The 69,352-nt window shown below is 52.4% G+C and overlaps 3 protein-coding genes across 6 annotated transcripts in view; 2 read left to right on the top strand and 1 right to left on the bottom strand.

Moving 5' to 3' along the window:
• The first annotated feature begins 3,585 nt into the window (after positions 1 to 3,585).
• C5H16orf96 (chromosome 5 C16orf96 homolog) lies at positions 3,586 to 40,398 on the top strand. The gene is made up of 17 exons (XM_021698011.1): positions 3,586 to 4,005; positions 14,797 to 14,901; positions 16,079 to 16,159; positions 16,322 to 16,408; positions 16,516 to 16,842; positions 17,209 to 17,857; positions 19,840 to 19,925; positions 20,235 to 20,345; positions 24,483 to 24,557; positions 25,285 to 25,449; positions 29,534 to 29,652; positions 30,310 to 30,372; positions 32,831 to 32,923; positions 33,877 to 34,057; positions 34,185 to 34,287; positions 39,408 to 39,488; positions 40,181 to 40,398. The coding sequence occupies exons 1-17, from the start codon at positions 3,586 to 3,588 to the stop codon at positions 40,396 to 40,398; spliced, it is 2,964 nt and encodes a 987-aa protein (XP_021553686.1).
• Positions 40,399 to 46,740: 6,342 nt separating this feature from the next.
• On the bottom strand, positions 46,741 to 51,723 carry UBALD1 (UBA like domain containing 1). 2 transcript variants are annotated; one of them, XM_044915602.1, is made up of 3 exons: positions 51,530 to 51,723; positions 48,172 to 48,234; positions 46,741 to 47,758 (listed from the first exon to the last, which is right to left on the bottom strand). In XM_044915602.1, the coding sequence occupies exons 1-3, from the start codon at positions 51,647 to 51,649 to the stop codon at positions 47,480 to 47,482; spliced, it is 462 nt and encodes a 153-aa protein (XP_044771537.1). In that variant the 5' UTR covers positions 51,650 to 51,723; the 3' UTR covers positions 46,741 to 47,479. The 2 variants fall into 2 exon arrangements, with proteins under 2 accessions (XP_044771537.1, XP_021553884.1); XM_021698209.1 differs by having other exon boundaries at positions 46,741 to 47,833.
• Positions 51,724 to 58,077: 6,354 nt separating this feature from the next.
• MGRN1 (mahogunin ring finger 1) overlaps positions 58,078 to 69,352 on the top strand; it is a 54,932-nt gene continuing 43,657 nt past the window's right edge. For all 3 annotated transcript variants that reach the window (XM_021698182.1, XM_044915603.1, XM_021698183.2), the window contains exon 1: positions 58,078 to 58,346. In XM_021698182.1, coding sequence (XP_021553857.1) covers positions 58,259 to 58,346 — 88 coding nt within the window. In that variant the 5' untranslated portion in view covers positions 58,078 to 58,258. The remainder of the gene's footprint in view (positions 58,347 to 69,352) is intronic.

Consider the following 69,352-nt stretch of genomic DNA (forward strand, 5'->3'; position numbering starts at 1 on the left):
GTCTCCAGTATCCAGAGCTTTGCCGTGGCCAACTGTTGCTGGTCAGGAGCTGGTTCAGAGAACATCACCAAAGCTGGGCTCGGGTTACACCCTCCCTCCTGCCGTCCTGCAGAGTGAGATGGTCCGGCCTCTCACCGGTCACCGGACCGTTGCTGCACAGAATGCATCAGCCGCCTGCCACACAGGTCATTATCAGAAACAAACCTGGCTCCTGGCTCTGGTTCCAGATCCTGAAGACTGCGGCCTCGATTGCCAAACCCAGGCTGTGAAAACCTGCCCCAGAGTCCAGCTGGCTTTCCGTAGAGAGCCCGGTGGCTTTTTCTTTTTAAAGCCTAGTCACAAACTGTTCTACTTGACCCATCGCATTCCACTTGACCCACCCATGTAGCATTTACATAGGTGCAGCAAGAATGTCTGTCTGAGCATCAACTCACCCTGGGTTGACAACAAGAAACTCAGGGCTTCATGATCCGCTCGTGAAGGTACACTCCACCTGGTTCGCTGGGATGGCGGTTGTGTCGTTTATGACATCTGCTAGGGTCAGAGACAAGTTTGGGAGGGGAAAGGTCATCCGTCCAAGTTACCCCTGGTGGAGTGTGCTTGAAGAGAGAGTGGCCGTCCCTCTGGGTGCTCCCCCGGGTAGCCTGCTTGCATCTTTTCCAAGGTTTCTGGGTGTTCTTTTCAGGGAAACGTGACTCACTGGAGGGGTGGTCATTTTTTTTTTTTAAAGATTTTATTTATTTATTTGAGAGAGAGAATGAGAGACAGAGAGCATGAGAGGGAGGAAGGTCAGAGGGAGAAGCAGACTCCCTGCCGAGCAGGGAGCCCGATGCGGGACTCGATCCCGGGACTCCAGGATCATGACCTGAGCCGAAGGCAGTCGCTTAACCAACTGAGCCACCCAGGCGCCCCTGGAGGGGTGGTCATTTTAAACATCTGAAAATCTCAAACAACCATCCTGATTGCCCAGGATAAATGAGTGTATGGCAGGGGGCTATAAGCCTGATGTCTGATAGCTACATAGCAAGGAGAATCCAACACCCACCACCAGCTGTAATGACAAAGATGGGCAATCACAAGTGTTGATGATGATGGAGAGAAATCGGAACCCCCACAGCTGGGGGTGGGAAGGTAAAATACTGTAGTCACTGTGGAACAGTCTGGCAGTTCCTCAAAGTGTTAACACAGACTCACCGTCTGACCCAGCGGCTCGGCCCCTAAGCCATCGACACCAAGTAACTGAAGACTTGTACAGTATCATTCGTAACAGCATTATCCACAATAGTGAAGAGGTAGAATTGCCCCAAATATCCATCCGAGGATGGACAGTTTAAAAACTGGTCCATCCATACGGTGGAATATGATTCAACCGTGAAAAGGAATGACACCTGCTACAATGTACTACAAAGTATTGATACCTGCCACAATGTGGATGAACCTTGAAACCATGAGGCTAGGTGAAAGAAACCAGTTACAAAAGGCCACACATGATATGATTTCATTTATACAAATGTCCAGAATGGCAAATCTGCAGACAGAATGTAGGTTAATGAATGCCAGGCACTGGAGGGTGGGGAGTGCGTGCTAATGGGCACGGCGTTTCTGGTTAGGGTGATGGGCAGACGTTGATTGCAGTGAGGGCTGCAAAACTCTGTGACATACTACAAGTTACTGGATTGTATACTTTAAATGGGTGGATTGTATGGTATGGGAATTATATCTCAATAAAGCTGTTACCAAAAACAACAACAAAAAAAGGAGTATCCAAGTGGGACCCAGACTGAACTGGGGAGGAGTGGGTCTTTGTGTGTTTTCTTGTTGTTGTTGTCATTTTATTTATTATTATCATTATTATTATTATCGCCTCTTGAGGTGGACAAATTCCTTTAATGTAATTAAGCAATTCTTTCAAAGCAGGCTGGTGTGTCTGGAGATTACTGGCCACGGTAGCGTGGAGAGTCCGACATGAGTGCCCACTGTTCCTGAAGAACTAGCTTTTGTGGATAGACTAGTAATGGCCTCAGCAGAAGCATTTGCTGATGTGAGGTCAAGAACATGTAATTAGGGCGCCTGGGTGGCTCAATTGTTGGGCATCTGCCTTCGGCTCAGGTCATGATCCCAGGATCCTGGGATCGAGCCTAGCATCGGGCTTCCTGCTGAGCGGGAAGCCTGCTTCTCCTTCTCCCACTCCCCCTGCTTGTGTTCCCTCTCTCACTGTCTCTCTCTGTCAAGTAAATAAATAAAATCTTAAAAAAAAAAAAGAACACGTAATTAGCAAACAACATCCCTGAAAATACACTTCCATTGAATTCATAACGAGCCTCCTGGGCTCTTTCTCTGATGGCCACGATCATTGGTAGGAGTGGGATATCAGGTCAGTTCTGGGGGAAAGGAATTATTTTGAGTCATAGTGGCCTGGCCCTTCACATGTATTATTTCTATGTACACACACGCACACGCACACGCACGCACTGCCCTCCCGGCGGCAACCTCACATGGAAGGTCTTATTTCCAATTTAGCCAGCAGGGAAGCTGAGACTCAGAGAGATTAAGTCATTTGCACAAGGTCACACAGCTGTTGATAAAGAGTCATGCACCCATCTCCATAAACCCAGAGTGGACAGGTGCTCCACTTTCTATGGGGAAGCTGGGGGAGATTGCCCCTTAGCCAACGACACCCCCGAGCAGGACTCCTGCCACGCGCTGTATATAAGCAGTGTGTATCATGCCCAGAACGGTGGGGTGGGCCAGGAGTCGGGGCTCTAGGGGTTAAGCCAAGGACCTTCCCTGCAGACTTCCATCGGAGACCAGGACGAGCAGGCTGCCGTTTTCTTGTCCAAGAATTGACACAAGTGGGGCCTGACCACATAGGGCCCCATGTGGTTTCCAGGTCCTGTGGCAGCTGGCTCACAGATATGTCCTTGGGGCACTGACGTGTTAGCGAGCCCTGGCCCTAGGGGGAAGCAGAGCAGGGTTTGGCACGGGCGTCCTCATTGGTGCCCCTGGGTGGGCAGGGCCATGCAGGGTTCAGACCTGTGGGAAGCCAGCTGCCTCTTACCCTTTTTACCACCAGCCCCACCCCCGCCAGAAACCCGAACACCTGCAGGGCATTTGAAGCACGAAGCTGGTCTCTTTTCTCTGCATCCTCTTTTCTCAAAACCCAGACTTTCCTAACTCCAAGAACTCTCTCCTGTCCTGATTCTAGAGGCTTCCAAGAAGCGAGCTGCTTCCCCATCACCTTCGCTGCATGCTTCTTGGAAGGGGTCATCGGTCTTCCATAACTGAAGGGCTTGAACTGAAAGGCTGACCGTCCATCTGTTCAAACACCCAGCACCTTCTAATTGAGCACCCACCCTGCCCCACTCCGGGCTCTCAGAAGCACGCCCACTCGCCCACGTTCTCTGGTGTCCTAGCAACCAGAAGCTCTCATCTGAACTCCGGCCCGGACAGAGGCCATTTTCTCCCATGACCTGCTGCCTCCCTGGACCTCTGCGGATCTGTCCACACAGCTTGTGGGTTCCCTGAAAGCCACCACTTGTCCCCGAGGACGCCCAGAAGCCCAGCCACACCGAGCCTACCTGCGGGATGAGCTTCTCACTCACGTTCTCCGAGCTGGTCAACATCGCCATCCCGCAGTGCGGGGTGGTGAACTTCAAGGCCCTGCACCTCCTGCTTCAGGGCATCCTGGAGCACATCCACATGGCTGAGCTCAAGAAGGTCCTCTCAGGAGACGAGGACTTTCTCCAGACCTCACCAGTTGTGTTCATGCCCCGGGAAGCAGACGCCCAGCCCGTCCTCAGCCCCATGAAGAGGCTCAGCAATGTCTTTGACCACGTGGTGAGCCGCATCGACAAGATGGAGAGCCAGCTGGCCGTGCTGCAGGACCTGCCCTCCACTTCCCAGCTGCTGGAGGGCAGCCAGGGCAGGGGCCAGCCTGCCCAGGACCTGTGGCACCTGATAAAGCTCCGGAAGATGGTGGAGGGCAACGAAGAAGCCACGGCAAAGGTAAACCACCTGGCCTCCCGAAGCTTCCTGCCCTCCTTGCTCTCCTCCCAGGCATCTTACCCTCTATTCCCTTATGTCCCTTGTGATGGGCTCTCCCCAAACACAGGGGCAGGAATGGGGCTTTGGAGTAAGGCAGAGCCAAAGCTCCAAGCTTGTATCCTTTGTCAAGTGTTGAGGAAAGAAGCCAGACACAAAAGGCCACATATGGTATGATTCCATTTGTATGAAACAGGCAAATCCATAGAGACAGAAAGCAGACTGGTGGTTGCCAGGGGCTGGGGGAGGAGGAGAGGGGTAGGGAAGGATAGCCTAGTGGTTATGAGGTCTCCTTTTGCAGTGATGAAAAGAGTTTGGAAACACAGACCAAAGTCTGCCATTCCCTGGTTCCCTCATCTCCTCACTGTCCCCTTCACCCTCGAAGCTCTGTTTGGCTCCCTCCCCAGGGAAACCGCTAGAAGGAGCGCTCACCATGCTCCAAGTGAGCCAGAGGCTTATGTCTGTTAGCTCCTTTGATCTTCATAGCACCTCTGTGAGACAGGTGTGATTACGATCCCCAGCTTACAGGTGAGGAATTGAAGCACTGAAAGGTTAACCCACTCAGGGTCCCACACTGTCAGAAAATGGGGAGGTGGTGCAAACCTGGGCCAAGAGAGTCGGTAAAAGGCATAGGAATGTAGAGTGCTGAGCGTGCTGTCACTTACCCACTGGAATGGTCGGGCGATGATCATGGTTTCCCCCTCCCAGGATTGCCTAGAGATAATACTAAACAAGATAATGCGTGGGAAGTACTCAGCACAGAGCTCCAGGTATTCTGGGCATCCAATCAGTGGCCACTGTTAGTATTATCCAGAGACTTGAACTGAGCAGGGAAACTGGGATGACTGGGACCTCAGCAAAGTCAGGCACCAGAGCCCTGAGGGACAGGGAGAGGGTGCGGTCTGGCCAAGGTGGGCTGAGAGGTGAGGCAACATGGACCAATATTAAATCAGGTGCTCAGTGAAGAAGCCAGACACACAGGACTACATACCACATGCTTCTGTTTCTATGAAACACCGAGAACAGGCAAATCCGTAGCGAAAGAAAGTAGATTGGCATTTGCCAGGGGCTAGGAGGTGGGGGCAGTGGGAGTGACTGCTGATGGGTACAGGGTTTCTCTTCAGAGTGTTGAAAATGTTCGGAAACTAGATAGTGGTGGCAGTTGCCAACCTTGTGAATGTACCGAATGCCACTGAATTCTTCATGTTACCACACACACAGCAGATATTGGCAGATTGGATTAAAAGAAAAAAAGGCATGATCTCACTATACCCTCGACAAGAGACATTCTAGATTCAAAGACCAATCGGTTGAAAGTAAAAGGATAGAAAAAAAGATATGCCATGCACGCCGCAATCAGCAGAGAGCTAGAGTGGCCATGCAGCTCATGTCAGACAAGACAGACTTGAAGACGGGAATTGTTGCTAGAGATAAAGAAGGCTGCATGGGTGGCCCAGTTCAGGTTATGGAGGCCTTGGAGGCTAGAAACGTGGACACAGTGTCCGAGCAGCCTTCCCCCCTCCCCGCCCCCGCCTGCCTTGATGGGTGGAGACTTCTGGAATGCACAGTACCCAGAGTGACCCAGCCAGCTCGTGAAGGACGCTGGCAGACAGGCTCGGACATGGGTGTGCAGCCCTCAGAGGACTGTTTGCACACCTAGGATTAGAGAATGTGCCCCCCCAACTCCAGGCCTGGCTGCGGTTGTGGGGAGTTACCACAATGACCGCCTCCCAGCCCCTCCTCTTCGAGGGGGTTGCCATGGTAGCTGGCTCTGGGATGGTGCAAGCTGCTTAGCTAAGTGTCTGCACCAATCAGCGGGTCAGGCTGGCAGACCAAATGTCATGTCGATGTCCAGGTCACCTCACCTGCCGCTGACCCCCTTCCTCTAGGGCTGGCGTCCTTTACAAACACCTGTCAAGGTGTGAGGGCCCAAAGTGGGGAAAGACTAGCCTGCCAGCCCTAGCACCCACCCCAGACGGGGTGAATGGTGCCCAGAAAACGAGGGCTGACAACAAGGGGGCTCTTGAAAGGTTTGCGGGGCTCCACAGGCATGGTTAGCACACTGCCAGATCTGGAGCTCGGGCACTGCCACAAGTCCTTACTAGACGCTGAGATTGCAGCGTCCCTCACCCTCACCGATAATTCTCTGCGGTGACGACTATGTTGTGCACTGGGGGATGTTGGGCAGCATCCCTGGCCTCCACCGTCTAGGTGCCAGGAGCGACCCCTGGTGGTGACAACCAAAACTGTCTGCAGACTTGGCCAAATGCTTGTTGGGGGCCAACTCGCCCCTGTTGAGAACTGCTGAGCAAGGAAAACTGGGCTCCCCTTGCTCGCAGTATGTACTTGTCCCCGAAGACCCCTCAGGAGGCTCCGACCCAAGGCTTCCCGAGCCTGCTGGAGCACCAGCCCCACCTGCGGAGCTCTCCCAGAATTGCAGGCTCGCAGGCCCTGCCCAGAACCAGAGTTTGATTGATTGATTTTATTTATTTGAGAGAGAGCGAGCAAAAGAGCATAAGCAGGGGGAGTGGCAGAGGGAGAGGGAGAAGTAGGCTCCCCGCTGAGCAGGGAGCCCGAGGAGGGGCTCAATCCCAGGACTCTGAGATCATGAACTGAGCCCAAGGCAGACACTTAACCAACTGAGCCACCCAGCGCCCCCACTCCTGACAAAATTAACAACTCCCAAATAGCCATCCAATAGATTGTATTGGACTTACCCCAATTTTTTCTAAAACAAGGATGCTATTTTTTTACAGCTTTGTTGGAATATATTCATACATATATTTGTGTGTATACCAGAATATTCATCCATTTAAAGAGTATGGTTCAGGGACGCCTGGCTGACTTAGTCTGTAGAGTGGGTGACTCTTGATCTCAGGGTCATGAGTTCAAGCTCCACATTGAGCATGGAGCCTATTTAAAAAAATTTAAAAAGTGCACAGTTCAAAAAAAAAAGTGTACAGCTCAGGGATTTTAGTATATTCACGGAGTTCTGCAACTATTAAAATCAATTTTAGGACATTTTCAACAGCCCCCCAAAAAACCCTTAACCATTAGCTATCATTCTTCTTCCTGCTCCTTCTTGAGCCCCACTTTTGCACTTACCATGATGTCTTCAAGGTTTATCCATGCTGTCCCATGTATCAGTACTTGACTCTTATCATTGCCAAATGCTATTCCACAGAATGGATAGATTACTTTTGTTTATCAGTTGGTGAACATTTGGCTGTTTCCCCCACTAACACTAGGCTGTTAGGAGTCGTGGCCCCTATGAACAGTGGGGTACACATTTTCCTGTGGACGTATGTTTTCATTTTTCTTGGGCATATACCTCATGGTGGAATTGCTGGGTCACATGATCACTCTGTGTTTCAGGTTTGAGGAACTGCCAGGCTGTTTCCCAAAGTAGCTGCACCATTTTGCTTTCCCACTAGCGGTGGGTGAGGGCTCCAATTTCTCTGCCTCCTCACCAACGCTTCTTAGTTTCTACCTCTTTGATTCTAGCCACCCTCGTGGGTATGAAGTGTACCTTATTGTGGTTTTGATTTGCATTTCCCTGGTGATTAACTGTGTTGAGCATCTTTTCGTGTGCCTACCAGCCATTTGTGTCTTTTCTTTGGAGAAATATCTGTTCAGATTATTTTCCTAGTTGTAATTGGGTTGTCATTCTATTGTTGAGTTGTAAGAGTTCTTTATATATGGGCGCCTGGGTGGCTCAGTCGGTTGAATGGCTGGCTCTTGGTTTTGGCTCAGGTCATGATCTCAGGTCCTGGGATTGAGTCCCGAGTGGGGCTCCATGCTCAGCGGGGAGTCTGCTTGAGGATTCTCTCTCTCCCTCTGCCCTCCCCCTGCTCAAACACGCACGTGTGCACACTTTCTCTCTCTCTAAAATAAATAAATGTTAAAAAAAAGTTACTTATGTATTCCGGATATATGATGCCATGTGTGTGATTTGTAAATTTTTTAAGATTTTATTTATTTATTTGTCAGAGAGGGAAAGAGAGAGAGCACAGCAGGGAGAGCGGCAGGCAGAGGGAGAAGCAGGCTGGAGCCCGATGCGGGGCTCAATCCCAGGATCCTGGGATCATGAACTGAGCCGAAGGCAGACGCTTAACGACTGAGCCACCCAGGCGTCCCTTGTAAATGTTTTCTGTCATTCTGAATTGTCTTTTCACTCTATCGACAGTGTCCTTTGATATGCAAAGTTTTAAATTTTGCTGAAGTACAGCGTATGCCTCTCTTTATTTTGTCACCTTTTTTGGTGCGGTGTCGCTTATGCTTTTGGTGGCATATCTAAGAAACCACTGCCTGACCAAGGTCACGAAGATTTACTCCTATGTTTTCTTCTACAACACAGGAGTAAATGGTTTATGGTTTATCTCTTACATCTAGGTCTAGGAGCCACTTTCACTTAGTTTTTGTATATGGTGTGAGGTAGGAGTCCAGCTGCATTCATGTGGATTTCCAGCTGTTCAGTACCATTTGTTGAAGACAATTCTTTCCCTATTGATTTGTTTTGGCACTCTTACTGAAAACCAACTGACTGTAGACGTGAGTGTTTCTTTCTTTCTTTCTTTCTTAAGATTTTATTTATTTATTTGACAGAGAGAGACAGTGAGAGAGGGAACACAAGCAGGGGGAGTGGGAGAGGGAGAAGCAGGCTTCCCGCGGAGCAGGGAGCCCGATGTGGGGCTCGATCCCAGGACCCTGGGATCATGACCTGAGCCGAAGGCAGTCGCTTAACAACTGAGCTACCCAGGAGCCCCGACGTGAGTGTTTCTTTCTGGACTCCCAATTCCCTTCCATTGATCTATGTATCTTTCCTTATGGCACTACCGCACTGTCTCAATTACCTAGCTTTGCAGAAAGTTTTGAAATCAGGAAGTTTGAGTCTTCTAGCTTTGTTCTTCTTTTTCAAGATTGTTTGGCTATTCTGAGTCCCTTGCATTAACATATGGATTTTAGGATCAAGCTGTCAATTTCTATGAAAAAGAGCACACTGGCATCTTCATAGGGATTAAGCTTAATCTGTAGATCAATTTGGGAAATCAGTCTTCCATCCCAAGAAATACATAGCACAGGGTGCTATTTATTTATTTATTGATTGATCAATCAGCTTTATTGGAATATAGTTCACATACCGTACAATTCATGCATTGAAGGAGTGGACAATTCAGTGTTTCTAATCTATTCACAGAATTGTATAACCATCACCACAGTCAATTTTAGAATATTTTCACCACCCCCAAAAGAAACCCCATACCCTTTATCACCACTCTATTTCCTCAGCCCCCCCCTCCAACTCACCCCCAGCCCTAAGCAACCACTAACCTGCTTTCTGTCTCTATAGATTTGTTTATTCTAGATGCTTCATATAAATGGAGTCCTGCAATATGTTGTCTTTTGTGTTAGGATGTTTTGAGAGAGCTCGAGCACGAGCAGGATGGGGGAGGGCAGAGGGAGAAGGAGAGGGAGAAGCAGACTCCCCACTGAGCAGGGACACCAACGCTGGGCTCCATCCTAGGACCCCAGGATCATGACCTGAGCCGAAGGCAGATGCTCAACCAACTGAGCCACCCAGGCATCCCTGTTTGGATTATTTTACTTAGCGTCATATTTCTGAGGTTCATCTTTCTGCAATCAGTACTTCATTCCTTTTTATGGCTGAATAATACTCCATATTATGAATATATCATGTTTTGCTTATCCATCTGCCAGTTGATTGACATTTGGATCATTCCCACTTTTGGCTATTATGAATAATGCTGCTATAAATATTCATATACAAGTTTGTGGACCCATGTTTTCATTTCTCCTAGATATATACCTAGGAGTAGACTTGCTGGGTCATTTGGTAACTCTATGTTCAGTCTTCTGAGGAACTGCCACACTGTTTCCTAAAATGGCCACACCATTTTGCATACCCACCAGCCATGTGTGGAAGGTTCCAATTTCTCCACATCCTCACTAACACATTATTTTCTGGCTTTTGATTCTTTTTTTTTTTTTTAAGATTTTATTTATTTATCTGAGAGAGAGAATGAGAGACAAACAGCATGAGAGGGGGAGGATCAGAGGGAGAAGCAGACTCCCCACTGAGCAGGGAGCCCGATGTGGGACTCGATCCCAGGACTCCAGGATCATGACCTGAGCCGAAGGCAGTCGCTTAACCAACTGAGCCACCCAGGCGCCCTCTGGCTTTTGATTCTAACCATCCTCATGGGTATGAAGTGGTATCTCATTGTGGTTTTGATTTGTGTTTCCCTGATGACATAATGTTGAGCATCTTCTCATGTGCTCATTGGCCATTTGAATATTATCTTTGGAGAAATGCCTATTCAGATTTTTGCCCATTTTAATTGGGTTGTCCTATTTGTTGCTGGATTCAGTTTGCTGATATTTTGAGGATTTTTACATATATATTCTAGTTTTCTTGTGATGTCTTTGTCTGATTTTGGTATCAGGGTAATACTGGTCTCATAGAATAAGTTTGGAATTCTTCTATTTTTTGGAAAAGGCTGTGAAGAATTAGTATTAATTCTCCTTTAAATTTTTGATAGAAGGGGCACCTGGCTGGCTCAGTTGGTAGAATAGGTGACTCTTGATCTTGGGGTTGTAAGTTCGAGTCCCACATTGGATGTGGAGATTACTTAAAAATAAAATTTTAGGGGCGCTTGCGTGGCTCAGTCGTTAAGCATCTGCCTTCGGCTCAGGTCATGATCCCAGGGTCCTGAGATCAAGCCCTGCATCAGGCTCGCTGCTCCACGGGAAGCCTGGTTCCCCCTCTCCCACTCCCCCTGCTTGTGTTCCCTCTCTCACTGTCTCTGTCAATTAAATAAATAAAATCTTTAAAAAAATAAAATAAAACTGTAGGGATGCCTGGGTGGCTCAGTTGGTTAAGTGTCTGCCTTCGGCTCAGGTCATGATCCCAGAGTCCTGGGATCGAGTCCTGCATCAGACTCCTTGCTCAGCAGGGAGCCTGCTTCTCCCTCTGCTTATTCTCTCTCTCGCTCTCTCTCTCTCTCATGTGCTCTCTCTCTCTCTGGCAAATAAATAAAATCTTTCTAAAAATAAAATTAAAATTAAAATAAATAAATGTCTGATAGAAGTCATTGGTGAAGCCATCTGTGCCTGGGCCTCTCTTTGTGGTATTTTATTATTATTATTATTATTACTATTTCAATGTCTTCACTTGTCTTAGGTCTATTCAGATTTTCTATTTCTTCTTGAATCAGTTTTGGTAGTTTATGTCTTTCTAGGAATTTGTCCATTTCATCCAGCTTAACTAATTTGTTGGCCTACTGTTGTTCATAGCATTCCTTCATAAGTCCTTTTATTTCTGTAGGGTCAATAGTAATGTTCCCTCCTGTATTTCTGATTCTTCTCTATTTCTTGGTCAGTCTCACTAAAGATCTGCTAACTTGGTTGATGTTTTCAAAGAACCAGCTTGTAGCTTCATTGATTTCCTGTCTTATTTTTCTGTTCTCTATTTCATTAGTTTCCATTTTACTCTTTATTGCTCTAGTTTTTCTGCTTGCTTCAGGTTTAGTTTGCTCTGCTTTTTCCCAGTATCTTAAGGTTAGCTTTAGCTGCATCCTATAAGTTCTGGTGTGTTATGTTTTCATTTTAATTCATCTCAAAGTAGTTTGTTGTTTTTTTTTTTTAAATTTCCTTGGTGATCTCTTCTTTGACCCATTGGTTATTCAGGAGAATGTTGTTTAATTTCAATTTCTTTGTCAGTTTCCAATAGTTTCCTCTGTTATTGATTTTTTCTTTATTTTTTTAAGATTTTATTTATTTATTTGACGGAGAGAGAGATAGCAAGAGCAGGAACACAAGCAGGGGTAGTGGGAGAGGGCGAAGCAGGCTTCCTGCCGAGCAGGGAGCCTGACGTGGGACTCGATCCCAGGACCCTGGGACCATGACCTGAGCCAAAGGCAGACGCCTAACGACTGAGCCACCCAGGAGCCCTGATTTTTTCTTTAAATCCATTGTGGTCAGAGTACACATTTTGCGTGATTTCAGTCCTTTTAAAACATATTGGGACTTGTTTTAATGACTAGCATACCGTCTGTCCTATAGAATGTTCTGTGTGTGCTTGATAAGAATGTATATTCTGACATTGTTGAATGGAGTGTTCTGTAGGTGTCTGTTATGTCTAGTTGGTTTATAATGTTGTGCAAATCTAGGGGTGCCTGGGTGGCTCAGCTGGTTAAGTATCTGACTTTGGCTCTGGTCATGATCTTGGGGTCCTGGGACTGGGCCCTAGATTGGGCTCCCTGATCAGCAGGGAGTCTGCTTCTGCTTCTCCCTCTGCCCCTCCCCCTGCTCATGCTCTCTCTTTCTCTCAAATAAATAAAATCTAAAAAAAAAAAAAAAATGTTGTGCAAATCTATTTTCTTGCTGATATTCTATCTAGTTGTTTTATTCATTATTTTTTTTTTTTTAAAGATTTTATTTATTTATTTGACAGAGAGACAGCGAGAGCAGGAACACAAGCAGGGGGAGTGGGAGAGGGAGAAGCAGGCTTCCCTCCAAGCAGGGAGCCCGATGCGGGACTCGATCCCAGGACCCTGGGACCATGACCTGAGCCGAAGGCAGACGCTTAACGACTGAGCCACCCAGGCGCCCTGTTTTATTCATTATTGAAAATGGGGTATTGAAGTCTCCAACTATTCTTTTGAATTGCCTATTTCTTCTTTCAGTTATGTCCATTTTTGCTTCATATATTTTGGGGCTACGTTGTTAGGTGCATATATGTTTATAATTATTATATCTTCCTGAGGGATTGACCATCTTATCATTATAAATGTTCCCCTGTGTCTCTAGCAACAATTTTTGTCTTAGAGTCTATTTTATCCAATATTAGTAGTATAGCCATTCCAGTTCACTTTTTTTTTTAATTTTATTTATTTGAGAGAGAGAGTGTGACTGAGAGAGGGAGCATAAGCAGGGGCAGTGGGAGAGAGAGAGAAGCAGACTCCTCGCTGAGCAGGGAGCCCCACATGGGGCCTGCCCCAGGACCCCAAGATCATGACCTGAGTCAGAGGCAGACGCTTAACCCACTGAGCCACCCAGGCACCCCTCCAGTTCCCTTCTGATTACTGCTTGTATGGTATATCTTTTACTATCTTTTTTTTTTCACCTATTTGTATCTTAGACTATACATTGTGTCTCTTGTAGACAGCATGAGGTTGGATCATGTTTTCTTATCCATTTTGCCAATGTCTGCCTTTTAACTGAAAGTTTAATCCATTTACATGTAATGTAATTACTGATAAGAAGGACTTTTGCCATTTTGCCGTTTGTTGTTTTTGTTAGTTGAATGCCTAACTATGCACTGGACCCTTCATATACATCATCATATTTTTTTTTCATCATCACATTTTTAAAAGATTTTATTTATTTATTTGAGAGAGAGAGCACAAGCAGGGGGGAGCAGCAGGCACAGGGAGAAGCAGGCTTCCTGCTGAGCAAGGAGCCCAACGTGGGATTCGATCCCAACACTCTGGGATCATGACCCAAGTCGAAAGCAGGTGCTTAACTAACTGAGCCACCCAGGCGTCCCTCATCATTACATTTTTTATACTCATTTTATGATTACAGAATCTAAAACCTAGGAAGATGCAATTACAATCCCAGTCAGTGGTGGAGCTGAGCTATGAGCCATCAGCTCATTAGCTCTTGTCTGGAGGTTTCCTCACTGGTCCTCTGGCCTCCACCCTCCCCCTCCCAGGGCCAATTTACACATGCAGCCAGAGGGACCCTTTAAAAATGTAACTCTGGGGCGCCTGGGTGGCTCAGTTGGTTAAGCGACTGCCTTCGGCTCAGGTCATGATCCTGGAGTCCCGGGATCGAGTCCCGCATCAGGCTCCCTGCTTGGCGGGGAGTCTGCTTCTCCCTCTGACCCTCCTCCCTCTCATGCTCTCTGTCTCTCATTCTCTCTGTCTCAAATAAATAAATAAAATCTTTAAAAATAGGGGCGCCTGGGTGGCTCAGTTGGTTAAGCGACTGCCTTCGGCTCAGGTCATGATCCTGGAGTCCCAGGATCGAGTCCCGCATCGGGCTCCCTGCTCAGCGGGGAGTCTGCTTCTCCCTCTGACCCTCCTCCCTCTCATGCTCTCTGTCTCTCATTCTCTCTCAAATAAATAAATAAAAATCTTTAAAATCTTTAAAAATAAATAAATTAAATTAAATTAAATTAAATAAATAAATAAATAAAAATGTAACTCTGGGGGTGCCTGGGTGGCTCAGTCAGTTAAACGTCTGCCTTTGGCTCGGGTCACGATCCCAGAGTCCCAGGATCAAGCCCCATGTCAGGTTTTCTGCTCCGCAGGGAGTCTGCTTCTCCCTCTCCCTCTGATCCTTGCTCCTCTCATGCTCTCTCTCTCTCTAATAAATAAATAAAATCTTTAAAAAATATATAAGTAAATAAATAAAAATGTAACTCTGATCATAACTGCCTTGCTGATGTTCCAGTTACTCCCACTGAAAGTCCTGACATGTTTCATAATGAGACTCCTGGTTAATGAATGCATTCAAATGCAGAGTTGTCTCCTTCCCACCCAGGCCACCTGAGATCTCAGCATTGACTTTGGTGTCATTTGCTGGCCTCTGAGCATGTTCCAGCCCAGGCCTTGGTAGAGCTAAGAGGACTTCTTGGATCATGGCCAACAACAGAGAATTTCTGCATTTTATATACCTTTTCCCCCAACCACACCAAACTTTACATTTTCCCCTCTTCTTCCCCTTTAGTCCATGAAGACTCTGCAGGATTTGCTTACTGACATTTATGCACTCAGGAACACCACTGAAACTCTCAGAAAGGATGTGGACAGACTGAAGGACATAGTTGACAAGGTAGACCCTCTCCAGCATCTTCTAGGCTGGCCATGCTGCTTGGACCTCAGGTGGTTGGGGTGACAGGGTACATCTAAGGAGCCTATTCTTAGTCAAAGAACACAGCTATGAGAGCAGGAGAAGGGGTTAGACATTGCCCAGCCACTTGGCCCATCCCACTAAACTCTCCATGGCTCCCACACTTCTGGGTTATGACATCATTTGTAAGTAACAGAAACCTACTTCATCATGGCTTAGGCAAAAGAAAAGAATTTAATGTCTCATTTACTAAAAAGTCCACAGTTGCCTTCAGGTACAAGCAGATCTAGGTGCTCACACTCCATCAACATCTCTCTGTCAGTGATGTTTTTCTGTGGGTTGGCTTCATTCTCAGGCAGGTACTCCCTAAGACTCCAGGCTTGCATACCAACAACTTAGCAGAAAGAGAACACCTTTTCCTATTCTGTAAAGCTCTGTCCACACTGAAATGTGGAACAAACCTAGCACAGGCATACAGGCTCTCGCCCTTGAGAGTCACAGGGACATCAACCCAGGTACATACTCACTCCTTACCATGATGTGTAAGGACACAATCCCTGAAGCCTGAGGTCACAGCTGGTGAGTCAGAGCTGGGCTCAGAGGCCAGGCCTCCACACCGGCAGGCTGGTATTGTGGCTGAGGTTTTACAGCTTGTCCCCGGATAGCATGGTTTGGTGTATTATCCCCAATTCACAGGTCAGTGTACACATTTGATTGTCATGGCAACTGTGAGAACTTGGTCTGGGTAGCTCCCGTCTGAGAAGAAAGGGCATCACAAAACACTACAAAGGAAAAAAAAAAAAAAAAAACCAAAACACTAAAAAGATTCCTTCAACAAATCTGTTGGAGAAAACAGTGCCTCCTCAGCCTACCTCTTGGAGATTCTTAATGTACTTTTTTTTACCACTAAAGGCTCTGGAAAGTCCTGCACTGTAGAAGCCCATTGAATACTTTTTAAGCCCAGCATTTTCCAAACTTATTTTCCCAGGAAACCCTCTTCCACCCCTTTCCCACTCACTGGGAAACACTTGCTTTGGAATCTGTTCTTCCTTCTCCAACTCAGTCACTTAGAGCTGAGTCCTTGTCTTTGAGCTGTGGGGCAAGCAGGGCCAGGACCAGAACCTGCACCCCTGGCCCATGGACTCGGCTTATTTGACAGATGCAGCCAGAAAGAATGGATACTTTGTTCGAAGATCTGAAAGGACAGAGCAGGATGATGAGTGCACTGCAGCGGGAAGTGGTAAGAGCCTCCGCTTCCCTTCCCACTCCCCTGACCTCCAGGCGGGGGTGCTGCGGGCAGGGAAGAGTAAGGAAGAGAACACAATCTAGAAAGGCAAGTGTGGACAAAGGAGCCACCCGAGGGCATCACCCCTCATTCTCAACCTCCTCTCCTGCCCCCCAGGTTACTCTCCAGAGCAAAATCCTCACCATCCCCAAAGCTGAGGACGTGGTGCTCTGGAGCAGCCTCCACGAGGCCATGTTCAACCCCGTGAGTGAAGGAGGAAAAGGAGGGGCAGCAGCAGAGGGTCGGGGAAGGCAGGGTGACCGCTGAGCTGGCCTGGAGCAGCCCTGGGCAGCCTCGCCCCTTTTCTGCAGGGAACTTCTGCAAGAGGAGCTGGTCCAACACAGATTGAGGATTCGGACCTGTGGCAGTTGGTGGAGCAGCTCCCGGATACTGGTCTTCCTCAGACCACCGAGTACCGTGAAGCTGTTGGTCGTGTCCAGATTTCAGAGGCCATCCAGAGCCCTAGGTTACTGGAGACTATCTGGCATTATGAGACCCCCAGGCAGCTACAGGAGGAGGAATATGACCAAGCTGTTCTACTCACTGGGTCCCAGGGGCCAGGGCAGGCTCTGGGGCTTGAGCACGGGTCTATGCCCACACCGGGGCCACGGCCCGAGGCCATGCCTGCTCCGGGGCCTGTGCCGGGGCCCAGTCTGACACCGGGGTTCACACTACCACCTTGGCCTCCATTCATACCTGGGCCTGGCCCTGGACCTTGGCCTGCCCTTGGACCTGGGCCTGGCCCTGGACCTTGGCCTGCCCTTGGACCTGGGGCTGGCCCTGGACTTTGGCCTGCCCTTGGACCTGGGACTGCCCCCGGGCGTGCACCTGCCCCAGGGCTTCAGCCTATGCCGAGAGAACGCTGGCCTTCCCCCAGAGGCTTGTCCAGGGCTAGCACGTGGCCCTTCTGGGGCTCAGGCTTCTTGGAGCCTGCACAGTCCCAGGACTTCAGGTCCCCACCGCCAGCCAGGGAGTTTAGCTCAGCGTGGCCCTGTCTGCTGCAGTCACAGTCTGGCCAGGCAGAGGTGCACCTGCTCCCAGCTGTCTCAGAAATTGAGGAAGACTATGTATCCCAGGACGTGCCAGCCCCTCAGGACAGGGCCCCCGGGGCTGGGGCCCCCAGGGCTGGGGTCCCCAAAGAAGCACCCGCTAAGACTCCCCAGTCTGCCCTTCAGCGCCTGAAGACCACTGCAGCCATCGCGGCCGCCGCCGCGGCCTCCTACACAACGGCTGCCACCTCAGCGGCCCGGAGAGCCGAGGTTGTCGCCAAGGCTGTCAGGGATGCCCCTGCCACCAAGTTGGCCACCATAGCAACGTCCGTGGCTGCATCCGGGCCCTTAGGGGCATTCGCAGACAGCCTGGGTGCGGGCTCTTCTCGCGGGGCCTCGGCTTTCACTGAGGACACAGAGGTGGAGGATTTGAAGGTGTTGGGTGAGGACCTCTCTCCGCTGTACCCTGCTACCAGCCTCCCTCCTGAAAGGACCCTGTCCCAGGTCATGCTGGCTGCCCAAAAGGCTATGACCCCTGAAGACAAGAAGACGGCCGTCAGGTACTCCATGGGCCGCATAGCCCAGATGCCCATTAGACACGACTCCCTGAAAGAAGAGTTTGCCCAGCTGTCATCCACCCTTCAACAGCGCTTGAATTACCTAGGTAGGCCTGGCCTGGTTCAGGCCCTCCCTCCCTGCAGCCTTCGAGAAGTCCCTCATCTCCTTCATTGAGCTCCCCCAACAAAAGCTGTATTAACCATTAGCCGTTCATTCCTTTGGCTTCAGCATCTGCCTCTTACTAGTCTGTTCTTTCACCATGAATGTACCGTGAGGTCTTCTCATAGGGGAGAGGGGTGGTTAGGGTCTAACGCTGGCCCTGAAGAAGGAAAATCGCATGTCACAATGACTCTGGAAAACTCCCCTTCCACAGTCCATACAACACAGCCCTACTGTACAATGTTTCAATAAGTCTGGATCCCACCAGAATGACCCACTGAACAGACCCCAGATGATGTGGTCCGTGTGGGATTAGGAGCTACTGCCGGGCAAACATACGTATCCTTAAAGACCACAGAAGCTTTCTGGGTGGCAGCCGAAACGATAGATTTATGCTCCGATTTTATGCCTTTGACGGGCAAAATGCTCGCTGAGGGGAGTGGAGGGCAGAATAGCCTAGTTGAGTAGTTTTCAACCTTGTGCTCCCCTCAGCATCCCCAGGGGGCTGCGCCCCACCCCTGGAGCTTCTGATGTGGTTGGTCTGGGCAGAGCCCAATAATTTGCATGTCTCACTTATTCCAGCAGCTGATTCTGCTGCTGGCCAAGGGGACCCACTGTGAGGCCCATTGCCCTACGTTGTTTGAACCGTTATCTTGCTTTTTTTTTTTTTTGCTCCCTGCCAAGCACAGTAGTTGAATTACGTCAAGTCTATAGGTGGCGTTACCCTTAATTGGCAGTGCTGTTCTACAAATCTTGGAAAGAAGACGTGGAACTTCAGCCAGCTAAATAAACTAGGCTGCTCTCAGTGAATACTGGTGTGCCGCTGAGAACACGATAGTAATAGATTTAAATTTAAAAGGTAAAGCCATAATAGCCCAAATTCTACTTCTGACCAGCTGCCATTTTTGTTAAGAAAACTCAAGATAGTTTGTAAACCTATCTTGGCTCAGATTTCTCCTCCCTTCCTAGGTGTGTCCTGTATGTTAGTTTTTAACCTCTTGTCGGGAACTTGATATAGGGTACTTTTTTTTTTTACCGCCTCCTTCTTTGTTAAATCCCCCTTTCTATCTTGTGGTGAGATAATGCACTTCATATACTCTCATAAATAAGGTGCTTTGTAGTTTTGCTCAGGACCTTTTTTTTTTTTTTTGGAGTTACCTCTGTTCCCAACACAGGGCTCAAACTCATGACCCCAAGATCAAGAGTCATATGCTCTACCAACTGAGCCAGCCAGGTGCCCCAACTCAGGGTCTTTACTGAGAGGGGAGTAAATTCCAGAGAGGCCTCCCTAGGCCTGTGCTGTCTAATATGATAACCAGGAGGCACACGTGGCTATCGGGCATGTGACATGGGGCGAGGTCCAGCACAAATGTGCTCTAAGTGTGAAGCGCACATCAGATATTAAAAACAATATGAAAACATGAACATAAGATATCTCACTTCTTTTTATCCCATATTGAAATGATACTATTTTGAATATATTGGATTAAATAAAATATCAAAATTAATTTTACCTGTTCCTTTTTTTTATTTTCAAAGATTTATTTATTTTAGAGAGAGGCACAAGTGGGGGTAGGGGCAGAGGGAGAGGGAGAGAGAGAATCTCCAGCAGACTCCTCGCTGAGCATGGAGCCTGATGGGGGGCTCAAGACGGGGGGCTCAATTTCACAACCCTCAGATCATGACCTAAACCATATCAAGAGACGGACACTTAACTGACAGAGGCACCCAGGGCCCCCTCCTTTTTTGATTTGTTTAAAGAATGTGGCTCCTAGAAAATTTTAAATGACCTTAGAGGCCCCTAGGCTCACATTCTCTTGCTTTGGACAGTACTACTTCCAGCGACTCCTTTCAGAAGCAGGTGGAGCTCTAGATGAAGCCTCTTTCCCCATCCCTGCCCCAGACAGCCACCCCCTCCTTTGCTTTCAGCTAATATGGGAGCCTCCTCCAAGCTTGGGACGACAGTGGACATACTGCAGGAAAAGATCGGGAGCCTCCAGAGATCCAGGATAAAGGCGAGTGCCCCAGGCAGAAAGAGCTTCAGGGGATGGGCGGCTTGAGGCGGGCTGATGGCAGAGTCCCTGACCCAGGACAGCCCATAGCTGAAAGGCAGCCTGGGGGAGTCAGTGGGGCCGAGGAGGCAGACCTGGCAGGTGCAGGGGTCCCAGTGGGTTGTGCCTGTGTGGTTCCCATGGCAAGGGTCTTTGGGGGCCACCGAGGTGGCAGGCTGGAGACGTGCTGGCCTGGTATACTCTTCATGCCCCTTCCCCAGCCATGGTGACCTTAGAAGCAAAGGCCTTTGTGTCCGTGTCTCCCCCTTTTAGGAGGAGGAACTCAAGACAGTTTGGGGTCACCAGATAGAGAAGATAAAGAATCACCACATCGTGCTGGACAGGGCAGTGGAGAAGCTGCAGATTCGCTTGGATGACTTGAAGGTCTGGGGGCTTGGGTGGGCAGCTGCAGGGAGGGCTCCTCGCTTGGACATTCGGACCCTCCCTGAAGGTCTCACGGATACAGCAATGGTGGGGAAACCAGGGCCACTGCACTGGCATTTTACTTTGTGTGAATTACACCTCAGTGGAAACAGACAAATCCCACCACCCCCACTTGCACCCCCAAACGTAGAAACAAGAGGGCCTGAGCAATGTCTGTGTTACAGACCACTGGGTCAGCCGCCCCAGAAGGGTGCCTGGCGCATAGCAAATGCTCAAAATGTGCTGAAGGAATCAGTGAATGAATAAGAGGATTTCTTGCATCAACTGTTAGGTTCCTAACGTTTCCCCTAAGCCAGATTGTTGGTGAATTCTCAGCATTGGGGCATGGGGCGAGGTGGGGGGTGTCTTTCTGGAACGGCAGATTTGCTGACCCCACAATTGTGTAGACACAGAGCGCCTAGCTGGGGCTCACTCGGCCCAACACCCACTCCCAAGGGCCTGGAGGGTCTGACTCAGCTGGCCTGATGACCCTGACCTGATGGTCCTCAGGACCTGTCCAGTCCGTGCCTTGTCTCAGAGGTGTCCCCGACCTTTGGAGGAGGACTCAGAGTCATTCCTAGCAGGAGGAGGTGACCTTCCCTCAGAGTATAAGAGACAAAACCCCACACAAAACCACTGGAGATGGTTTCCATGGGGGCTTCCGATTCCAAGTCAGGGGGCTATTGGTGGGATGCACGAGGATGTAGGAGGCGCAAGGCGAAGGCTTATCTCCCCCTCCCAAGACCATGACACAGAGGAATCAGGCTACGACACACACAGGGCGCCTTTGGTGCGGAAAGAACTCCTGAAAGGGGAACCAGTCGTAGCCTGAGCGAGGGTGAGGGTGCTGTGTGTGGCCAGAGGGGCCGCAGGCTTGCCGGCACAGACTTTTGTGAATGCCGAGATTGGGAACTCCCTTGTCTCTGGCCAGCTCCAGGCCCTCCCTGTCACCTGTCCTGTGGAGAGGCTGGGCTGCCGTGCCCTGCAGGGTGCCTCCCCCGACGGAGACAGGAGCCAGCGCCCGCCCGCCCGGCGAATGCGTGATGTGTGCCCAGCGCTCTGGCCCGCCCTACGCCGGGGGAGGGAGTCGCTCACTGTCTGCCTCCGAGTAGCTGTCGCTCGTCGAGGGAAACTGCAGAGGACAAGGCCTGACCAAACAGTGCCAAACAGAACAAGTCAGCCTTTGTGCTGCCTGCCCCTGTGCCAACAGGAATCCGTTGCTTATAAAAGTTAACCCTGGAAGGACCTGGAGCAGGGTTCCATATACAACCCATGTTTCGTTAAATATTTCCTAAATGAATACAGGCGATAAGAAATCAGCAGCCCTGTGGAGCCCTTCCCGGGGAAACGAGGGAGGGCAGACCCATCCACCGTGGTTCTCTCGCAACATCTGGAGATGTGACGCTCTCCCTGGATGTCTGCGAGAAACATCAGGAACACAGCAGGTGGCACAAGAAATCCTCTTATTCATTCACTGAGTCATTCAGCCACTGCTACCAGCATCCACTTTGCACCAGGCACCCTGCTAGTGGCTGGTGATGCTGCAGTCAGCAAGACAGACACCCTCCAGGCCCTTCGGGGGGAGGGGTCAGCGGTGCATTTGTTTATTTTTAACTGGAGTGTAATTTATACACAGTAAAATGCCCGAGTCTTTTTTTTTTTTTTAAGATTTTATTTATTTATTTGAGAGAGAGAGAATGAGAGACAGAGAGCATGAGAGGGAGGAGGGTCAGAGGGAGAAGCAGACTCCCTGCCGAGCCGGGAGCCCGATGCGGGACTCGATCCTGGGACTCCAGGATCATGACCTGAGCCGAAGGCAGTCGCTTAACCAACTGAGCCACCCAGGTGCCCCAAAATGCCCGAGTCTTAAGTCTAAGAGCTCAGTCCACGTCCGCCTGTTTGTGTAGCCATGCCCCCACCATCCAGTCAAGACGGAAATGTTTCCGTCCCCTTGGCGTGCTTCTCTGAGAGTTTCCCACCGAGAACCCAGCCTGAAAATAAGTGGGGCCAAACTCTTTCTTACGGACCTTACGGAAAACGTGATTTGCGTTTTGCAAGGGGACAAGTGTCTTCCATAAGCCAGAGGCTACATTCCAAAACCATTCCTGGAACAAACGGTGATATTCAGAGTTTGGGCTTGGTGCGGGAGGACACGGATAAGGTGGCCAGTGGGTACGGAGTGCTGACTCTGCCAGAATTAGCCAGAAGATACCACTTCTTGTCTCTCCAGGCTGTGGGAGAGGCATGGGATTAGTGCCCCCTGAAAGAGCAGGAAACCGATCCAGGCAAAGAAGCCAGTCAGGTTCACCTGGACGGGAGGCAGCCTGGTGTTAGGGTTCAGAGCCCTGGCTATGGGTTAGATAGGCCTGGGTTTGAATCCCGGTTCTCCCACTGACTGGGTGTATTTGTTTCCTGGGGCTACCGTAAGAAATGATCGAAAACACTAGGCACCTGTTCCATCACGTTCTGGAGGCTAAAAGCCCAAAATCCAAGTGTTGGCAGGACCTTGCTCTGACGGAAGGCTCTGGGGGAGGATTCTTGCCTCTTCCAATTTCTGGTGGCTCCAGGCATTCCTTGGCTTGTGGCCACATTCGTCCAATCTCTTGTTTCCCTATTCCCTCTGTGTGTGTCTGTCTTCATCTCCTTATAAGGACATCAGTCGATGGATTCCAGTATGACCTCATCTTAACTAATACATCTGCAAAGACCCTATTTCCAAATAAGGCCACGTTCACAGGTTCTGGGAAGGCATGGATTTTGGGGAAGATGTTAATCAACCCAGTACACCGGTGACCCTAACAGTAGAAGTTAGAAGATCTAAGCCTAATCACTCCTCTTTATTTCTAGATTTTAACTAGAAAGAGCCAAGTGGAGATGTAAGTATTAATATTGGGCCTGATGACTCCAAAAGGTCAGGGCTCTCTGCTGATGTGGGGTTGGAGGAAGCAACCTGACTTGAGGCCCAAACAGAGCCTTCCTTCCACACCTCCACTTCCCATTCTAGACCTGGGGGACCCATCTTCAGGCAAGGTGGATGTAATGGAACTTGGCATTTATTAGAATTAGGTTCAACTTCAGGTAACCTAATCTCTCCCCCCGCCCACAAATAACTGACTTAAACCAGGTGTAAGTGTATTTCCCATTCACAGTCAAGAAACTCAGAGGTGGTTGGTCCAGAGCTGGTATAGAACTCCATGGTGTATGACTTCCATTCCCAAGCTCACCTCAAGGAACAAGATGGCTACTGGTGCTCCAGTCATTAACTCTGCCTTTAAGCCGGCAGTGGAGAGGACATACTTCATTAAATATTTCTTATTTTTCCTACCTACTTCCTGCCCACTTCCATTTACACCCCAGTGGTCATACTGAGCTATAAAGGAGGGTGTGAAATGAATTCATGATTCCGGCTGCCAGGTGCCAGCTCAAAGTTTGGGGGCTCTGTTTCTAATGGTGAGAGGGAAACCAGAAATCAAGGAAGCAGCAGAAGCCTATTTCCAGCTTTGGAGAAAATGTGGCTGGGGACAAGGCTCTGGGGACATGGCTCAGAAGGTGTGAGGCTCTGAGGCTCTTCCCAAGCAGGTTAGCCGCTGCTGCTGTCACAGGGAGGGTCCGGAAGGTGGAGAGCGGGCAGAGTTAACGGATGGAGCTGGTTCTTCGTGGAGTGAGGGGGTAGGATATGAGAGTTTCCCCCCAACACTGGGGCACAGCATGTGCGCCATGTAAGTGCTTGGTGGATAAATAGACTCCGGTTCTCACCGGGACCCCATTACAGATAAGAGCTGAACTTGCCTCAAACTTCCAGGGAACCAAAGTGTTAGCACTCGTTTACATTTTCCTTCCTCAAGTCTGCTCCCCTCCCCCCGTGCCACCAAGTTCTTATGATGCCACCTCTGAGGGGACATCTTGTCCCAAGGCTCACGTTCCTTCCCTTCTGATCTGGTCATCTGGAATCCACACCTTTGGACGTGCCCACCCTACCTGCTAGCCACCTGGCCCCATTGTCCCTTCCCAGCAGCGTGGCAGGTGTGGACGTGGGAGGAAGACGTTATTTCCAAGGTATCCAGGGATGGGGAACATGCCATTTTCTTCTGTTCTTAGATTGTCCATGCTCAAATTAAAAACCTTGAAATGCATAAGGTGGACAAAAGTGTGATGGAGCAGGAGTTGAAAGAGGTGAGTGGGGGCGCCTGGGTGGCTCAGTCGGTTAAGCATCTGCCTTCAGCTCAGGTCATGATCCCAGGGTCCTGGGATCGAGCCCCGCATCAGGCTCCCTGCTCAGTAGGGAGTCTGCTTCTCCCTCTGCCCCTTCCCCCCTCATGTTTGAGCTCATGCTTGCACTCATGCACAGTCTCTCTCTCTCTCTTTCTCTCTCTCTCAAAGAAAATCTTTAAAAAAAAAAGGGGGGGGGAACAAAAATGTTTAAAAAAAAAAAAAAAAAAAAAGGAAAGAAAGAAAGAAAGAGATGAGTGAGCAGTTTCCTCTCTCCTCCTGCCTGTGCATCCTGAGCCCAGCTCTCCCACCCAGGGGAATGGAGTCATCCAGCCAAGACAAAAACCAGGCAGAGAACCTCCCACAGTTTCCTTCCATCTTTCTCATATAGAAAGGCTAGGGAAGCTTCCCCAAAGTTGTCCTGTCAACTCCTATTTTCAGTGACTCAGAATTAATGACAATTTATTATGTGAACTTAAAAATCATGCACCAGCTTCTCCATCCACAGGAAGACCTTGGCTTAGACATGACGGTCATGTTTGAGCCAGTTAGACCCCAAGGTTGAATTTAAACCAAGGCCGGGCATTCAGGGTCCCGGACTAAAAAACACAGACCAGAGTGGTTGGATCCCCCAACTTCCTCCTGCTCCCACCCCAGCATCCCTGGCTCCCTGAGTCCCCTGTGTCTCTAGAAAGCTGACAGGAGCACCCTGGCAAGCAAGGCGAGCCGGGCCGACCTGGAGACAGTGGTGACAGAGCTGAACGAGATGATTCAGGGCATGCTCTTCAGGGTCGTGACCCATGAGGATGACTGGAAGAAAGCTCTGGAGCAGCTGAGCAAGGACCTGAGCACCAAGGTGAGTACCCTATAGCAGCCGTCACCTGCTGCGTAACAAGTAGCCCTGAAATGTGACACCTTGAAACGACAAGTGCTCACAGTTGCTGAGGGCCAGGAATTGGGGAGCAGCTTAGCTGAGGGACTCAGATTCTCCCATGAGGCTGCAGTCAAGAGGCCATCCAGGGCTTCAGACCACTAAAGTGCCATTTCCAAGATGGCACCCTCCTGTGGCTGTCAGCAAGACACTGTACTTCCTTGCCACTCAGACTTCTCCTCAAGTCTGCCTGAGTGGCATCACAACATGGTAGCCTACTTCCCCAGAGCGAGTGACCCAGGAGAGCCCTACGGGAGCTGTGTATTGTCTTCTAGGACAGCCACACCACATCATTTCCGTAGCATCCTATGGTTCCACAGGCGAGCCCTACTCCGTGTGAGAGGGTGTGAGGACCGAGAGGTGTGGGCCAGGAGCACCTTGGAGGCTGACTACCATAACTCTCCTGCCTGGCCCAGCAAAGGGGCATGGCAGGGTGGCGGTGGGGGGCGGGGGAGATCTGCTGATCATTTATTTCTTCTTCTGTCATTTACTGACCACCTGTGATAAGCCAGACTCTGGAGAAATGTTGATAATGAGTCCCAGCCCCTGCCTTGATCAGGACTGTCCAGTAGAGAGACAGCAACAGTCAAACCAACAATTACAGTGCTGTGCAGCTCCTGAAGTTTGGGTTCAGAGTCCAGCAGCCCTGGGTGCAAGTCCCAGCTCCCCCTGAGCGGCCATGGGCCCCAAGTGGTATGACCTCCCTGAGCCTCAACTTCCTCCTCCACAAAGCGAGGATTTGTTCGTTCATCAACTGCGCAGTGGGCACCTACAGTGGATGTAACGACAAGCAAAACAGATATGGACGTGTTTCTCTCAGGGACACGTTCCTCATAAAAGTCACACATATCAGTGCGGAATCGCAGCCTGAGTGAGTCCAGTCATCTACAGAAAACTGACCTACTTTTCTTCAATAATTCAATGATGGGGTGGGGAAAAGAGTGGAGACAGACACTGTTCTAGATTACAAGTGTCTCCAGAGACAAAACAACCAAACGCAGCTCATGAGGAGACCTGGCTTGTGTCCTGGTTCAGTTGCGCCAACTCTACACATGGGCTGGGAATTGGTGCAAAGTCAGGAATTCCTGTTCGTGTGTTCGGTGTCCTGAGGGCGTTGCGGTCATGTAAGAAAATGTCCTCACGGTGGGGGGGCGTGGGGGGGCACAGTTGGTGGAGGCTCTGACTCTTGGTTTCAGCTCAGGTCGTGATCTCAGGGTCGTGAGATCGAGCCCCACGTCAGGCTCCATGCTCAGCGCAGGGTCAGTTTGAGATTCTCTCTCTCCCTCTGCCCCTCCCCATCTCAAAAATAAATAAATAAAGCTTAAAAAAAAAAAAAAGAAAAAGAAAATGTCCTCATGAGTACTACGGTATTTATGAGTGAGGTATCATGGTCTTTCTGTTTTAGAGAAAGAGAACACATGGGGAGGTGGGGGAGGGAGAGAGAATCTCAAGCAGGCTCCACACCCAGCTGGTTAACCTTTAACCATTTTAAAATGACTAAATCGGTGGCATTTTGTACATTTACAGTGTTGTATAAGCACTACCTCTGTCTGGTGGTAAGACACTATCATCTCCCCAAAAAGAAGCCCATACCCATTTAGGCAGCACCTCCCCAGCCCCTGGGAACCACTGGCCTTCTTTCTGTCTCTGTGGGTTTGCCTATTCTAGACATTTCATATAAATGGAATCATACAAACTGTGACCTTTTGTGATTGGCTTCTGGCACTTAGCATCGTATTTTCAAGGTTCATTTATGGATCAGATCTCCATTCTTTTTTATAGCTGAATACTAATTCCATCGACAAGAGAGACCACATTCTGTTTATTCATTCGTCTGTTGATGGACACTTGGGTTGTTTCCACCTTTGACTATTATGAATAATGGTGCTGTGAACATACACGTACACATTTTTGTTTGAATGCCTGTTGTTAGTTCTTTTGGGTAGATAGCCAGGAGTGGAATTGCTGGGTCATATGGTAATCCTCTGTTTAACTTTTTATAGGTAGGGGTGATATATCATGTCTGCAATTCACTCTGAAATGATTCAGAAAATGAATGGATACACATATGTACAGATAAAGAAAATGTGGTAAAATGTTAAAAGTTGATTAAATGGATGTCCAAGTGTCCTTTGGACTATTCTTGCAACTTTTCTATAGATTTAAAAGTTTTCAAAATAGGAAGCTGGGGGAAAGAGTCTTCTTGGGGTGCTGTGCACTTTGTGTCACCTCGGGTCGGCAGGTAGGTCATGCTGGCCGGTGGTCCCTTCAGTGGTGAAGCAGATTCATCAGAGCCCAGCGATGCTAGGCTGATGTCATCACTGTAAAGGTACATTCCCGCCTTATAAGCAGCAAGTGATTTGGGGGTGACCCTTTGGCACCCTGGAAATGTCTATTGCCTCATTGGCCATTCTTCTAGTGCCTTCCTCATAAATTGAGAATTGTTTCCTGAACTGGTTATTTCATGGTTGCAAAATGGTGAGTTCTCTAATCTTAGCATTGCTTCTCCATTTACCAGCTGGAAATCCATAAAGAAGAGCTCTCCCTCATCAGCTTGAGCCAATTACCCTGAAATATGGTTCTTGCAGGAAAGACAAGAACAATGATGAGCTATTTCCTTAATTACCTGTGTTCAGGAATGATATCACTGCTAAAGACACCTCCAATATATGGTGGCAAATGGAGGTTTCTGGGGGGGGTTTTTTGTTTTTTTTTTTTAATTTCTTTTTGTGAATGTCACTGTGAATCATGAGTTTTAATGTATTCAATTCGCTCAATCAGTTAAGTTACTATTTCTTTTGTCACTTACGTGTTCTCATCTTTGGCCTGTGAGCCGGCTTCTGAGCCCTTTGACTTGACCCTCTGTCTCAGAAAGCGGCCTTGGTTCCTTAAAGGACAAAATGTTCCAGGCTCATCTTCAACATTCCCTTCCTCAGACCTGATTCAGTCATTTCTCTACAGAGTCTCGGTTCCTGTTAGTGGGGAGTGGTGTTTAGAGACCAAACTGTGGGCACTGGAAGGAACACTTTAAACTACACCCAACAGGGGCGCCTGGGTGGCTCAGTCGTTACGCATCTGCCTTTGGCTCAGGTCATGATCCTGGGGTCCTGGGATCGAGCCCCGTGTTGGGCTCCCTGCTCTGCGGGAGGCCTGCTTCTCCCTCTCCCATTCCCCCTGCTTGTGTTCCTGCTCTCTCTGTGTTTCTCTCTGTCAAATAAATAAATAAAATCTTGAAAAAAAAAAAAAGGAACATGTAAACTACGCCCAACATGGGGTTTGCACTCATGACCCCAAGATCAAGAGTCACATGCTGGATTTAAAAATTCACGAGTCCCACTGTGAAAACCAGTCTGGCAGTTTCTCAAAAAGATAAACATAGGGTCACCATACAACTCAGCACTTCCAGGCCCAGGTGTGTACCCAAGAGAAATGAAAATGGGTCCACACAAAAACTTGTACACAAATGTTCATAGCAGCATTACTCATAATAGCCAAAAAGTGGAAGCAACCCAAATGTCCATCAACAGATGGGTGGATAAACAAATTGTGGTCTATCCATCCACAAACTGTGGTGGAATATTATTCAAACCATAAGAAGAAATGAAGCTCAGATTCATGCTGCCACCTGGGTGACCCTTGCAGACATGATGCTGAGTGAGAGAACCAGACACCGAAGGCCATGGATTGTGTGATTCCATTTATATGAAATGTCCAGAACAGGCAAATCCATAGACAAAAACTGGATTAGTGGGTTGCCTACACCTGGGGGTTTGGAGCTCACTTTGCCACTTGCAACAGCATCCTTTAGGAGATGAACCTTAACCTAAGGTTCCTTTTTGTCATTTTCCTTTTCCTTGACCCCCTCACTGTTTCGGTTTAATCTTGTTACACTCTGTGTAACTTTGCTGCAACTCCTTTTCTGGAGTGAAGCAGTGTGGGGGTAGGGTGGTGGGGGGGCGGGGGGGTGAATTAGTTGACTAAATGCTCTTTTCCCTTCGGCTGTTTGCAGCTGGTCCACAGTGATTTGAATGGTCTGAAGAAAGACATGGATGAGATCTGGAAAGTACTCAGGAAGCTCCTGATTGAAGGCCTCCGATTTGACCCTGACAGTGCTGCTGGCTTTAGGAAGTGAGCCCCTCCTGGGTAGGGGTGCTGATCCCAGAGGCTGGGGAGACCCTCTCTCCAGAGAGGAAACCAGAGGGGAATCCCAGTGGATTCTGGGAAGAAGGGTTCCAGACCTGTGGACCCAGGGGAAAGGGGTGGGGCTTCCTGGCTTCGGGGAGGAGGGTGAAGGTGGGATGGAGCTGAGGGCACCGAGGGGCTCTGGCCTTGGCTGTCGAGGGGCTCCAGGAACCCATATGCTCCAAAGCCCTCTTGCCACAAATGAAACCAAGGCTCACAGAGGGTAGGGGCCATGCAAGGCCTCACAGAGAGCCTGGGGATCTGGGACTGGAGCCCTCTTGCCATGTCCCCCACCCCATCCAGATAGAGCCCCAGGCAGAGGGACTCATCCTTCCAAATATCCCCTGTGTAGGGTAGCTTTCCAGAGGCCCCTGGTTTTAAAGACCTCCATTGTGTTGGGGGCAGGAACATTAACTACACACACTATCCCCTACCTGTGCCCCAGGCAGCCACAGGATAGGGATCAGCAGGGGCCAGCAGAGCCGACTTGAGCTGAGCTGGGCCAGGTCAGCGGGGGAGTAGGGTGTGGAGGGAGGTCCTGACCCTGAGGAACAGACAGACCTTCCCCCACCGTGCACCAGCTGACGGCTGGCTGTCTTCCAGGAAACTGTTTGAGCGGGTGAAATGCATCTCCTGCGACCGGCCAGTGGAGCTGATGACGGGCCCGTGAGTACCGCCGCCAGGGGGCGCCCACGCCCACCCGGTCTGTTTGGATTCCCCCCACCTACCCGCCTGGGGAGGTTCTAGGTCCATCATTTATCTGTCCGTCCGTCCGTATACATTATTCCGTACACTTGATTTCATTTGCTCCCGGTCCCGGGCAGGGGCACTTGGCATCCCCTCCTTCACCAGCCCTGCCTGGCGCCTGCTGTGTCCCATGCTCAAGATCAACTCCAAAAGCAAAAGGATAGAAGGAAACTGGGGAAAAGCTGAACTTTGTGGGACTTCCTTGCATGTATTTTTAGAGTCTAATACTTTTTATTTATTTAGGTGAAATTCACACACACACACCACTTTAAAGTGAACAGTTCAGTGTCATTTGGTGCACATTCACGATGATCTGCAACCATCACCTCTAATTCCAAAGCAATTTCATCTCCCTAAAAGGAAACCCCAGACCCATTAGCAGTCTCCCCCACGCCCGACAACCACTAACTTTCCATCTCTGTGGATTTGCCTATTCTGGACACTCCATATGAATGAAGTCATACGACCTGTGACCTGGTTCTGGCTTCTTTCACTGAGCATCATGTTCTTAAGGTTCATCCACACTGGCAGGTGTCAGTGCCTCATTCCATTTTTTATGGCTGAATTGTATCACATTATATAAGCCGCCCACATTTTGTTTATCCACTTACACGCTGATGAACATTTGGGTTGATTCATCTTTTAGCTCTTGTGATTAGTGCTGCTGTGAGCATGCATGTACATAGATTGGCTGGAACACCCGCTTTCCGCATTTTGGGTATAAACCTGGAGGCGGTGGGAGTGCGGGGTCATGTGGTCCCTTGACGATTAACTCTTTGAAGAACCACCAAAATCACTCTCATAGGGTTTAAGAGCCCGAATCTTGCAGCGCCCATGCTAGCCTGGCCCCTGTGACCCACGAAGCTCACCACCCTACATCATCAGTCCATGCTCATGGAGGGGCTTTGAGCCTATATCCAGATTTTTTGGTTAAAGCCACAGATCCCTAGTTGCAGCGTTATTTATAATATTTTTAAAAAGTAGGAAAGGAAACTGAAGCGGTGAATGAGTTATGTCCATTTACATCAGCTGATATAAGTCATGTTGTAGAAGGAGGTATAATGGAACCTTCTGAGATGTGGAAATGGTTGCAGCTACACCGTCCAACGCAGTAGCCAACAGCCACATAGGGCTAATGCGGCTGAAAATGGAATTTTGCATTTTATTTAAATTTATTTAAATTTAACCATAAATTTAAATTTAAATTTAACCATAAATTTAAATAGCCGCCGGTGTCCAGTAGTTGCCATATTGGATGGCACAGTCGTGGAAGAATTATTTAGTGGCCTGGAAGAAGGTTCATAATAACTTAAATGAGAAAATCAAGTAGTTTGTGTGTGATCCTATTTTTGTTTTGTTTTGTTTTTTAGCAAGTTTTATTGAGTGATAGCAGTGATAGTATAAAGCTCCCAAGGAGGGAGGGGGCCCAAAGGGGTTGCCCATGATCCTATTTTCGTTAAAAAAAAAAAATACAGGGGTGCCTGGGTGGCTCAGTCGTTAAGCGTCTGCCTTCGGCTCAGGTCATGATCCCGGGGTCCTGGGATCGAGCCCCGCGTTGGGCTCCCTGCTCCACGGGAAGCCTGCTTCTCCCTCTCCCTCTCCCCCTGCTTGTGTTCCCTCTCTCGCTGTCTCTCTCTCTCTGTCAAATAGATAAAATCTTTAAAAAAAAAATACATAAACACAGAAAATTACTGGAAGGACCCATATCAAAATATTTGTCACATGGTTATAGAGCTTTTTGTGTTTATTTGTGCTCTGTCCTTTTTAAAATGCTGACAGTATATATTACTTTAACATTTTATTGTGGTTAAAATGGTAAAGTATGTAAATGTTTACGGTGCAACCTGATGAATTTGTACACGTGTATACACCTTTATAACCACCTCTGAGATCAACGTGTACAATAGTTCCCTCTGCTCAGAGAGCTGGTATATATATATATATTTTGTGGAGGTAAAATACACAGCACAAATCAACCATTTAAAATTGGGCAGGTCAGGGGCATTTAGTCCCTCAACAATATTGTGCAACCACCACTCCTCCTAGCACCAGAGCATTTTCACCAACTATCCAGAAGGAAATCCCAGCCCCATTTGTGGCCACTCCCCATCCCCTCCCCCAGCCCCTGGCAACCTCCGATCTGTGTTCTGTTTCTAGGATTCACCTGTTCTGGCTTTTAGTTTTATAATCAGAACAGTTGTTCTTTGTGAGTGTCAAAGATCACTGGGGCTCTTTAGGGCCCTGAGCGCAGCGGGCTGTGCTGTGGACGTCTCCAAAGAGAGGAATGGGTTTAAGGGTGGACTTCCTGGAGGAAGAGGGAGGCTGGGGCTGTCTGCTGGCCACTTGCACTTCCCCCTGAACTCTTGTCCTCCAACAGGCCACTCATCACCATCCGCAAAGCCCACCTGCTTTCGAGGCTGCGGCCAGCCAGCGCCAACACCTATGAGTACCTGCAGCAGCAACACTTGAGGTGAGTGGGCTGGGGGCGTGCCCCGCAGAAGCCCTCAGGAGCCCGCAGGACTGCAGAGACGCCAAGTCCAGTCCCAGGGCATTGCCAGCCATCTGCAAGGGAGCTGTTTGGGGAGGTGGCTGGGGCAGCAGATGGCCTGGGAGAGGACACTGGCAGAAGGGAATGGGCATATTTATTGGACATCTATTATGGGTGGAGACCGTTGGGGAAGGATTCTCATTTAAATCTCACCACTCCTGTGAGCTAGGATGGACGTGCCTGCCTCCAGCTGGAGGAAGTAAGCGAGGGCCCTGGTCTCAGCTCACTGCACTGAGTGCTTTGCCCTAGCCGACCTCGGCGAATCCTTAAGCCTTCCCTTTGAGGTGTATTCTATCTTCACCACATTTTGTTGTTGAAGGAAATGAGGTTCAGAGAACTTCAGCCACCTGCCCAAGGTCACAACTAGTAGGTGGCAGAGTTGGTGCCTTGACCTGCAGTTTCCCAGCACACCTGGCAGGCTCCCTGGGTCCCGGCCCCACCCTCAACCTCCTGACTTCCCACGCTCTGTGGGTGCTTCCTGCACCCTGGCCTGAGATACTTCTGGCCAAGTGGGGAAATGAAGGCTGACCAACAATCACAGCCACATAAAGGGGAGAGCCATGGGGGCCTGGGCCTGCACCCCCACCTTCCTATGCCTGACTCCTTCTTGAGATCACAGGTTAAAAGCCTTCTGTTGTCGGGCCAGACCAGGGCCCCCAGGGGTGGCTGGGTCTGGGGGAGCATAAGACTTGGTTTTCCCTTCTGCCCCGACTGCACCTGTCCGTATCCACCTGCTAGCCCAAAGTACCCCCCAAACTCAAGCTGGAAGAAATTCCAGTCTTGTCTTGCCACTGGGCGGGCCCTTGGGCCCATCCTGATGCTGCTTTGGGGCAGAGGGTTCTCCCAGCGCCTGCTGTCCTACCTGCTTACCCCAGGGAACACTGGCGGCTACAGCAGCTCCGGGACCTTGGAGACCAGCACAGTAGTCTGGATTCGCTGGGGTCCCAGAAGGACTGGGGCGACGGCCCTGGCAATTTTGCCAACCTCAAGTTCAACTCCTATGACTTGTCAACGCTCTACCCCTACGGGGACCCCGAGGTGTTGGACTATGACACCGTGAGTATGGCATACACCCTGGGCGTGGGTGACCCCGGGGAGGCCGTGCTCTGTCTGCTGATCCTCTGCATGTACCAGAGATGCAGGGGAGGACACTCCCTGACTTGGGGTCCGGGCCATCTAACAGGCTGAGGTGGACATTCTGGGAGTGGACGGGATCCTGTACAAGGGCCGAATGACCAACCGGGATGGGGCACGGCCTTTGACCAGCGTTGAGAAGGAGATGACAGGTGAGAGGTGTCAGGACTTCCTGGGAGCCCATGTCCTAAATGTCCTGGCTTTGCTGGGGAGGATGAGGAGGTGCAGGCAGGGCTCAGAGCTGGCCCCTTCCTGGACTGGGGGGTCCTCAAACAGTCACTTGCAGAAATGGGGTTCTACTGTATGCCAGGCACTGCACCAGGCACTGGGGAGGTGGTGGGGAGCAAAGAAAGATGGGCTATCACCCCAGGGTTTCCACACCAGTGGGAGAACCAGACTGTGAGCAAATAACCTGAAGATGAGGCCCCATTGTTTGGAATAGCAGTGAATAGCTGACCTGAGGGGAGGGGCCTGGAGACAAAGGATGCTGGCCTAGGGATGGGTGCCAGTGGCCTCACGAAAGAGGGATGCTGGGCTGGGGATGGGAGAGTTGTGAGAGGGACATCAGTCCAAGAAGAGGCCTCTGATGAGGGAATAGGGGTTAGCTGGCTAAAGAGGCCAGGTGGAAAGAGAGCAGTCCAGGTGGAGGGCATAGCAGGTACAAAGATCCTATGGTGGCTGGAAGCCAGGCACAGTTGGAACTCAGGAAAGTGAGTCAACCTGTGGTGGAGATTGGGAAGGGGTTGGGAATGATGAAGAGATGTGGACAGGCCCTGGAGGCTTGTGTCTTAGTGTCCCAGGTAGGTGAGGGTTGGGTTAGTAGGGGACACATGGAATCAGTTATTCTGATTGCTGCAGCATCAAGGCTCCCGCTCCAGATGGCTCCTACTGGGAACCCCAGTCCTTGGCTCCAGCAGTGGGCCGGCAATACCAGAAGGGGTACATTCTGTGCACACCCTTCGGGGTTTTCTCCTTCTGGGAAGAGGAATTCTCAGTTTTGCCCTGGGTGGGAGCCATACACTGCCCCATGGCAGGGGGTGAGGGTGACCCTGGAGCCCCAAGGTGGCTGGAGGGTTAAATTCTGCCCATGGTATTCTTCACCCCACATTGTCCTATTGACTGGAGGACGAAATACCAGATGCGTAGGGAAAGGGGACTGTTCAATTGGGGGTGCTGGACAAAGAAAGAAGAGCCCGCGTTAGTGTCCTGGGGCGGCTGCAACAAATGGCCACAAACTGGGGAGCTTGAGACAGCAGAATTTCTCACGGTTCAGGAGACTAGAAGTCCAAAATCAAGGTGTCCCAGGGCTGTGCTCACTCCCAGGGCTCTAGGGGAGGTTCCTTCCTGCTTTTTCCCGCTTGTGGCGGCTCCACGCATTCCTTGGCTGGTGGCTGTGTCCCTCCAGTCTCCGCCTCCGTCTTCCCGTGGCCTTCCCCCTGTGTCTTCTCTTCTGTCTCCTATAAGGACACTTGTCCTCCTTAACTAGGGATGAGCCCAAGATCCTTAATTACATCTGCGAAGGCCCTTTCTCCAAATAGGGTTATATTTATAGGTTCTGGGGGATGTATCTTTTTGGGGACCACCCATCAACCCAGGAGGGCAGGACACCATCTGAACCCTGCATTCCCCCAGCATGGATCTGGCCCATGTGGCGTTCATGGCTCGTCCCAGACAAGGCTCAGCCCCGGGCAGCAGCTGCTGTTAGGTTACGCCTCAGGGGTCACCAGGCAGGGTAATAACAATGGTGGCTAATATTTAATGAGCCCCAACTTATTGCCAGGCTGGCGCTGCCTCCTTCTTCCGGCAACAAACAGTTGAGGCATTGCACAAGGGCAGCTGAGGGTTGCTGGCTGGAAGTGCACCCTTGGTGGAGGGGCCCTTCTTCCTGCTCAGGCACCAGACAGGGCCCCTCTCCACCCACCTCCCCTGGGCTGTCACCCAGAGGGATGGGGCTTCTCTCCCAACGGCTCATTCATTCTCGAGACCCATGCAGCAAAGCAGGCCTGAATCACAACACCTCAACTGCTTTGTCCTGCTTGGGGACAACAAAGCTTAGAAATCAATCAGAAACCTGCCTATGGCCAGATCTTTTGACCAGATTGTTCTTATCGCTCATTTATTTACTCGAAAGAACATTCTAATCCAAAACAAGCTCGAAAGCTAAACCTAAATGAGCCCGCATGAGCCCCGCCCCAGGTCCAGCCTGGCCCCCGATGCGTTCGTCTGTTCACATCAGCATCCAGCATGTCCTGCCGTTTACTCAGCCCTTTGCCAGGCCCACAGGGGACACTGAGGGGCAGCTGGGCAGCCTGTGCCCTCCGGATGCTTGCACTGAGTCAGGAGCTCAGGCCAGGGCAGGGGAACGGCTGGTCCCTAGTGAGCCGTGCCCCCGCAGCAGGGGGATGGATGCGCCGAGACAGGTGGTCAGCAGGCTGGACTTTCAGAGAAGTGCCCTGGAAGGAAGGCTAAGTTCAGGCAGGACTTGGGTAGGACGGAGAAGGATGTGGCAGGGGCGGGCGCAGGCCTCAGCCCTCCTCACCAGCTCTGGGTGGACTGCCTAAAATGCACACTGCGACCGGGACCCTCCCCAGCTCAGAGCCCATCCCTATGAGTTTCCTATGGCTGCTGTAACTAATTCCCGCAAACCAAGGGGCTTAACCCAAATTTATTATCTTCGTTCTGGAGGTCAGATGTCCGAAATGAGTCTTACAGAGCTAAAACTAAGCTGTTGGCAGGGCCGGTTCCTTCTGAGGCTCTAGGGGAGACTCTGTTTCCTCCCCGTTTCCACCTGCCAGGGGCCTCGCTCCGACCTCACTTCCATCCTCACCTCCCCTTCTCTGACTCGGACCCTCTGGCCTCTCTCTTCAGAGCCTTGCAATTACATTGGGCCATCTGGTAATTCAGGGTCCTAGGTTTTAGGGTTTAGGACGGGGACATCTCAGGGGCACTGCCCTCCGAGTCCAGGCTCCTTGGCCAATCTGGCAGGGGGGTGGGGGAGAAGGGGGTGCTTGTCCCCTGTCTGCCCCTCCCTCCAGCATCTCAAAACTGTTTTCCCGTCTGTCAGTGAGCCCAGCTGTCTCCTGCCTCTGGGCCTCTGCCTGTGCTGTGTGCCTGCCTTGAAGGCCTGGGGAACCTTTCTCATCTGCCAGAGCTTAGGGTCCCCTCCCATTGAGAGCCTCCCAGCTCCTTGGTTCTGGCTTCTGCAGAGGTGGGCAAGCCGCAGAGGAGGGCCTGGGAGGAGCAGGTGTCCGGGTCAGGTGTCGAGTTTGGGTTCTGACCTGTCGAGTCCAGGGCATCTGTTGGGTCAGAGCTGGGTTTCCAAGACTCACTGGGTCTCGATTTTGAACCTGTGCCCTGGGCCCACATCCCTCACCTGGCAGGGAAGCAGTGAGACAGTCTCACTGGTCAGCTGGTTGGCCGGTCCTGCCTCAGACCTGTGGAGGGATCCAGGTGCCAACTGGTGATCAGAGCGGGGGCCAGGGAGTACGCCTCAACTGGGCATTTGCTCTTCGCAGAACCCAGGAAGCACACTGGAGCTAGTTCTTAGTTCATACTCAAGGAGCAGTTGATGTAGACCTTGAGACAGAGTTAGGAATGCAAGAGGTTTGGGGTGGGAGGGTTACAAAGACAGGGGTGAGGAAAGGGAGGGAGCAAGCAGAGACCCTCAGATAGTAAGCAGATCTGATGAGGTCCAGGCCAGCCCCGTGGGGAGCTGAACAAACACCCCTGCGCTCCCGCCATTGGCCGTAGCTGCTAACAGCCCCTGAGGTGCCAACAGGTGAGACTTGACTCCTTTTGCTCCTGCGGCTGAACAGCGAGTTCTTCCTTAAAAGGGAATTTGTATAGCTGACCCTGCTGCCGAAAGGCCCTGGTCACTCAGCTGGTCATTCCCAAGTCCTTATTGGCTCCACGTGTACTTTAGATACCACTGGGGAGACCCGATGTGGACAAAATAAAGTTATTGCCCCCTTAGAGTTTTTACCCCATGAGGGACCATAAGATATAAACTAAATAAATAATTCAGTGAGTAGGATGAAACATGGGAGTGAGGGAAAGGATGACCACTTGAGCTAAAAGACTCTTTAAAGAAAGGACATTCGAAGTGGGAATTGTCAGGACACCCAGGGAAGGACATAGTGTCCGGGCAGAAGGAACAATCCGGTGTCCTTCATGGGAAGGAGCTCGGTGCCCCTGTAACTCGTCTTGAAGGGCAGGCCTGGGCTCTCACCCGCATCTTCACTCTCACGGCCTCTGCCCCACCCCCACGGTCCCACCTCTTCTTGTGCAGCCTTTGGTCTGGGTGGCCGGTCATGGAGATTCTGGGCTGGACATGGAGAAGGGGATGCCTTGGGTTCAAAAGTGAAGGATGGGGCGCCTGGGTGGCTCAGTTGGTTAAGCGACTGCCTTCGGCTCAGGTCATGATCCTGGAGTCCCGGGATCGAGTCCCACATCAGGCTCCCTGCTCAGCAGGGAGTCTGCTTCTCCCTCTGACCCTCCTCCCTCTCATGCTCTCTGTCTCTCATTCTCTCTCTCGCAAATAAATAAAAAATTAAAAAAAAAAAAAAAAAAAAGTGAAGGATGGAGGGCACCTGGGTGGCTCAGTTGGTTAAGCGACTGCCTTTGGCTCAGGTCGTGATCCTGGAGTCCCAGGATCGAGTCCCGCATCGGGCTCCCAGCTCAGCGGGGAGTCTGCTTCTTCCTCTGACCCTCCCCCCTCTCATGCTCTCTCTCTCATTCTCTCTCTCTCTCAAATAAATAAAATCTTTAAAAAATTAAAAAAAATTTTTTTTAAATGGTGGGGCACCTGGGTGGTTCAGTCTGCCTTCGGCTGGGGTCATGATCCCGGGGTCTTGGGATGGAGCCCCGCATCAGGCTCCCTGCTCAGCGGGGAGCCTGCTTCTCCCTTTCCCTCTGCTGCTCCCCCTGCTTGTGCGCGCGCTCTCTCTCTCCGTCAAATAAATAAAATCTTTAAATAAATAAATGGTTAATTTTGTGGTATGTGACTTTTACTTCAAAAAAAAAAATTCACACACACAATGAGGGACGGAAAGGTGGGGGCGGGGGCACAGTGGCGGTCTGGCCTCAATGGGAATATCTATGCCTTGAGAAACCCTAGACTCGGGAAGGTGGGAGGAGTCTTCCGCAAGGGCTGGGCGGCAGGTGTGTGGAGGGGCGGGTCTGGGGAAACAGTGAAGGGGCCTTTGCGGGACGGGGCGGGACTCTGCAAGAGCTCTCACCCGGTCCTGTCTCGTCCCCTTTCTTTTTGGCGAAGCTGTGAAGATTCCGCACCCCCCAACTCGAAACCTGTATGATCGTGAACGCCCGAGTAACTTTTATGGTTCCATCTACCCCCGTGAGTACCTGCCCTCCTCACTCCCTGGCCCAGCTGGGATTCTGGCAGGGTCTCTGGTGCCTCCCAGTCCCAGCCTGGGGCTCTGAGACCTGCCCCACCTCATGCGTCTCTCACCTGCTCTATGTCAGGGCTCAAGAAGGCTCCTTGAGTGGCCCCCACCCAGCACCCGCTCCCTGGCCAGGGCCTCCAGCTATCCTGGGCTCCTAGTTTACCCTTCAGTGGGGCTTCCTGGCCCGGGTGCCAGTCCCAGGGGTCGAGGCCCGATGTCTGTCCGCAGGTGTCTAGCTAGCTGCAGAGATGGGATCAGGAGCCCATTCATTCTGCCTGGGGCCCCATGAGCCAGGCTGGGGGGACTCCTCGGAGTCCTCTCACCATGCACCAGGCATCTGCGGGAGCACTTTCTCCCTTGTGTCCTCAGCCCTGCTCTCCAGGCTGACTGTGGAGCTGGGGCGCAGCAACCCCCCCCCCCCCTCCGATCCTGGACTCCAGGTCCATGTCGGGTTCAGCGTCCGTTTCTGGTGTCATTTGTCTGGGGTCACCCACCCCCGGGGAGTTTAGGCTGCCTGGGACTGGGTGAGCCGTGGGAAACCACTTCCAGTCTGGTAGCTTCTCGGCTCCTTAGTGGGTATGATCCCATCCGGCCCCCCGGGCATGTTCCTGGGACACATCACCGACTTTCCTGCCCCTCCCAGCCCTGCACCCCCACGCCAGCGTGCGCTCGGCTGCCTCAGGCCCCCCGCCTACGACACCAGCTCGGCCTCCATCGCTGCCGCCCCTGCCACTGCTCCCCCCACTGACGCCATCCGGGCGGGACCCCCAGCAGGCCCCAGGGCCCGCCCGGCACTCAAGGGCTCTGCGCCTCGAGTCCCGAGCCAGCATGCAGCCCTCCGAGGAGCCCACCAATCCGTGAGCCCTGCGTCCCGCGCCCCTACCGCCTGTCCTCTCCCCCTGCCCACAGAGACTGGGCCCTGAGCCTGGCCTGAGGAGGGTGCAGAGGCCCTGGACGTGGGGGAGGGGCCTCCATAAGGGAATCATTTTGACCCAGGGGCTAGTTTAACTCATGCATATAAATACAACACAATCCTTCTTATCCTACACTTCCTGGAACACATAGCTTTATAGATTGAATTTTTCACTAAGCCAATATAATTCCTTGACCAGTTTTCAATACAACAGCTAACATGCTTTTAAAAACAATCACTTTCCTTTTTATTTTGCTGAAATGACTCTATCAGAATCAGTTCCAGTTACAGCTACTGCCCACGGACGTTTTCTTTGGGGGCCATTGTTTCTAGCAAGACCAATTTTCTCACGGGAACCAAATTTTACTGTGTGCATCCTTTTTTTTTATTATTTCATGTTGATTATTCCTACCAGTAATTACGGTTATGAATTGGATATTTTTAAAACCTGATTGTTTATATTTACTTTTTTGACCAATCCATGAGGAACTTGGAGCAGCGGCCCTGGAATATTCCGGGACTGCTCTCTCCCACCAAGGGCTGGAATCCCGCACGCCTGTTTGATGTCCTTCTGGTTCCCGTGCTAACTGCCTGTGCACTTGGTGGAATAAAGAGCTGACCAGGAGGTCATAATGTCCTGATATGGCCATTTAGTGGGCAGCTGCCACCGGGCATGCATGCTTGATTTCTTCCCCTTAGGCAGCTTGTTCCTCCTTCTCCCTGTCAACTTCTCTCCCTCTTCCTCTCCATTCCCCGGCTCTGTCTGGTTGTGTCCTCTATGCTTTTTGAACTTCTGACATGTCTACACATTACACAAAGTCTAAAAAATTTCCCTCTGCTTGGTTTTGGGACATGATTCTACCCGCCCCCGCCCCCCGTAACATCCACTAGAGGCCCCTGGGACTGCCAGGTGGGTAAGGGAGTTGGAGGGGGGTGAGTTGCCCAGGGGTCCACCAAGGGGGAGCCAGGGAGCTGGCATGGAGGAAGATGCCCAGCCTGGCGGCCATCAGAGTTCAGGAACACTGCGTGCCTACCCCCTTCCTAATGGTCCCCTGGCGCTTTCCCCAGTTCCTCATTGGTGACCACTCCCAGACCCTGACTTCTCTTTTCTTTCTCCAAGGACTGTGTCTAAATGAGGCCAAGCTTTTCCTAACCCAGGCAACTTACCTGTTCAAGATGCCTTAGGGAGCGCTGGCTGGTGCAGTCCTGGACCCTGCACCCACCCCCATATCACAGATGAGTATTTTTGGCAACTTCTCCCCAGAATAAAATCTTTCACTTTTTGACTGTGGATGAGGGTGACTGGCCTGGTGCCCTCTTTAGAGGGTGGCCTTGTCTGCCCCACGTGGGTGAGTGGACCTGCTGGTCCCTACTCAGGCCCCCACCCCAGGGTCAGCCTCCCAGAGCCACCAGCCAGAACCACCATGGCTGAGTCCCAGTAGAGAATCAACAGCAGACATTCTTGCCTCTGCTACATTTTCCACCATGGCAAAGTGTCCCGAGGTGCCTTAGCCCTGTGTTCTGAGGACAGGGGTGGTGGTGTGAGCTGCCCAGGTTTGCTCAGGGAGGCCTCAGCTCTCCAGCCCCTGGCCAGTAGCTGTCCTCCTTGGGTGCTGTACATGGGTATGAGGGCCCCAACTTCCTTCCACCGCCTCCCACGGCAGGAAAGGGAGGTGTGGCCCGGGCTCAGGCGAAGAATCCCATGTCAGGCTTGTCCCCTGCAGCCCTGACCCTTGGGCACCCACACACATCCAGGCTCGATTTTCAGACCCTCCTATCCATCCCCAGTCGCCCCTCAAAGCTGCCTTCCCAGCCATTTTTCAGTTTTACAAAGGGAATCCAACCAATCAAGTTGGTTCCTGCAGCCCAGGCATTGAGGAGTGAGGCCCAGGTAGGTGACTGTGTAACCATTTGCATTAGGACAGGCTCCTCAGAGTTTAGGAAGGTGGGGAAAACCACCAGCAGCCAGCCAGGAGCAGTGTCAGAAGACAACAGTCCTGTTCCCCATAGAAGTTGTGGGGGAACAAGCTGGCCTTTGGCCTGGTCCCAGATGGGAGCTGCAGGCAGAATCCTTGCCCCTCCAGATTCCAGCCCCAGAGGGTGGGGTCTGCAGGAAGCTGGGAGGGAGGTGCTGCACCGACCCCCAGGCAGGTGCCTCAGGAAGGTAGCCCACCCTCTCCCAGCAGGGAAATGTGCTTGGGGAGCAGACAGAACCAGGATGGGGTCCGCAGAGTGGGAATTTCAGAAGGTCCTGGGTCCAACCTCCTCCTTTGCCAGGGGGACATGGTTCCTGGCCTGTGACACAGCAGCAGTGTCAGGCTGGACAGGGGGTAAGGTGACCAACTGTCCCAGATCTGCCTGGCTCATGGCTTCAGCAGGATCCACAGGAAACCACCCCACTAGCATGTGCAGCTCTTGTTCCCCAGGAGAAATGGCCTTGGGAAGAGCAGAGGTCGGCCAGCAGGCTCCCAGCACCTCGGGCTGTGCCGGTGACACGGCCTTGGCCATCCTGGGAATGGGTAAGAGTGGAGTTATTCTGAGGTGCATCTGAAACACATAAATTGCCCAAACAGAAGCTGTGGCTAAGCAACCAGAGACCCTTCCAAATGCTGGAATTGGAAGTAGCCTTGGTTCAAAAGACCTCCTTTTGTCCAGCCCAGGCAGCCTCCCCAACACTGACCCTGGGAAGTAACCAGACTCAAAGCTCGCATCTGTCCTCAGATGAGTCCTGCTATAAAAGCCCCTCAGAGACTTCCAGAGCCATGGTGGCTCCGCCCACTGCTGGGTTTGGGGGCCGGCCTTGGGGACAGCGTGGTTTTCTGCTGCCGGCCACAATGTGTTCTCAGAGAGCCCTCGAAAGACCCTGGGGATCCTTAGCGGCCCTGGAAGTGTCCACTTCATCCAAGAGAATCTTGGAGAACAAGCCCTTCTCTTTTGAAAGCTGTCTGAAGGGGAGCCCTGCCTGCCCGCAGAAAGCGTTTGAGTCTCCATTCATCCACCAGCTGCCCCCCTCCAACCCACGGAGCAGGCCTTTCACTTGTGAAGCTCTTCCTGGTGAAAAACAAGGTCCCTCCAGATTCCAACCGACTTGGAGACAGGAACTGGACACACACGTCTGTGGCCAGTGGGGTGGCCTGGCTGACTAGGGGCAGGCTGGCTGTGTCCCCACTGTGACAGTCCGCTTCAGCCAGCTGCGGCCTTGCAGGAACCTGGGCCAGCTGTTACAAACGTCCAAGGTGAGCCAGAAGTGAGGCTTTTCGTGCAAACTCTCATTTTAAAGTGTTGGTAGACCATTCAGAAAGACATGGAACATGATGCAAGCCCAGCAGCATATGTCAGGGCACTAGGCGTTGGCAAACCCCTAAGTTAGTACGCTCCGGTGTTTTAACAGCAGACTGGAAAGACACACCCACTGCCTGTCACCTGGGGAAGCGAGACCTTCATCCCACACGCTGCCACGTCCAGTCTTCAGAAATGAGAGCTCAAATCGTCCTTTCAAGCAATGTCACGGATGCAAATGGTGTTTAGAGCAGAACTTTGGAAACGGTCATTTGAGCTCAAGTCCGGCAGGCAGGTAGGGGGTGACCATGCCCAGAAGAGGCTGCACTTTGAAGTAACAAGGCCAGTTTCCTATGTGTGCTGCTGGGGTAGCTCCCAGGAGGCGCTGAGATCAAGGACAGCTGAGGATGGCTGTCTCTTCCCTTCCATTCATGCACCAGCACCTTTGCTTTCCAGCCATTTTACACCCTAATGTGTAATAGATGGTTACTAACTCCTTCAGCCTTGTGTCTGAGCTTCCAGCCTTAGGGAAGTTGAGGAAGGTTCCAGGTTCTCTGTTCCCAGCTCTGCCTCCCCCTCAAGTTTGTCTGGCCTGCTTTTGCAGCCTTTCCCCTGGTCTGAGCATCTCAGACCAGGAGCTCCCAGCACACCTGACAGGGCCTCTGCATTTGCTGTGAAGTTAGGGGAGTCCCCAGCCCCAGCTCTGGCCCTGCTCTCTGCCCCCTCTTTGCTTAGGGCACTGATGAAAAATCAGATTCCTGGGCCCTCCTCCAGAGCAGTTGCCTCAAGCACCCAGGGGACCCTTATGCCCTACAAGTTTGGGGTCATGAGTCTGGTGCCTCCCGGTCACTGGGAGGCACGAGTGCCCGGCTCCTGCCTCACAAACACCTGGGAGTTGAGTAACAGTTCTGACATACAGTTGGCGTTCTCTAAAGTTCACCCTTTCAAGGTATATGATTAAATGGTTTTTATTCTGAAGTTGATCAACCAGTATCCCGTAGAACGTTTAAAATAATACTGTCAGGGCTTCTCCCCTGGGACTCTGATGCCATGGGATCTAGGAGTCTGTGGTTTGTCTTTTTACGGAGCTCCCCGGAGGCTCTGCTGTGCAGCCAACTATGGGAACCTGGGTTTAGGGGACATTTTGCCATGTCTACAGATACTTCCGGTTGTCACAACTGGGGGATGCTACTGGCATGTAGTGGGTGGGGGCCAGGATGCTGGCCAGTATCCCAGAGCACATGACACCTCATGGCAGACAGTAATCCAGCTCCAAATATCCACAGTGCCCAGGCTGGAAACCCAGGACCTACAGGAACCTCAGGTCCTTTCCAGCCTGATGTGACCACCTGAGGCCTCCAGGCCAGCCCATGGCGACCCCCAGACACAGAAGTGCACCTCACCTCCAACAGATCAGCACTCAGTAGAGATGTTGTGTAGGGACACCTCTCAACGTGGAGCTTGAGGTCCTCCATCTAACAAAACTCTGAGTAGCAAGGCTGGCTTATTTACAGGCCCCCCGCTGGCCTGCCCGGGGTTGAGCCTCTGCCTCCAGGAGTGCAAATTCTCGATGGTGCACGGTCTCCTTGTCTCACACACACACCACCCAGTCATCTGCTCACTGGGACAACCCAGGCACACGCACCCCTACAGAGCTGAGAACCCACAAACACATACTTGCCTCTGCAGCTCTCCTGCCGCTCGAGGGGGCTGTGTGGCAGTTATCTGCGCATTTTCTCCCATCAGAAGGCTGTGGTGAAGATTCAGGAGGCTCAAGACATCCTCACCCTCACCCTGCCCCGCCCCTCCCTCCCTCCCCTCTCCACAAGAACTCCTCACAGAGCTGTCGTTCCTTCTCCTGGAGGAAGGCCAGGAAGGCTGCTGGAAGTGGGGAGGGGGGCGGTTCAAGGTGAGGACACGATTGCAGGACAGGAACAACAGCTACAGCGGGTCAGTCTTCAGTAACAGCCAGAGAGCAGAGTCGTCCCCTGAGCCTGTCCAGAGTCCAGCAGGGCGGAGACAAAGCTGAAGCCAGGTAGTGGCTCGGAGAACACCCAACACAGGAGCATCCTCATCAGAAGACCCAGCCCCATCCCTGGAAGCAAGGGCAGGACCACCAGTGGGGAGCGCAGAGATGTCAGTCAAGCAGGAGACTTTCTGAAATAGAAGGAACTCTCCAACCCAGGTGTCATCCGCAGAAGACCAAGGTGCCGGGTGGGCGCCGGACAGGTGATCCTAAGTTAGAGAGTGAGGTCCGCCTGTACTGAAGGTTGGGCAGAGACCTTGGCCTCCCTCCTTCCCCAAAACCCAGCCCCTCACAAGAGGTACAAGGCTGAGGCTGCCCCAGGAAGCCCCTTTCCCAGCAAGGGCAGCTGCCGGTGGGGGGGGTGGGGGTGCGCAGAGTGGGGCACCCCTGGCTTCTCCCTTGGGGTGAGAGCAGGTGTCTGCCCCAGCCCAGCTCCAGAGGAGCCCAGGATCCTATCGCTCCTAGGTTGCCAGTCTCCTTAGTGACCAAAGGTTTGAGCTGCAGGTTGGACTCTGCCCTGGGCTCGTCCTGTTCCTGTCACAAGCCCCCACTGGCTCTGCACAGAGGTTGGCTATGTGCACCTCCCCAGGGGGAGGGCCCTGCCCTACTCGGCATGTCTACTGGAGGTTGGGCCTGCAGAGTCCAGCCTGTAGCCAGCCATTGGGACCCTAAGACACAAAGAAAGGTCCTGTGTGAGACTCAAGCAGACGGGGAAGGCAGTTGTTAGCCCTGGAGGTCAGGATCAGTCCAGCCTGACAGTGGGGAAGGATGGGCAGGAGGCAGGGATTCTGGGAACACAGGCCAGAAATTAACTTCATGGGAAGAGCCTTGGATGGGCAGAAAGGTTCCAGAGCCATGTTGTGGTTGAAAGACAGCAGCAGATAGGAACCGTGTGGAGCCAGGCGGGACTGGGGGTGCCCTGCCTCTTCACATGGAGCCAGCCGGCAGCAAAGCTCAGGATGTGAGGCAAGACCACAGAGCCTGGTGGTGGTTTGAACTCTTTCTTCTGTTAAAAGGGGGAATTGAAAGGGTGTGAGGTACCCCCGGGCTCTGGGGGAGGCATGCAGGCAGCCCCAGCAGGCAGGCGCTGGGGAATGGGTGGGAAGAGTCCTGGAGTTTCCCACAATTCTTTTCTGTGCAGGGAACAGCAAGGCTGGCTGACAAGGGGGCGGGAGAGAGGCAGGGCCCTGGGGAGAGGGGTGGCGGGCAAGGGGCTTGGGGGCTCACTCTAACATGCAAAGTCCAGCTGCCCCATAAACTAGGTTGCTTCTTGGAGAGCGACATACATATAAATACAGACACAGCTACACACACACATGCGGAGAAGGCTCTGCATTCCCAAGGGTGGGGATCTAGGCCTGCTGGCCCCCAAGGAGCTCCAAGACAGGAGCCAGCCAAGTCTCCGCTGCTGTGGCGATTTTCCGCAGCCCCCTGGGCTGGGGCAGGGCGAGCAAGTCCTCTGGGGAAGGCTGCTTGTTCTCTGAAGTTCTGTCCACCAGCACCAAGACAACTCTGAACCAAATCCATGCAAGGTGGGTGCCCCGTGCCTGCGCATCCATGTCTGTGCGTGGGCAGCCTGTGTGCTGGCACCAAGGTCCAGTCTCTCCCCTCCAGGGCTCCGGGGAACGGGGGGTGCAGACAGAGGAGGGTGAAGGGGGCCCACAGAGACATCCTCTCCCCCGCCCCACAGGGTCCTGGCCTCCGGGAGGGGGGAGGGGCCTCCCTTATCTCTCGGCCTCCATGGCAGGGTGGGCCCTTGGTTCTGAAGTGGCCTGCTGGGGGGCCAAGGGTGGCCAGTCTGACGCTGGGGAGGAAGGTGCCGGAGTCCACAGGGGCGGCTGCTGCAGCTGGTGGTGCTGTGGCCCCCCTGGGGGCGAGGCCGCAGTCGGCCAGCTCGGGGCCGCGAAGCTGCCGGTGGCGGCGTGGGGGAAGTGCGGCGGGGGGGACGTGGCCGTGGCGGCCATTGGGCTACCACTGCCACCACCGTGAAAGCTCTCGGAAGCCTTGAGACGGGAAAACATGGTGAGGGCATCAGGGAAGTTGGGGGGCGTGGCAGGGGTGTTGGCAGGAGTGCACATCTGTGGGGGGAAAACAAGAGAGGGTGGGGTGAGCACCCCTTTGTGGGAGGGCCCCTGGCCTCCAGCTGCCTCCGAGGAGGAGACACACACTCAGCCACTGTGGGGAGCTTCTGGGCCTCTGCGCTGGCTGCGTCCTGGCTCCGCGAGACAGTCCACTAGCTCGGGGCTCACAGAGGGAAGGCACAGCCGAGACGGGCCGGCCCACCACACCCCCGGGCAGTCTCCAAGGAGGACCCTCCGCAGCGAGAGCCACTGCAGCTTCCCCGGGGGAACAAGGCTGCCCTGCCCTGGACCAGGAGCACCCCCTCTCACCACCCCTGGGGCCGCAGGACACTTACCATCTGGTGGTGGTGGTGGCTGTAGGGGATATTGGTCTCCTGGAAAAAGGCGCTAAGAGCCGTCTGTGGAAAGAAGGCCCAGATTTAATTACCCTCAGGCCCTTGTTTCCAGAATCTCTGGGGCTTGGTGCGGCCCTGGGCCTGGCTACAGAGCAGAAGTGAATGGAAGGAGCGTGCCTGTCACCCCCCAAGGAGGCGCTACAGACTCCCGGGCAGGCCGGCCTCCAGCTCCGCACACACCTAATGTGGTCACTGTGACCTCAGGAGCAGAGCAGGCAGCACCCTCTCCCGGTCTCACAGGGAAAGATTGAGATTCTAGCCTGACTGTCACCAACTCCATGGGTGGCAACTCCCTCATCTGAGCCTCAATTTCCTCATCTGTGAGCCAGGGGATAGCAAAGACTCCCAGATGTTAAGTCTATGACCCGCCTGCCCCTCTCCTTGGCTGGCCACAGGAGCCTGCCATGATCTGGGCCTCAGTTTCTCCATCTGCACCACAAGGAGACTGGGCTGGGTGGTTTCCTGATTCCCCTCCCCTGCTGCAATAACCTGAGATCCACATTCCACCTGGGAGAGCCAGAATTACGTAGGATGGTCTGGGTTTTGCACTCACTGCCCCACTCGCCCAAGCCTCCCTTGGAATGTTCTTAAGGTGCAGAGCAGGAGGATGGCAGAAGGGGGTCTGCACCCAGGGTGGTGAGAAGGGGAGTGGGAAAGGAGGCAGAGAGCAGGTCTGTGCGAGACAAACTCATGTGGAGGCCCTCAGGGACTGGCAAGAGGGGGGCTCCAGGAGCCCGAGGGAGGTGCTGCATTTGGTCTGTCCTGGCCAGGGGCCTGCAGGAGGGGTGCTGAGGAAAATAAGGGAGCCAGCTACTCTTGCAAAAGTGCTGGGTGAGGGAGTATGTGCCAAGTCCCAGGCCCAGCCCCAGCTGCCCTCCTTTGCCACCCCTTTAGGTTCCCTGCCCCCCAAACCCAGCTCAATCCCCTGCCCCCCCCCCAGCACAGCCAGACCAAGCTGGCTCCCAGGGCTTGCCCTGGGGGTTTGCTTTTTTTTTAGATTCAGATGAATTTTTCTGGGAATCTCCTGCTGGAGATTTCCTACCCCAGTGTCCCCAAACAGGGTGTGGGAACGGGCTGGGGTTAAGTACCTCCTCAGGACTCCCTCCCACCTGGGAGCCCCAGGCGACGCACCCAAACCATTCCTTCCCAACAGCAGATCCAAAGGCCACCTGAGTGAGAATTCCAGTGAGAACATTCTGCTGCCTTAAAGCACCACCACTTAAAACACACAGGTCCCCTTCCCCCTGCAGCCGCCTGACCTCATTAACACCTGAATCACAAAGGTAAGACCCAAAAACACGGCCTTTGGCTGGGTCAACCCTCAGCCGGTGAGCCTGCTGGGGAGGTTACAGTAGGGGAAGGGTAGCCCTGAGGAACCCCTCACTCACTTTCATGCAAGGACCTATGGTTTGGGGGCTCACATCCCATTTTCACCTTAAGTGAACCTCCCTAGTATCCATATCCTCCATTTTACACTTGTGAAACAGACTCAGGGAGCCCAGAGCATATGGCTCCTACCCCAGGGGCTCACCAGAGCTACCAAGTCTGCAGGCCGCTCCTGCCCCTCTTGGGGACAGAGTTTTCCCCAGCATTTCAATCCTCAAAGCTACACTTTAATTCGCATGATGGAGTGACACCAACCCGGGCTGAGAGACAGTCCAGCAGGTGCCGGGCTCTGTGCTGGGCTGAGAGTCCAGACACACAAAGGCTTCCCACCAGACACCTGCCTGCCCAGCCCCAGGCAGGGAGGGAACCATGTATGCAGATGTGGGACTCAAGCAAACTGCCATGAATGTGGTTTTACAAGTTTTGCCACATCTAGCCTTTGAGACAAACAGGCTGATTAGGGAGCTTCCTGCAGGGTGGGGCTGCAGGCCCTGCAGGGGGTGGGGGGGTGGGGGTTGGAGGGAGTGGCCATTCACTTCTTAGAGGTCAACTCCCACACTGGAGGTGCAGAGAAAACTGAGGCCAGAGGAGGGAAGGGACTTGCCCAGAGCGAGCAGCCTCCCATCTTGGGGTGTGAGAACCACAAAGGATCAGCGGTCCCTCCTAAAAGCTCTGGTAGATGTTGGTGAGCAAAGATCCCCCTGGCTGGACAGGCCACTGCTCCCCCAGGCTGTCCAAACCTTTGGGCTGGAATTCTGATCCCCATCCCATTCTCAGGAAACTGCGCCCTGGAATCCCCTGGCTCACTGTCCCCTCAGCAGGCCCAAACACCTTTCCTGGGATGGCTCCCCATCAGGAAACCAGGCCCCTGGGCCTTGGCTGGGCACAGACACTGGCTGGGCTGTGACCTTACACCTGTGAGGGGTGGAGCTCAAGGACTCTGGCCTCTTTCCTAGATACTACCCTGGGTTATTTCTGGGGCAGTTGAGCTAGGCAAAGCCAAGTGGCCTCTTGGCAGCACAAGCCGTGGGCACTAGTGCCCTATGGGTCAGGGAGGCCTGCCCAGCTGACTGGAAGCTACTGAGCCATGTAAACCACGCCGTGCACTGTGCAGGTAGATTCTCCTGCCAGCACGGAGGCGGCCACCTGGGCACGCCTCTGGGGCGGGGTGCACAGATGCACACCCCCAGCTGTAGTGTGGGGTCCAACACAGCACCGGTACACTCATGTGTGTACACGCGTGGGCACCATCTGCAAAAACGGCGACGTGTGTGTACACGGAACACACACAGCCCGCACCCGCGCCCCGGGTGGACTGCGTGTTTACACACACGCCAACATGCCCACACGTAGCGTGGCGCGTGCGTAAATACAAATGCACATGTACGTGGACACAGGCGCCACCGAGCTGCCCACCGGGCACGCACACCCTCAGACCCACTCGCGCGGGGCGGCTCTCGCTGGCCCCGGGGCTCCCCGCCCCACCCCACGGCTCCCGAGATGGGGGCGGCGCGCGGTCCCGGCCCGGGGCGTCCTCCTTCCGGCCGCCTGCCAACTGTCCGTCCGGGCCGCGGCACCGCCCCGCCCTGCCGTTACCCGAACAAAAGAGGGGGGGGTCCCTGCATCCCGACTGCCCGGGGACGCGGGGGGGCGGGCCGCCCCTTCCCCCCACCCCGCGCGGGCGGCGTTTCCGGGGGCCGCGTAGACGCGGCCGCGACACCCGGCCGGACCCGCACGCCGCGTGTGCGCGCTAAGGCCCGGCCGCCGGAGCGCGCGGCCGTCGGGACACCTGGCCGAGTGCGCGGTCCCGGCCCGGCCCGGGCGCAGCGCGCACCGGCACGTGTCCACACCGTCCCGCACACGCGCGGTTGGCGGGAGGGACCCGGACCCCGACCCCGGCCCGGCCGCGCACCTCGAACTGCCAGTGGGCCGCCTGCAGCAGCTGCTTCGCCTGGTCGGCGGCACAGCCCGCCGTCAGCACGAACTGGTTGATCATGACCTGGTGCTTGAGCTCGTCCATGTTCACGGACATGGCGCCGCCGCCGCGCTGCCCGCTGCCTCCCGCCGCCGCGCTCCTCCGCCTCACGCGTCCACCATTAGCGAGCCGGCTCCGGCTAATACAAATATTTACTGTGCGGCTCTGACTCACCGAGCCTCGCCTGGCTCGGGGCCGCGGGGGCATGCTGGGAGATGTAGTCCCGCGCCGCGGCCGGCCGGGGGGCGCAGGGAGGTGTGTCCGGACGCTGCCCCTGCTGCGTGCGGAAGCGGGCGGGCGCGTCTGCAGGCCCTCACCGAGGCTCGTGGGGGTCCAGAAGGCGGAGGCCGCTGGCGTCTTTGCCCGGTGTGTCTGGCATCCCTCTGTTGAATGGGCGCACACTTGGAAAGGGGGCCCCTAGAAATTTTGGCATAAATCGTAAGCACTGGGACGCACAGCCCCGAATGCCTGGCACACAGTAGGCGCCAATAAATACTCCTTCACTGAATGAATGAATGTACCCCTTAGGGTTCTGCAGAGTCACCGCCTCCAGGAAGCCTTCCGGTCTCCCCAGCGCCCCGAGCACAAGCTCACATCGCCCACTCGTGATGCGGGTCCCTTCCCGGCCTGGTGCTCGGCCAGGCACACAGTAGACCCGAGGAACGTTTGGGGATGGCATGGCGCCCGAACAAGCCGGCGAGGCGGGCAAGCTCTGGTGCCTCGGGGTCCCCTCCCCGCGGGGCTCCCACTTTCCCACGCAAAATCTCGTACGTTCTGCCGGAAATCTCAGCCTTCGGATGCGGGCGCCAGGACCTGGCGGAGCCAGTTCCGGGGCGGCCCCGAACTCCTATTCCCAGAATGCCCCGGTTTATTTGCATCGTTCTGTCCCAAATGACGTCAAGTGAGTGAGGCCGCGCCACCGCCAATGGGCGGCCGCAGAGTGTTAGGACCTGGCCATATAAGGTAAACAAAGCTGGCCGCCCAATGAGGCTGCAGCGGGGGCGGGCGCTGGGTCGGAGCCGGCGGGGGCGCGTCACGTGGCGGGCGGGGGCGGGACTGGGGAGCACGGGAGCGGGGGAGTTGCGGGTTGTGTTTACAGCTCCGCACGCGCCGCTTCCGGGTGACGTCGCGGGTCGGGCGTGCGGGGCCAGGGCGGGCTCGGAATGGGATCCTGGGGGCGGGGAGGGGGGAGGCGGGGAGAGGTCTGGCTCGGTCATCCCTGCTCTGAGGGACCTTGGCCCGGTTCCTCGCGCTCCCTGGGCTCCAGTTTCATCCGTTGGGCAACCGTTCTTTGAGCCCTTTCTCTTGCCCTGCCTTGACCCGGCGTTACTGCGGAGAGCACACCCCAGAAGAGTTGGCTGGGGAGGGGGGGCGGGGGTGTTGGGACCGTGTGTCAAAAATCCTAAGGATGGGGACGCCTGCGTGGCTCAGTCGTTAAGCTCTGCCTTCGGCTCAGGTCATGATCCCAGGATTCTGGGATCGAGCCCCGCACTGGGCTCTCTGCTCAGCGGGGAGCCTGATTCTCCCTCTCCGACACCCCCTGCTTGTGTTCCCTCTCTCGCTGTGTGTCTCTCTGTCGAATAAATATCTTAAAAAAAAAAAAAATTTCAGGGACGGATGTAGGCTTGTGGAAATGTAGAAAAGTGCCCTCTGGGAAGTGACACAGGCCCTGGGGGCTTGGGGTGAAAGGTCGTTGGGAGGTTTTCCTATATTTGATCCGTTGTTGGCTTTAGGCTTAGTGTGGGGTCCAGAGGTGGTGGAGGGGTCCAATGGGAATCAGGAGATGTTTTGGGTGTGTCTGATTCTAGTGGCGTGCCCCCCCCACCAACCCAGCGCCTCAGTAGAGGAAATGCACTGGATGGAGGGAACTATGCCACACTGGAGGGGTGGAGAGAAGCCCTACCTGGGTCCTAACCCTTCCAGAGGTTCTGGCTTTGGCGAGTGGGAGGATAATGGGAGACTGGTGGACAGGGCCTGAAGGGTCCCAGGATTGTGGGGGTTGGGGGTGGGCAGGGGCACCCGGATGCTTGGGGAGGGAAGGGAACCCTGCACGGTAAGATCCCCTAAGGGGCCTTTGAGGGCTAGAGTGCCCTGGGCTTAGTCTATCTGCAGGTAGCAGACTCAGTGTCCTCTTCCAGGTGGGCGCCTCGGCTTTGGCAGAAGTAACCTGTCCACGTGGGAAGTCAGGTTTGGGTGTCTTCTGCTACACGGGGTCACTCAGGCTCCACCATTTTTTGCAAACCCTGATAGTGCCAGGAGATTTCTGGTCTTGTTAAGAATGGCTCCTCGGGCACCTGGGTGGCTCAGATGGTTAGGCGTCTGTCTTCGGCTCAGGTCATGATCCCAGGGTCCTGGGATCGAGTCCCGCATCGGGCTCCCTGCTCCTTGGGAGCCGGCTTCTCTCTCTCTCTCTCTCTCTCTGTCTCTCATGAATTAAAAAAAAAAAAAAAAAGAATGGCTCCTCTTCTTAACAAAGCACGGTAAGCATGAATTGATGTGGGTAAAGCGCCCAGCACATGAATTGATGTGGGTAAAGCGCCCAGCACCACCAGAGGTAGGTGGCTCTGAAAGTGGTTATTGCTGTCCCTGTTACACCAGGATAGCATCAGGGCATGCTGGAAGGTAAGCGGGTTTTGGTGCCAGACAGACCTGGGTATGAGTCAACTCTGCTGCTTACTAACTGATGTTGGATAAGCTACTGCAGCCTTGAGCTTTGTTTCATTTGTAGAACCTGAGGTAGCAGTGTGGGGCAATCCCAGGCCTGCTGAGGGGATTAATACCCGTGCAGTGGTCAGCAAGGGCCCAGCACTCAGTGTACAATTTCTAGTACTCACCTCTTTGCCTGCGTCTGGACCACTCTAGGGAGCCCAAGCCCCATTTTACTGATGAAGAAACAGGCTGGAATCCAAACCACCTTATGCTCTTGCCAGTGTTCAGAGCCAGTGGAGAACAGGCACCCAGTAGGCCATGAGGGTGTATTTCTGGCGAGTGAGAGAGGGCACTGCCCTGGCAGGGCCCACTAGGGGATTTTCTGGCTCAGGGAAGTACCTTCCCCCTTCTCCCTATCCTTACCCAGCAACACTCAGTTACCTGCCCAGGCTTGTCCAGCTCAGAAGGAGTACTTACAAACCAGCAGGCTGGCTGGGGTGAGGCAAATGAGGCTGGCAGGAGCAAAGGTTACTCCTCTGGCCCCCATGGCACCCCTAGCCTGCTAGTTTTCCCAGGGGCAGCAGGGAAGGAAAAAACAATCTTGTTTTTAGCCAGAATCAGCCTGGCAGGAGAGTGGACTTTGGATTTCTTAGCTAGCTCAGATGGGGCCTGACAGCTGGGACCAGCAGATAGGACAGGGAGACAAAAAGGTATTTCTAGCAGTGCCCACATCTTACCTGAACTTCTGGGAAGTTGGGTGCCCTGCCAAAGTTTCCCCAGCATGCCCTGGCCTCCTCCTTCCCGCCTCCATCCATTTTTCCTTTTCCTTTTTTTCCCCAAGATTTTAAGTTATCTCCACACCCACAATTCTGTGATCAAGAGTCTCATGCTCCACTGGCTGAGCCAGCCAGGCACCCTTCCACCTCCATTCTTTCAAATACTCCATAGATCATTGAGTGCCTGATTCTGGGAGCACAAGGCAAGGAGGCTCAGGAAGAAGTCTGGACTCAAGGACTCATCACGCATTAACTGTGTCTAGTGTCTGTTTCAAAAGACCCAGTGCTGGCTGACTGAGAGGATTTGAGATCTGGCCATTGCCTCACTCTTGACCTCTGTTCCTATACCCTCCCCCCCCATTTGGATTTAACCACACTGACCTTTGAGCCCCTGGATCATGCTTAGCTCCTTGAAGTCTCAGGGCCTTTGCACATAGTGTTTCCCGGGCTTGGAACCTGGACTGGCTTACCTCCTTAGAGTTTGCTCCCCTGCTGGTTTGCTCTTATATGTATTTCAAATCCTGGTTTAAATGTTACCTCTCCAGAGAAGCCTTCCCTGACATTCCTATCAATAAGTCTCCCCTATTATTTCATTGCACCTCTATTCTCCTATAGCACTCACCACATTTTGTATTTATGCACCTGTTAACCTTTTAAGTGTGTCTCCTCACTAACCTGCATGCTCCACATCTAGGGTTCTTCCATTTGATCCTAGTTGCCTGGCTCCTAGCCTGGCTCATTGCGTGTTACATAGTAGCTGCATGGTAAATATTTGTTGAATAAATAAATGAATCAGCACAGATGTTGACAGTAGAACTAGTAACAAATCAGAAAGGGCCTGCCTCCCAGCAGGGCATGGATAAGCACAGAAAGAACAAGTCCAAAGCTCTATTAAGAGGAATGTTTAATCAAACACCCAGCCCATGGAAACGACTGCCCTGGCCCAGGATCTATAGAAAGGACACGCTCCTAGGGTTGTTTTTCAATGAGAACATCAGGGTCTGTCCTACTCTCCTTTCCTCCCCCCCAAGCAGGGAGGCCAGTAAATTGAATTCAGTGTTGGTATATGTATGTGTGTATACACACAAATGTTATGTGACTTAATAAAGATAAGGGAAGAAAGATCACACGGTGGGGGGGGGGTGTCTTCAGGCCCATCTGGTGGCAAGGGACATGAAACTTAGCACATCGGAATGTTTCTGCCTCTGGGGTGGCAGGGGAGTATGGCAGTAACTTCATTACTGTTTATCTACTGCAGCCTAAGTGGGGTGCTTCACTTCTTCTAGCTTCACTTTCCTTTTTTCATGAATTGGGGATGAAAATAAAAGCTACATCAGAAAATTAAATGAGGGGCGCCTGGGTGGCTCAGTTGGTTGAGCGACTGCCTTCGGCTCAGGTCATGATCCTGGAGTTCTGGGATCAAGTCCCACATCGGGCTCCCTGCTCGGCGGGGGGTCTGCTTCTCCCTCTGACCCTCTTCCCTCTCATGCTCTCTGTCTCTCATTCTCTCTCAAATAAATAAATAAAATCTTTAAAAAAAAAAAAGAAAGAAAATTAAATGAGAGGGGGCACCTGGGTGGCTCAGTCCTTAAGCGTCTGCCTTTGGCTCAGGTCATGGTCCCAAGGTCCAGGGATCGAGCCCCACATCGGGCTCCCTGCTCCGCGGGAAGCCTGCTTCTCCCTCTCCCACTCCCCCTGCTTGTGTTCCCTCTCTCGCTGTGTCTCTCTCTGTCAAATAAATAAAATCTTAAAAAAAAAAAAAAGACTATGTCTTAATCCGATGTCTGGCACATAGTAGGTGCTCAGTAAATGGGGATGATTGTAAAGCTGAGATTTAATCAGGCCCCTCCAAGACCTAGACTCTACTCATAAGCACATAAATCTTTCACCTCTTATTAATTTTGGCTTCCCAGGTTCCCTGACAATAGAAGGTTGTGTTCTGGACTCTGGCCTCCCGAGGGGCAGGACTCGTTTTAATGTGGAATGTGGTGCATTTACCATTTGAGACCCTTCGCCAGCTGCGCCCTCCCCAGCTGCTTTCCTGGTAGAGCAGGCTTGCCTTGGGAAGCCACTTTCTTCTTGGAACCCCAGTTTCTCAACTGAAGAGTAGGTGAAAACAATCTCCACTTGGCCTACTTACAGAATTTTATGTGAATCAAAAGCCAGGAAAGTGCATTGCAACCTGCAAGCCTTTAATCCTGACCAATTTTTTTTTTTTTTTTTTTTTTAAAGATTTTATTTATTTATTTGAGAGAGAGAGACTGAGAGAGAGAGCACATGAGAGGGGGGAGGGTCAGAGGGAGAAGCAGACTCCCCGCTGAGCAGGGAGCCCGATGCGGGACTCGATCCAGAGACTCCAGGATCATGACCTGAGCCGAAGGCAGTCGCTTAACCAACTGAGCCACCCAGGCGCCCCAATCCTGACCAATTTTTTAAATGTGCCTTCAGCACCTCATATGCAGCCATCCCTTGTGCCTCAGTTTCTCTATATGTAAAATGGGGAGAGGTCTGTGGGGCTGTAAAATTATGTCTTCAAAGTAATTGTTCTGGACGTGGAGCCAAAGAGAAGCCTTGAGTTCTGGAAAAGGCTAAAAGAAGCGCTTAGCTTCTCCTGTGAACCCCAACTCCTAGTCGGCTTGGGTTCCATCCCAGCTATCGCCGGGTGGCAGGTAAAGGTGTGCCCTCTTCTGGACGGGGCAGGAGATCGACCCTGGGAAGTGGGGAGAACCATCGTGGCTCAGGGAGATATTTTAGAGAGGGGGTAAATGGAAGGGGCTGGGTTCCTATAAGAATCTATATATGAACAGATTATCAGGAGACTAAAGAGTTAGGATGTTAGTGACGTGTTTGCAATGCAGAGGAAAAGTCAGTTTGTGGTGTGGGTGATGGTTCCTCCCCTCTGGATTCAGGTCCATTTGGTTTGTCCCGGAGTCCTGGTCAGCGTCTTCACTGGGCCGCGGCGAAGGGCATCCTGGGACATGTAGTTCTTTGGTGGGCTTCCTGCGTCGCAGCCCGCCGCCGTCGGCGGCGAGGGGACTGCATTTCCCGAGGTGCCTCGTGCCCGGGGGGCGGAGGGCCGCCGTGGCGTCGGGCCCCGGCCGAGCTGAGGGTTGGGCCTTGGAGGCCGAGGTGCCCGCGGCTGTGGGCGAGTGTCCGTGTGGCCTGGTCCGGGCCATGTCCGCGTGAGGACGCCGCCGCCGCTCGCGTCCCGGCCCCGGCCCGGCTCGGCTTGCCGCGCACCATGGGCTCCATCCTGAGCCGCCGCATCGCGGGCGTGGAGGACATCGACATCCAGGCGAACTCGGCCTATCGCTACCCGCCGAAGTCCGGTGAGCGGCAGGCGCGGCCCCGGGCGCGCAGCAGGGCGAGGCCTGGGCCGGAACGCGGGGTGGGCAGGGCGCGCCCGCGCGGTGCGCCCCGCAGAGGGTGCGGTGGGCTCTGCTAGGCCCCTGGCCCTCCCTGCGTCTCCCGGCCTGGGGCTCCGCGCGACCTCCACTCAGACCGTGGGTGGGGCCCCGGGCTGCCTGCCCCGTCCCGGCGGGGTGACCTTGGGTCAGTCACTTCGCCCGCGCACGCCTCAGCTCCCTCGTCCGCACACAGGGGAGACTGAGTAGGAAACCGCAGGGCGGGGGTGAGGTTCGTGGCCCGACGCTGGCGAGGGGTCAGCACGGTGCCCGGCGCTTCGCTTGTGCTTACAAAGTGGTCATTGTCAAAGGGATTGACATCACACCATCGCCAGTTTTGGTTTTCTTTGGTGGCTTAGTGTGACGACCCGGCCAATGGTACTGAACACTCGCCACGCCATCTGGACAGAAGCTGAGCTCTCTGGTGACCTCCTGGTGCCTGTGAATGGTGGGTGGGTAGAGGCAGTGTCGCTGGGCCCAAGGAGATTATGATCAATGGGGTCCTTGCTGGAGAACAGGAGACTGGTTGGAAGGGACCTACCTGGTTCTCTGGTCTCTTTTTTTGTGGCAGGGAGACCTGAGACACCAGCGAGGAAGTGACTTTTCCAAGGTCTCAGAACTGGATGGAAGTGCCTCTGGGAGCAGGACCACAAATCCTACTCCCAGTCGACTTGTTCCCACTGTTTTGCTGGCCCCAAAGAGTGTGGCCTGATCCAGAACTTTAGCTTGGGTTTCTCTCTCTCCATCTCCTCATGGGGGTCATTTGCCATGGAAAGAAAAGAAGAAAAAGGACAGAGAATTTGGACATGAGGGGGACTTTGAGGTTGGGTCTCCTGGTCCTGGCTTCTGAAGAATCTGATCTGATATGGTGGTCTCCTAGACCTCACAGTTGGCCCTGGGACGCCCACCAGGCCAGGTTTCCTTCCAGTGTAGTCCAGGACCACCCACTGCCACTAGTGGGAAGCTTGTTAAACATGTATTTTCCAGGCCCTGCCTCAGACCTGCTGGGGCCTAGGAAGCTGCATTTAAACCCATTTCTCAAGTGAGTCTGATGTCCACTCAAATTTGAGAACTGCTTTGCCCTGATTTTGGAAGCCCAAGAGAGAGAGTGTCTGGGAAAATAGAGGGGTGGAGACGAGCACAGTTTTTGGAACAGTCAGAGTGGGCAGAAGGCACTGTTGCCTGCTTGTGTCCCAGGCACAAGTGCAGGGCAGCCCAGCCTGGTGTGGGGACCCTTGGAGGCCAGTGGGCTGACATCCCCAGATCTGATTGAAGCAGTTGTTTGAATTCATTCTCTTCCATCTCTGATGTTCTTCCAGCCTGTCTTTGGCTGAGTGACTCTAGGCAAGTTGCTCTGCCCCTTGGGTCACAGTTTCCTCATCTGTACAATGCGTTGATCCTTGAACAGTGCTCAGAATAGTGCCTGGCACCGAAAGTCTTCATAAAGTATTAATTGCTGTAATGGCTTAAAAAGGAAATTAGGTGGCCAATTCAGACCCTAATAGCTGCTAGCAGTGGCATGGCAGAGATGTCAAAGTTTTATGTGGCATTTCCTGTATAACCTGGGACTAGGACACACTTGATGTCCCTTCACATGGGTGTTTGGACGAAACCACAAATACAAGGCCTTTATAACACCACTTTCAGATTCTGTGTGGTAGACCTTGCTAATCATTCAGGACACTCTTGTCATCAAGCCTGGACTTGGTTTCAGAATCCATTAATAAACACCCTGGTCAGCCACAACTAATCGATTGGGTCTGTCACCCAAGATGAATGTCATAGGCTACCTTAGAGCACCACAACAGTGCTCTCCTGGACCTGTCCGGTCTGAAAGCTGTCCCCTCAGCTTCCTTGTCTCTCGGGCCGCCTTGCTCAGGGAGGAGGGTCAGTCTGAGAAATGACCTTAGCAGTACTTTTCTATGTTTCCCCAGGGGTGGACTGGGGACCCCAGGGGAGTTCCAGATGATTTTTAGGGGATGGCCCCATGGACCTTCAAACACTTGATGAGAAAGTTATCTTTTCAGGTCTCTGTTAATTTTGTTGATAATATCAAGAAGAGAAAAATGATTGGATGTTAATATTTTTTAACACATGTATAATACTGTCAAGTCCCTTTCAGCTTTATTGAGACGTAATTGACATACAGTGTTGTGCAAGTTTAATGTGTATACCCTAATGATTTGATATGTGTACACATGGGAAGATGATCACCACAATATAGGGTGAGTTAACACCCTCATCTCTACACCTTTTTTTTGATGTTGAGAACTTTTTTTTTTTTTAAAGATTTTATTTATTTATTCATGAGAGACAGAGAGAGAGACAGAGGCAGAGGGAGAAGCAGGCTCCCCACGGAGCAGGGAGCCCGATGCGGTACTCGATCCCAGGACCCTGGGATCATGACCCGAGCCGAAGGCAGACGCTTAACCGACTGAGCCACCCAGGCGTCCCTGATGTTGAGAACTTTTAAGATCTCTTTCTTTTGCTTGTGGAACTTTCAGCATGTACTGTAAAGGTTCCTAGTTCAAATTTAATAACATTTGCTTCGTTTTCATTGTATTTACTTATTCATTTTACTTTTTTTTTTTTTTTAAAGATTTTATTTATTTATTTGACAGAGAAAGACACAGCGAGAGAGGGAACACAAGCAGGGGGAGTGGGAGAGGGAGAAGCAGACTCCCTGCCGAGCAGGGAGCCCGATGCGGGACTCGATCCAGGGACTCCAGGATCATGACCTGAGCCGAAGGCAGTCGCTTAACCAACTGAGCCACCCAGGCGCCCCTCATTTTACTTTTTAAGTGGCTTTATTGAGATATAAATTGTGTGCCATACAATGCATCCATTGTAAACATATGATTTGTTGACTTTCAGTAAATGTATAGAACTGTGCAGCCATCACCACAGTCAGGTTTTAGACATTTCCAGCACCCTCCAAAGTTTCCTTGTGCCTATTTGCAGTCAGTCTGTGCCCCCACCTGACCCCCACCCCATTACTCTGACCTGCTTTCTGTCTTTAAAATGTGCCCTCTCTGGACACTTGATATAAAAGGAATCATTCAACATGTAGTCTCTCTTGTGTCCGGCTTCTTGTACTTGGAACAGTTTCTTTGAAGTTCATCCATGTTGTAACAGATGTCTGTACCTTATTGTACAGATACCATACATTTTATTTATTTACCAGTTAACATTTGGGTTGTTTCCACTTTTTGGCTATAATGAATAATGTTGCTATGAACACTGAACGTTTGTGTGGCTCTTTTCAATTCTCTTTAGTATACACCTAGGAGAGGAATTGCTGGGTCAGATGGTGACTCTATGTTTGACCTTTTGATGAACTGCCAGACTGTTTGCATAGTGTCTGTTTCATTTTACATTCCCATCAGCAGTGTGTGAGGGTTCCAGTGCTCCACATCCTTGCCAATACTTATTATTGTCTACCTTTTTTTTTTTTTTTTAATGGGCTCTACGCCCAATATGGGGCTTTAACTCACAACCCTGAGATCAAGAGCCGTGTGCTGTACTTACTGAGTCAGCCAGGCGCTCCTTTGTCTGCCTTTGTCATTATAACTATCCTTGTGGGTGTGAGGTGGTATCTCATTGTGGTTTTGATTTGCATTTCCCTGATTGATGTGGAACACCTTTTCACGTGCTTATTAGCCATTTGTATACTGTGTGTGTGTGTGAGAGAGACAGAGAGAGAGAGACAGAGAGAGAGAGGGAGAGAGGAGAGAGCCTGCAGCATGAGCACATGTGCCAGACATCTGTTTTTCTCTTTTGTGCATTTTTTAAAGATTGGATTGTTTGTCTTCTTACTGAGTTGTAACAGTTCCTTATTCTGGGTACAATGATACAAATTCCTTTATCAGCTCTGTGACTTGGTAATATTTTTTCCTAGTCTGTGACTTGTCTTCATTTTTCTTAATGGTGTCTTTTGAGGATCAAAGGTTTTTAAATTTTGGTTAAGTTCAATTTATCAGTTTTTTTTAGTGGTTAATGTTTTTGGAGTTATATCTAGGAGATCTTTGCCTAGGCCAAGGTAACAAAGATTTTCTATGTTTTTTCCTCAGAAGTTTTACAGTTTCAGCTCATGCATTTGGGTCTGTGGTCCATTTGGTTCCAATTTTCATATGTGCTGCCGAAGCAAGCACTGTGATCCATATTGAGGTAATGTTTTCATGTGTAGTTCCAGGTAAAACTATGAGGTCTTTTTTTTGCATATGGATATTTAATTATTTCATTATCATTTGTTGAGAAGACTATTCTTGTCCCATCCAGCTGCCTCTGCACCTTTGTAAAAAATCAGTTCACCATAAACGGTGAGGGTTTATTTCTGTACTCCGTTGCCCTGATCACACAGCTGGCCTGTTTTCAGCAGAGGGTCAGAGCAGGAGCGAGGACACCATGGCTGAGCCCGTACAGAGAAGGCGCAGACATGCAGGAGAGGGCCCGGAGCGTAACAGGTGCTCATGCGGAGTTCCTGGCTGTGGGCAGCTGCTGCCACAGTCAGACCTCCTACTGAGGTTATTACTGTTAATTGTGTGTCTCAGAGTGATGCTGTCTGCCCTGTGCTGGTGTTTGAGGGAGGTCGTGCTGGGACCGGGTCATGACCCAGGAGAAGTGTCAGAAGGGGAGGCAATCAGACATGTGACCTACCAACCCAGGCAGGGGACGGAGTGGAGGGGAGATACGCCCCAGACCTAAACCTTGTGTATGTGCGTGTGCTTTCTGAATGTTTTCACCTCCTTTATCTTATTGGAGCCTTGCCTTATCCTTGTGACACCAAACTTTTGTCCTCTGGTGGAGGAACTAGAAATCAGACTGAGCCTTTTGTCACTCAGTATCTGAGCCTGGTGTGCAGTAGGCGCTTAACAAATGCTTGTGCAACAGGCCCCGAAGGAAACCAACCCCATCTCCCTAGTGTAGGGGCTGCTCAGACTGGGCTGCATCTTATCCCTCGGTGTCGGGCAGGGTCTGACGACTCCTGGGTCTCCTGCCATGTGATGGAGCCGCCCAAGGTGCGTGCGAGACTTTTGGTGTGTACTTTGGTGTTGCCGGCAGTCTAGGAACATCTCGTGAGCACTTGTGTTGGGGTTTACCTTTTGCAGAGTAGGGCCTTGCTGACTGATTTCTTTGGCATCTGAAGGAGAGAGCCGAGGCTGGTGTTGCAGATGAGAGAGGACATTCTCTATCACCGGGGGCGTTCTGGGTCTCTGGGCCATCCCTGTCCAAGGGAGTGAGCTTGTGCTGAGCCCCGTGGCAGTAGGATGGAGGGTGGGAAGAAGGGGGCTCCTGCACCCGGGCGGTTCACCTTCCTGCTCAGAGACCCGCACCATCATCACCAGCGTGGTGCGGCTCCACTGGATTCCCGTTCAGCTTCCCCATGTCCCCTGTGCCGTTCACAGATGAGAACCAGTTCTGTGCTTCTGCTCTTGTTAACTGGGTTTGGGTTTTATCATTGGAATAGCTGCGCAAATAAACTGTATTTTCTGAGCTTCAGTTGTTAATACTTCGGGTAAAAACAAAAGCAGCAAGAAGCCTGTTAAATGGGCCGTGGTGGGTGGGCATCTGAGCCCCTGCTTCCGGGAAGCAGCAGCCCGGGGTCGCTGGGGTTTAGAAGCCTGCCATCGGTGCCCGGGCCCTGGGGCCGTGGGGAGCTGAGGTTTGGTGGGTCTCCCCGTTGGAGTGTTGTTTGCCCGTGGGGCCGGGAGCTCGGTGTGCTTGTTTCTGAGGTCTTGTATCGTTTACTCAGTTCCGGGCATGTGTCGGGGCACAGCGACTCTGGGGACCTTTCATAGTTTCTCTGGGGATCGTTGAGAAACTGTCACCTTTTGTTGACTTGAAAATAACCTGGCTGTCAGCCAGCGCCTGCCAGCCTTCCTGCCCTGGGCTTTGTTGGACTTTACCGTGCATGGGCCGACTCCACAGGCCCATAGGGCCTGGCGCTCCCGGTGAGGAAAGCCCGAGCTTGTGCTGGTCTGGTCGCAGAGCCAGTGGGCCTTTTACCCCTGCCCGGGGAGGTGGCTGCTGCCATTCCACAGCCCGCCATGGCTCCCAGGGCCCAGCCACCTGGGGTAAAGAGGGTGTGGGTGCTTATGGGTCTGTGTGCGCATGTGTGTGTCTTCTTCCTCACAGTTGGGGTGACCTTTATTGTGTTTACAACACACCCATCCACAGACATGGAAAGGTGAGGATTAGTTTAGCACAGGAGATTGAACCCAGGAGCAGTCCTCTGCCCCCCAGCCCCAGCCAGTAGAGGTGCGGCGGGAGGAGCACTAGATTCCGAGTCCTGAGGCCTGAGTCTGGCCCTGGTCTATGGCCTCGAGCCGGGAGCCTGCTCTCTGGCCCCATTTCCCTGACTCACTGGGGTGAACCTCTGGTGCCCCAGGCCTCTTTCCAGATCTGACTCTGAGAGTCCACGGGAGCTGGCAGGGTGAGACCGCGCCCTGCTCTGCCCAACCTTTGTTTTTCAGCAGGCCCAGAAGTTTCCTGGAGGATGTCCTGTACTTCCTGGATGATCCCGGCAGGCAGTGACCACTGGCCTCTACTTCTCCTCCCAAACCCAGTTGCGCCCAGACCAGACATTTGCATGGGGCCATGTTCCATTTCCTGTGTGGTTATGTTGTCACGCAGCCTCACTATTCTGTGTTATTCCATAAATGGTGTCCCATAAAAGGGCAGATGGTGTCACAGGCACTCCGTGCCCCATGCAGCGCCTGATGCGGCCTCCGTCAATAACCGTACAGTTGTTTACTTCCACCAGCTGCCCCTGCGTCTGCCCAGCTCCTCAGAGATGGGGGATCTGGGCTTAGCCCCGGCCTGTGTCGCAGGGGGTGGCCATCCCACCAGGGTGGGAGTGAGAGGGAGGAGGAGTGAGGCCTACGCCCTCTGCCATGTGCAGAAAAGCACATGGTCTGGAACCTCGTGGGAGAGGGTCCTGTGCTGTCTAACCCGAAATCCCTCCTCGGCTTGCTTAGTGATAGAGCCAGGTGAGGAAGCACAAGGCTTGAGGAGTGACTGATGGAACATCTCTCCACCTCTGTGTCTGAAGGATTTCCTCTGTCTTTTCCTCCTGCCTGATACTGATTCAGGCCCTCCCACTTGGTCCTGGGTGCTCGGCACCCGCAGGGCGGGCAGACTGCCGTACTGGCCCCCTCCAGGTGGTCCTGGCGTCCACTGTTCTGATAACTGCAGCTTTCTGTCATCCACACCTCCTGCCCCAGATGATATCCCTGAGTGACCAGACTCCCTGGGTTCCTCTAGGGGGAATCAAAAGAAGGAATTGTGTTTGGTTCATGGCTTAAGAAATGTGTGTGTGTATACACACACAGATCTTCCTCAGATCTTGATGGGACTGTGTGCCCATAAACCCATCGTAAGCTGAAAAGACTGGAAGTCGAAAATACATTGAATACACCTAACTTAATGAACATTTTTTTTAAAGATTTTATTTATTTGACAGAGTGAGAGAGCACAAGTAGGGGGAGCAGCAGAGGGAGAGGGAGAAGCAGGCTCCCCGCCAAGCAGGGAGCCCAGTGAGGGGCTCGATCCCAGGACCCTGGGATCATGGCCTGAGCGGAAAGCAGCCACTTAACTGACTGAGCCACCCGGGTGCCCCCCTACTGAACATTGTAACTTAGCTTTGCCTACCTTAAATGTGCTCAGAACACCTACGTCAGCCTACAGGTAGGCAAAATCGTCTAACACAAAGCCTATTTTATAATAGTGTTTGATATCCATGTAATTTATTGAATACTGTACTGAAAGTGAAACACAGAATGGTTGGGTGCGGAAGGGCGGTGAGTATGAGTTGTAGACCCTGTGGCTGCATTGCTGACTGGGAGCTGGGGCTCCTGCTACTGCCCAGCAACCCAAGAGAAGATCCCACCGATCCCACCACAGATCATTAGCCGGGAAAAGATCCACATTCACAATTTGAAGTATGGGTTTGAATGAATGCCTGTCGCTTTTGCACCATTGTAAAGTCTAAAACTTGTATGTTGAACCATTGTAAGTCAGGGACTGTATATATGTTTAACATCAAAGTATAACAGGTGTTTAGAGAATGCAAAGCATAAGCTTGGTGAATGATCACACAGTGAAGGTATTGAAGGAATAGAACAGTAGCAGCCCCCCAAGCCCCTTGGTGCCCCTTCCCAATCTCTGCCTCCTTCCTCCCTGGGAAACCCCTTCCGACTCCACTAGAGGTGATTTTGCCTGTTTCTTAATTTGATATAAATAACTGGCTGCTCTTTGCTCCACACTCAGTGATGATCGGCCGTAACGCTGTTCGTGGGGGCAGTAGTCGATTTGGTCTCTGCTGTGTTACATCGCCGTGTCTGTTGAGGCCTCGGTGTCTTCATCCATTCATGTGCAGGGGCGTTGGGCGCATTTCCAGTTTGGGCCCCTACGGAAAATGCTGCCATGGAGCCTCCCGTGCCTGCTCTGGTGCCCAGGAGTCAGGTTTCCTGCGGTCCGTGTTTTTCCTAATTGTGGTAAAATACACGTAACTATGACCATTCTAACCATTTCAAGTGTGCAGTTCAGTGACATTAAGTACCTTCACCTTGTTGTGCAGCCGTGCACCGATCCACCGTCATTTCTCTACGACTCTTTCCCCTGTGTGCCCTTTACACCCTGGCTCCCCGCTCCCCGCTCCCAGCCCCGGGCAGCCAGCACTCTTGGTGTTAGCGACTTTTGACCTCTCCCACCCCCAGTACCCTCTCTGGGTCACGGTTGCACCTGGCAGTGGGTGCTGGGGCCCGCAGGCGCGGGTTTGGCTCCAGCAGGTTTTGCAGACAGGTTTTTGGAACTGTTGAGCCCATTCACACTCCCATGGGCGGAGCAGGGTGCTGACCGCTGTGCATTCTCACCCACACTGGGGAGTGTCAGCTGTGTGTGGTTTGTTGTGGTCTAACTTTAGCCAAGGAAAGCTCTTGGAGTTTTAATTTACTTTTCCCTTATGGCTGGTGAGGTTGGGCACCTTTTCATATGGAAATTACCATTCATTTCTCTTCCTCTTTTTGTGAGGTGTCTGTTGAAATCATTTGCATGTTTTTCGTACTGGATTGTCTCCTTTCTCACTGATTTGCAGGAGTTCTTTCCTAAGTGCTTTTTATTACATTTTTTTTTAAAGATTTTATTTTATTTATTTGACAGAGACAGAGAGACAGCTAGAGAGGGAACACAAGCAGGGGGAGTGGGAGAGGGAGAGGCAGGCTTCCCCCCCCCCCCCAGGAGGAAGTCCGATGTGGGACTCGATCCCAGGACCCTGGGATCATGACCTGAGCCGAAGGCAGACGCTTAACGACTAAGCCACCCAGGCGCCCCTTTTTATTACATTTTTAATTCTTTGGAAATTGGCTGCCGCTGTGGCATTTATGCAGACTAGCTTAGGCAGGAGGTAGAATGTACTGGAAAGCTGGTGGGGGGTGGGTCTCTGGAACCCAAGGGTGGGAAGCCAATAAGTGGAAGCCAACTGAACACAAAAGCCTCTCGTCCCCTCTGGTCTCAGCATCCTTCTGCTGCGCTTTGCCCAAAGCTGACTGCCACCCATCTGGGGCCCTCAAGGACCAAGTCCTTTGGTCTCTGGTTCAGTTCCACAGGAGAGAGAATCCACGTGTTGGTCCAGCACGGTCAGGTGTCCACCTTGGCCAGCCAGCAGTGTCTAGGGGGTGGGAGCTGCATGGTCTGGTGGCAGCTGGGGCCTACCACCAAACTGGGTGGTGGAGGCTGTTTCCAGAAAAGGGAAGGACCCCTCCTCCCCAAAAAAGGTGGCTGCAGCCACTTACTCTGGAACTCAGTGAACCAGAATCTTTTCACCTGTGCAAGGCTCCTTTGCGTTACCATGTCCATGCATCATAGGGCAGCCTAAGAGGTCCTTGTCAGTGTTATTCACTGAGGCCTCCATGTTGCAGATGGGGACACTGAGGCCCACAGAGGTTAGGCTACCCTAGGTCACCTAGGCTGCGTGGAGAAGCACTGTTCTGTGTACACGCAGGACCTTGGCCCAGGGGGAATCAGGGAGCAGGGTGATTAGAGGTGGGTGACCCCTTTAGGGTCAGTCTTTTCTCTCTCTCGGAACCTGCTTCCAGCCTGTGGGGCCTCCCACCTAGCCAGGAGTTTCACAAGCCTGAAGATGCTTTCCTTTCCTGAGATCACTCTTTGGGGACTGTGATGTTCTCATCCCATTGGTCTGGCCCAGCCAGAGCTTAGTGGCAGCAGATTCTGGAAACTGGTAACTGGGAACAGCTGTCCTGGTACAGAATGAGAAGAATTTTTGGCCTGCGGAGTTCATGAACTGTCCCCAGCCATTGCACAGGCCTGCTCAGCTCTTCCCCTACCTCCTACTGGGGCTGCTGAGCGGGTCTTGTGTGTCTTAGTGGGCCGGGGTGGGGGGTGGGGGGGTTGGGGGCAGAGCCTTTAGTCACGTCATGGCTTACTTGGCAGGGACATTGTGATTTATACTAAGAAATAAATATCTTGGGGGCGCCTGGGTGGCTCATTCGTTAAGCGTCTGCCTTTGGCTCAGGTCATGATCCCAGGGTCCTGGCATCGAGCCCCGCATCAGGCTCCCTGCTCCGCGGGAAGCCTGCTTCTCCCTCTCCCACTCCCCCGGCTTGTGTTCCCTCTTTCGCTGTCTCTGCCAAATAAATAAATAAAATCTTTAAAAAAAATGCAAATAAATAAATAAATCTTCGGTTTTCACCTGTTCCTGTCACAGAGTTCCTAAAACCCTTGGAATTTCCTAAGCAATGAGTGATAGAAGTGAAATCAGAGTCTTGATACTCGTAACCAGGCCCCTTTCCACCACACCTGAATTTATGTTAATGAGGAGATTTTGGAAAGCACCTAAGGGTGGGTCCTGGCTGCCTTTGGACCCAACCTTGTGATCAGAGGCTGGAGATTGAAAGGGTCACCAGCAGACAGCG

The sequence above is a fragment of the Neomonachus schauinslandi genome, chromosome 5 (assembly GCF_002201575.2).
Source record: "Neomonachus schauinslandi chromosome 5, ASM220157v2, whole genome shotgun sequence".
In the NCBI taxonomy this organism is placed as follows: Eukaryota; Metazoa; Chordata; class Mammalia; order Carnivora; family Phocidae; genus Neomonachus; species Neomonachus schauinslandi.

What these genes read in the sequence shown, in the direction of transcription:
- UBALD1 (XM_021698209.1), bottom strand. Translation starts at nt 51,649, where the DNA reads ATGTCCGTGAACATGGACGAGCTCAAGCACCAGGTCATGATCAACCAG. An exon ending in CGGCCCACTGGCAGTTCGAG is followed by an intron (nt 48,235 to 51,529) that starts GTGCGCGGCCGG and finishes TTCTTTCCACAG; the next exon opens with ACGGCTCTTAGCGCCTTTTT. An exon ending in GCCACCACCACCACCAGATG is followed by an intron (nt 47,834 to 48,171) that starts GTAAGTGTCCTG and finishes TTCCCCCCACAG; the next exon opens with ATGTGCACTCCTGCCAACAC.
- C5H16orf96 (XM_021698011.1), top strand. Translation starts at nt 3,586, where the DNA reads ATGAGCTTCTCACTCACGTTCTCCGAGCTGGTCAACATCGCCATCCCG. An exon ending in CCATGCCTGCTCCGGGGCCT is followed by an intron (nt 16,843 to 17,208) that starts GTGCCGGGGCCC and finishes TGTCTGCTGCAG; the next exon opens with TCACAGTCTGGCCAGGCAGA. An exon ending in GTGGAGCTGATGACGGGCCC is followed by an intron (nt 30,373 to 32,830) that starts GTGAGTACCGCC and finishes GTCCTCCAACAG; the next exon opens with GCCACTCATCACCATCCGCA.